This window comes from Ictidomys tridecemlineatus, chromosome 5 (assembly GCF_052094955.1).
Source record: "Ictidomys tridecemlineatus isolate mIctTri1 chromosome 5, mIctTri1.hap1, whole genome shotgun sequence".
Lineage (NCBI taxonomy): Eukaryota > Metazoa > Chordata > Mammalia > Rodentia > Sciuridae > Ictidomys > Ictidomys tridecemlineatus.
The window spans coordinates 46,783,446-46,855,534 of NC_135481.1; the positions used below are offsets into that span (position 1 = coordinate 46,783,446).

Consider the following 72,089-nt stretch of genomic DNA (forward strand, 5'->3'; position numbering starts at 1 on the left):
ACGGGAAAGCTGGGAGGGGGGTGGGAAGGCTGTGTGGAGAGGGAAGGCTAGGGGATTACACACCTGTTGCTGCTGGTTTCAATGAATTTATCTCCTCCACCATGTTTTGGTGACGTCAGTTCTCTGTCATGGTGATATCCCATGCAAATGGTGACAGTTCCTTCTCTTTGCTGGGTGACCAATACAACAGGTGGGTCCTGTCTGTCTCTCCCAAGCCCCGTTTCAATCCTGTGGCCACTGCCTATGCAGGCTCGGTTGGCATTTACTTCCGTAGGATCAGAAGGGCCAACCAGTTGTTTCAGCGGGATCGTTAGTGCTGAGTCATAGCGGTTTTGCTGCGAGAAGCAGGCGAATGAGAGCTTGAATACAGCCGATCCCGGCTGGGTGTGTGTTCTGAGAGGCCAGGACTGTTTGCCCCAGATCCACGTCAGCTCTGCATTGCCTAGTGATCCTGAGCAAACAGTATTTAGACAGTTAAGACTCCCTATGCCCACGCAGCTGATGAGGTCAGAGATTTGATCTCTCCGAGTCCACCACCATGTTGGATCTCCCTCCAACAGTCTTTTAAAACTGGCAACAACTTATTTGCATATAAGTTGCAACAAATTATTTACAACTTGCTTTATTTGCAACAAGTTATTTACAACTTGCCTCTTTCTGCAATCCTAAATATCTAAAGAATAATAACAGTCACCAGGGAAATTTTTATCTTAGTGTGTTCATGTGGTTCAACTCTCATGCCTCAGCTCATTGCTGTGGTTGCATGGCTTTCACCAATGAATTACTTAAGTTTTCATCATCACCCTCCATGACCATCTAGCCAGAAAGCAATACAGTGTCTCCCCAGTGACCTGTGGATGTTAACGTGTCTAAGAATGATAATGGACAATTACTGTACTATCCCATGGGAAGCCTGCTCTCATCAAAGGTGAGCAGAATAGTCAGTCAGTTTTGATAAGACCAAGTCTTTTAAGTCAACAACTAGAAGTATTTGATAACATTTAAGTGAATTTATTGATATGATGAGGTATTGCTTCATCCTCTGTCATAATTCCATGCTGCCTAGACCTTTGAAATAACTCTCAACTACTTGATTGGATCCACTCTAGACAAATTGTAAACCCAGATGGTTTATATAAATGCTTGTTTACCTAGGTCAGGTTTTATGAGGCTTTCCATGCTTCCATCTTTAACTTGAGCAGAATTGAGCAAGATCAGTAGAAGTATCTATCCCCTTCTCCCTTTTAGAGAGTAACAGTACTAATACCATAATCAAATAGATGGATCTCTTGTCTCTCTTTACTTGGTCAAGTTGAAACACAAGATATACTTACTCCCTGGGTTATATGCATACATTGTTCAAGATAGGACAATGACCATGAAGTTTAGGTAAATGCTTGGAAACTGCCCAGTGTGCACAATACTCAGGACTAGTGCAATTGTTTGTTTAGAAAAAGAAAATGTTCTCCAGTAATTAGAAGAGAGAGAAACAAACAATGGGACAATAGGAAGTCATTCTCATATATATGATATTTACCAGCAACTTTCCTTGATGCACTTACATGGAGCTGAGGTCAAGGTATGCAACTGTGCTCTTTCCCTAGTCTTTTCAAATCCAGTGTATCCAGACCTAAATTGTGATAAGAACACTTTAAAAATAGTCCTTACTTTTAAACAAAAAAGATATGTGTTTTAAATAAAATCCCCTCAATTCCTCAATTTCTGTTAAAGCAGCCATAACATTGAATGAAAGATATTTAAGCATAAACTGACTTTAAGTAACTTGGATATTCAGTTTTCTTTCCACTTCTTGTACATTACAAAAGAAAGAGGAGTTCTCCAAATATGTAGGTTGATATGTGTACATATAGTTATACAATTAAATGGAAAGGAAATGTCAAAATGTGGCCAAATATTATTTCTGGTGAAAAACTAAAGGAGAAAAACTAAAAGGATCATTATATTTGTTTCTCCAACTCTAAAGTATTGGAATCTGGAACAATTAAATTGAATAATTTTTAAATGAAAATAAAAAGTAGGCTTTCATTATTGATTTGATATGTAGAGTAGATTAGTGACACTGTTTTTTATTGAATATGCTAAACCTAGAACTTTGATCAAGTTAGGACAAAAAAATCTGGGGACCTTCACATTTCCCTGTTCTCCACTGAACCTCCATAGCAGATCAATGCAGGCTATGCAATTGAAAGTCATCTGGGAAGAGAATGGCAGCCCAACTCTGAAATAAGTAATGTTTTTATTTTATTTTTTAAAATTAAAGAAATAAAAGTTTTAAAATCATGCTCAATCTTCATCATCAGAAGATGTATTTTAATATTCACCAGGTCTTTCTATCTTTGACCGGAACATCAGACACACCATGAGGTGACACTCTCAGTTCAAAAAGAACTAAGAAACTGTGAGGTCTCAAAGGAACAGAACATAGGTAAATTGAAAATTCCCTTCCCCAGAGGCTACTTTCTGCAGTAAATACATGCCTTGATGTCGCCTATGAACACTGTCCACAGCAGAAGACAGATTGTTTGGCTATAATATCTTTGTAGCAAAATAGTTAGAATACAGGCAATGCATTATTCATGAGAAAATCTTGTTAGATTCATTGTTTCTCTGGTAAGATGTAGTCTATACATTTCTCAACTTATTCTTCAATTTCTTTCCTCTAGCACAATTTCCTAGTGTTTTTAGATCATTTTACAACATACTAGTTGAGGTGGTTTGGAAGTGCTACAGAGCTTTCAGAAATATCAAGGGTTTCTTTGTCCAGTGATATCTTGGGAGTTTTGGATTCCCTAAAGCAACAAAGTGAATGCTTTCTTTCAGGTCTCATGGTTTCTTAGATGTCTTGGCTGACTAAAAGTTGTTCTCATAGACTGAGAACCATCAGGGTCCACAATCTTCCTGGGTTGTGGGACATTTCCAGGCATGGATAAGTGAGTATAATTAACAGAAATTTCCCCATGGGGAAAATATTTTTAATAATTTAGATCAGGAAAATACCTTGCAGTATATGGAGGGTAATTTCTCAAAAAACTGTTATAGTGAGTGTTTACTTGGAAATGGAATTATGCTTTTAGTACTAACTGAAGGAGATGAAAGAGTATAATTCCACAGAAATGCTAGAGTCATGAAACATGGGGTCTGTAACTTGTCTGACTCTTCAGCTCTGAGACTTCTCACAGGCTACCCTGAGTCCAACTCAGAATAAGACCCACTTCATGTGGTTATTGTGAAGATTAAGGTAGACAAGAGGATGAAAGTTTCTGGCATATGGAAGGTGTCCAGAGAAGCAGATGGGAGACGTGGAGTTAGTTTTCACATAACTCTGAAATGAGCACCTATAAAAAGAAAAATGGAAATGGCCTCATTTTCTTTTCTTTGTTTTTATTTTCCTAAGTTTAATTCTCTTTTGCTGAGTTTTGCTTTATCCTTTTGGCTTTATAAATATATGTTTTTTGGAATCTGGATATTTACTTCAACCACCTGAGAATGCTCACAAGCTAAGTTGTAATGGTGTTAGTAATATTGCTACTAATATGAATTATTAGTATTAATTATTAGTATTAATTATCAGTATTAATACTTTGTCTTTTGTAATTAAGCTAATACTAAAAAATGTTAAAGGAAAGTGAAAAAGCAGAGATAGGATGGTACTTTTTGGTATAACTTACAGCATTTGGATATAACTTACCGTCTATTTCTTTTTCATGTGAAGTTTCTGAAAAAGTTTAATGCACTAAGAAAATGTTTGATAACTTCTTATTGACTTGACTAGAAAATATGGAAGCCCTTTCCACATCTGGTACTTTATAATTCGGTCTTCTTTGTCATCCCTGGTATCTGACAACGATGCTTAAATCAAATAACATCAACAACTTCAATTATACATAACAGTGAGGGTAAGCACCAACTGTCTGGGGTCTGGGCAGAAACCTAGAGCAATTAGTGCCAAAAGCAATAATCACAGAACCATGACAGATGTGTAGAATATTTTAATATAACTATATGGCCAATTTCAGTTTTTATTAGGTCATTTTTCATATGACAAGTATTCCTAGGTGGAATTTTATTATTTTTTCATGATTCATAGAAATCATATTCCTTCTCAACCAAATTAAATACTCTAAAACATATCCCTTCCAGGAGCTGGCTCTGTGTCTTCTGCCTATAATGGTTCAGGGGAAAGTCTTCTGCCTGTAGCATTTGAGGGTATTTTAATACCAACATAAGGTATTTTTAAAATGTTGGCTTCTTGGTCTATGGCAGATGAGAGTGACTGGAAGAGTGACTATGGAGATGTTAGAAATGGAGAGAATTATCTGACTCTGAAAATATTCAGCCTGAGTCTCTGGTCACAAAGGTCTTCCCATTTTTAACTCTTATATCTTTATCTCAAGTAAGTGGATGCACAGTCACTGTACCAGTCTTCACTTTAGTCCCAGAATTCATTTTAGTCCATGCAGAGATTTCCATATTTCAGTTTCTCAGAAGCTTTCTTATTTGAAGGCAAATTAAATGCCAGATGGTGTGTTCTGTGATCCTAAATCATATCTGGAAAAATGGTTTTTCAAACTTGTTTTACAGTTCTATTCTCAACACTAAATCTCAGGATTCACTGAGGTATATCTCTGTTCTGAGTATCTTCTTACAGGTTCCATGAGCTCTGAGACTCATAATCAGAGAATATGTCTTCCTACTGCTCATGAGCTATCCTGTCTTTATGTCTGAAATGTTGATTTTGTCACAGAGTGGCTAACCGCTTTCTCCTTGACTGGTTTATCTACTCTTGTGCTTAATTACATTCATTGGTGAAAATAATTTTGAGAAGACTAGTATTAATACTTCTGTTTTTTTTACTGATCGATTCATTCACTTACTCGATCATTTTTGAAATAATTATTGACCTTTAATAACATGTTAAATTTTCTTCCAAAAATTTCAAATTTATATACAAGAACTACTTTTTATACATAGACCCTAAACAATGAAAAGTCCTTTAAAAATGATATTTTATCTCAGGCCCATTGTATTGATCATAATTATTGATTCATACCATCCTCTCATCAATTTTCAGTGACAACTCCATATATGTTAATTCAATAATAATTAATGATTCAATAATCAAATTACACCTAAGAAAATATGACAATGTAACAACTTAACAATTTATAATGCTTTTATATGCTTCTGTGATCAGTTTCATGCCTACCCTGGCTTCCTTTCACTTGAAGTTACTTATATTGTACATTTATTTTTTTATTTCACATATAGGTTTATCAAATCCATACACACAGTTTTTTTTCTATTCCTATCTGCCCTGCAAAAACTATGACATATAAATCACATCTGAACACTTTTTAAAAAATTATTATAGTTTACAATGATACTTCTGTATTATCTTTGCTTCATTTGCCATGGCTCAAGACATAGTCTCCAATCTCAGTGGGGCATTATTATAAATTACTCCTTAGATACAAATGTGAGAATAAATTTTGGGTTGTAAATAAGGGTTTTATTCCTAGGCCATAAAATGTGCAAAGGTGTGACTGTTACAAGATAAGGCCAAACTTTCTTCCAAAAATGATTATACTAGAATCCACGTCCAAAGGTAATATATAAGACATCTTCTTGATTCACACACTGTTAATACAGAAAAAGTAATGCTTTGTCTTTTTCTTCAGATGCTTTTAGAACGGAACTAAATGGAAGAAGCAAATCAGTCTGTGGTGTCTGAATTCATTATTCTTGGGCTTTGTGATTCATGGGAACTCCAGGCCTTCTTCCTGGTGACATTTTCATCCCTTTATTTGATCACTGTTTTAGGCAACCTCTTCATTGTGGTCATAATCATTACTGATCTCCACCTTCACTCCCCTATGTACTTCTTGCTAGCCAATCTCTCCTTCATTGATTTCTGCCTTTCTTCAGTCACAACCCCTAAAATGATCACAGACTTTCTAAAGGAAAACAAGACCATCTCTTTTGGAGGGTGTATGTGCCAGATTTTCTTTGGACACTTCTTTGGTGGGGGTGAGATGGTACTGCTTGTGTCAATGGCCTATGATCGTTACGTGGCCATCTGCAAGCCCCTCCATTACTCCAGCATCATGGACCGGCATATGTGCATTGTGTTAGTGATGACTTCATGGATCATAGGCTTTTTACATTCAGTGAGCCAGCTAGCTCTGATTGTAAAGCTGCCCTTCTGTGGACCCAGAGAACTGGATAGTTTTTTCTGTGATATTCCATTGGTGATCAAGCTAGCCTGCATGGACACCTCTATTCTAGAAATGTTGATAAATGCTGACAGTGGGGTGCTGGCAACCATCTGCTTCACTCTGTTGCTGATCTCTTACTCGCATATTCTGTTTACTGTCTGCCTTCACTCTACAGACGGGGCATCCAAGGCTCTATCCACTTGCACTGCCCATGTCACCGTGGTGGTGCTCTTCTTTGGGCCCTGCATCTTCATCTATCTGTGGCCAGTCAGCATCACCTGGGTGGACAAGTTTCTTGCTGTGTTTTATGCAGTCATCACACCTCTGCTGAATCCGGCCATTTACACCTTAAGAAACAAAGAGATTAAAAATGCCATGAAGAGACTGCGATGTTAGCATACGCATTTCAGCATATATTTCAGGGTTTTACATTATGAATGTTCACTGTAAGGTTCCTAAATTAGCCACTTCTGTCCTTTTACTCTGGACTGGGAAACATTTCCCAATTCATGTAGCATGGTGTGATTACCAAAGGTAACACATTAATGACTGGGTTAAAGAAGTTAATTTTCTATACCAGATAAAAGCAGAGGAACATCTTATGAAAGTAAAGTCTAATTTCAGGCGAAATTGCTCAATTTACTGCAGTGTTCAGATGGTCAGCAAGCAATTAAATTATGTACAAAGTTTGTAAATTGTTCATTACTGCATTTCACAAAACATTCTTTTTTCCCCACAAATTTTACTGGTGCATTACAGTTGTACACACTGATGGGATTTGTTGTTTCATATTCACACATGCACATAATGTACCATATAAAAATGTAATTTGGTCAGTGTCACTTCCCAGCACTTCCCCTGTCCTTACAAACCATTCTTTAGAATTCTTCCTTCTTAGGAATTTTTTCTACTCATGCTTCAAAAAGACGTACAAATTTACATTCCCTTATCTGAAATCTATGGCGTGAAATATACTTCAAGTTTTGTAATTGTTTTTCAATAATAACAGACACTTTTAAACATTTCCAATAGTGTCAGAGTTATTAGCTCCTAATATTGTGTGTGTGTGTGTGTGTGTGTGTGTATTCTTGTATGCAATAAACACTACAAATAAAATAGTTTTGCATCAGTGTAGGCCAGAATATTAATGAGTTAGGCCAAGTTAGATTGTGTTATGATATAGGCGTCAAAAAACAAAAGCACTTAAAATTGTCAGAGCTGCTTGAATTTCAGAAATGTGAAAACACATAACAGTGGATAAAACAAGGTTTGGTACCATGGGAAGAAGTATTTCATTTGAGGAGGCAGTTGGCACTTGGCCTGCAACAATGGGGAACAGGAAGGTTCTCAGCCTCGTGTAGGTCTTGAGATATGAAGTGACCTGCACTGCCTTCCAGGAAGCTGTTCTCTGAGCCACATTAAATAAAGTGTGAAATAAAGCTTCACTGCTACATCTGTGTAGTATCTGAATTTCTCTGTTACTTTCATGAGTGAGGATCCATATATTTGCCCTACCAAAAAAGTGAGTTATTATCTTTATGGTATTAGTAAGATATTCTTCCGGAAGTGAATAAATAAGTAGGGAGTCTCCAAAGTTTACTTGAAAATCCTAAGCAAAAATTTCAGGTAATCTGCTCATCATCCTCACACCCATCATAATTAATGTAAATCTCAAGATATGAAGTCAGCAATTCAGAGGAACTGTACATCACTGGTTCCCAAAACGTTTGCTGTCATGACCCATTTTGATATTAAAAATGATTGAGGACACCAAAGACTTTCTCTTTATGTAGATTACATTTATTAGTAGTTATCATTTCTAGAAATTAAACAAAATAATTTAATATAGATTCAGCACATTTAAAATAATCTGATAAACAAAAAATATTAACATAAATAATATATTTTATAAAAATGAAAATATTTTCCAAAGTATAATAAAGAATTCAGTAAGAAAAGTGGATTTCTTTTACATATTTGCAAATTTCTTTAGCATATGGTTTAATAGAAGCCAAATTCTTTTATCTGCTTCTGCATTGAATGTATTGTACTGTATGGCTTTTTTTGCCTTACAGACCTATGTAATGGGATAGGAGAAGTACTATTTTGGTTTTGGTATCAAAGCACTGATGAATACATGTGAGTTTTAGCACAAAGTAAGGCATAAGCATCAAATTATAGTAGATTATCAAAATACTCCTTGCCACCACATACAGCAAAATTTTTTAAAAGTTTAATAAGCTTATTAAGCCATTTCTATAAATATCATAACATCAGAAAACATTTCTTTTTTGTCTCTGCTGTTATTGTGGTTTTAATACTCAATTTTCTATAGCATCTTTCCTTTCTGGTGATTCCCTTTCTACTGCCATCTGAGGAAAACATTTCTAGATAGAAGAACTCTCCCTGGATTTCCTCTTGTAAGATTTATTATTATGGTTTAACTGAAAGTATCTTTATTTTTTTTCATATTTAAAATATTTCACAAACTATAGAATTACGGGCTGAAAGATCATTTTGATATTTTAAAATGTTTTTCTAATGTGGTGATTATGTGTCTGGCGAATAGTCATCAGTATCTTTCTATTCCTTTGAAGGTATTGTTGCTTGTTTTCTAACTGCATTAAATGTGTTCTTCTTATCTTTGATCTTCTTCCAAATGATGCATATAAATAAATAAATAAATAACAATTTCAATGGCATCAATGATTGATCACTTGTACTCCCCCTAATGCTGGGGGAAAAACATATATAGTTGAGACCTAAAGGAAAATCAAGACATTATTATCAGGCCACCCTGTAACCAGAAAATGCCATTGGTCCAGCGGCATAGACATGGATATGTTCAGTGTATCAGTGCATTTAAAATATATACATCTACAATTATCCTGCAAAAAAAAGGACTCAAGAAGTGACACAATTATGCATCAAACCAATTATTCATTCATCCTTCACTCTACATCTTTGAAGTTATCACTACAGTCACAAGGACAAATAAGTAAAAGAACTAGTAATAAAGAAAAAAAATCCAAAGGTCAATTTCCCTGTTCCTATTTTGAGGGCTATTATGGCTTGCTAAAATAACCATAATAAAAGGATTATGAGCTATTTGAAAAAATTGACAAAATAATATTTGATGCATTTCATTTCAAACAAAACAAAATTCAAACTTGCCCCCGCCAAGGAAATATTCGACAACAATAAGATTGGTATTACTATGTACAAACAAATAACACAAATAAATAGTGTTTTAGAACCACTGTTGGCTTAAGCATTAGAAATTAGGTCTGAGGACTTTCTTTCTAAACTCTCCATCTTAGACTCCTAAACTAACCACAAGATAGAATTCCTCATTATTTTTAATATTATCTGAAAAAACTGGCGTGGTTTAACACATGAAACTTAAAAGAGCTAGAAGTTTCTAGTGAGCTTCCCAAAGAATCAGCCACTTTGACACCTGGAAAGCAGGAAAAAGCACTAGGTTTCCCGGTCTAGGAAGAAATTTCACTCCCAGTTTTCTTTGTATAGTTCTATTCCTCTATTTCTATAATTATCCTAGTCCGTCCTTTTTGATTTTCTCTTCAAAATATTTACTTTCTTTTCTGTCCTAATTCAGTTACAGTGATGTCAAAGAAGCAATCTTTACTATTGTTATTTAAGCCAACCTCAAACGTTCTTCAGAATTACTGGATTTTTCTTCTTTGTTTCCAGAGACGGCAGCCAGCTCTTCTGAAATATCATCTTGGTTCTGTCTCCCAGAGTTCAACACCTGGAAAATAGATTTGTGAGGTCAAACTCATTCAGGCAACTGTGACCCAGTTCCTGACTCTTCTGGCATCTCTACTTTCTTCCTGACTGTAGTATTTTCCTATAATATGGGTGCAGTATAAAAACCTTTCTGCACAAGTCCTATGGAAAAAGGGAAAAACAAATGGACACTAGCACCAAAGAAATCAGCTGCCAAGGAAAGAACGAGGATGTTTGCTCTCTGGGGCCAGCACGAAACACTCCTGGAGTGAAGCCAACATCCACATCAAGCTCTGGCAGGTAACCTGGATTATGTCCAGGACAGTGTGCTTTGAACAGTGCTTTTTGAGTCCTTTGTCAAGAACTTAATCTCAGAATTCTCCCTTTCAGTGCATGTCAAAAGGTTCTAGTATAAATGTGAATTAGTCTCTTCATCTTAATGACCCATTCCAAGTATTCATCCACTGGAGGAGAATCATGCTCTATACCAACATCTGGGTAGGTAGACTACGTTTTCTTTTTCATCCTAGACGAAACACCCTTTCTTTCCCCAGATGTTGTCAAGAAGTGTAGGATTGAAAATCTCTAGTTTGCTTCTTTGTTTAGGAATTACTACAAATGTTTTCAGTGTTTCAGCACAGAAATTTTTTTTATAATTTTTAAAATTTGTTTTAATTAGTTACACATGACAGTACAATGATCTTAACATATCATACATTTGAATAAGATGGGATATAATTTCTCATTTTTCTGAGTGCACAGGTTGCAGAATCACATTGGTCATGCAGTCACATAAATACACACAGAATTAATAATGTCTATTGTTTGAAGAGTTTGTTTTCTACTTAGGAAAGACAGTTTCAAGTTCCAGGATCCTCTATATTGTCTGAATAGCAACCCCACCAAGAACTATGGTCCTGATGACCTATCAACAGAGACAAGCAGACCACAACTTGTGAAAGCTAAAAAGAGATTCGGCAATGTAGGTTTAGGTTCTTGAAAATTTTATTATTTTATCCCCAGAATCCAAAATATCTTTTTGGACTTTTCTTGGCTAAAGTCCCAAATTATGAACCTAGCATCTGGGCATACAGAGATTCTTATTATTACCACAGATGAGATGGCTATATCTCAGATAATCTGTTTCCATATCACATTATGGAACTTTCTTGGTCAGAGGCCATCTGAATACAAAGTGTTTATTCAGTTGGTCAGTGAGAGCCCCCACCCGAGGGATGGATGCTATCCAGATTCCATGGGAAGGAGTGAGCTACAGTTTCACTAATTGCAATTCAGATTGAGAAGGATGTTCTTCCCTTCTGAGATGGCTGGCTGACTTCACCAGTCAACCCAAGTGCTTGTGTACTGCTGAGCTGACAAGTGACTCCATGAAATGTCAATATTATCAATAGTCTGAAATAGGTCCTCACTGAAAGGGTGAGACAAAGGCTTGCAGCTTGAACTTGCCAGACATTGGTGCAATTATAATACTGAGTCACTTATTAAAAGCTAAGTGGTTTCTGTCCTGTAGAAAAGGGCAGAATTTGATCGTCAGTTCCCCATTGGAAGAGTAGATCACTTTCCTGGAACAGTTGGAAACATCAGCTAGGAATATGTCCTACATTAGCTTTATCATATGACCTGGAGTTAGGGCACTTGAATTATCTGTGTCATTGCTTCTTTGTCAGCTTAGTTTGGATCCTGTATATGGGAACTATCCTTTTCTTTGGGAGAGAAAAGTCATCCACTTTCATTATGCTTCCAAACTATGGACTCAGGGTGCTGGGACTCAGGCAGGTATTTCCTTTTTTCCTTTGGAATTTTTCCTTCTATCTCTAGTTTTGCCTAAACTTGCTTTCTTTTGAGAATACGGTGGTACTGTTTGGAATTCACACAGAGGGGATCTTCTTCGAGCATCTCTGCTGTAGGTAGGTTTCTCTGGGTAGCAGACACAGAGCCAGCTCCAGGTACCATCATGACCATTCCTCCTGAATTGACCACATTGCCTGGTAGAGGTAGTATAATAGTGGCAGTCCTTTGTCCACTGCTGGTTGTGTTAGTTTTGGCTCCTATCTGAAAATCCGTGTTTCTGCCAAGCTGGCTTCTGGGATGGCTATTATGGCTTTCTGGAAAATATTTCCATCTGCATTAAGTGACTGATAGACAATGGTTTGCCTTTCCACAGTCTGTGCCACTTGCTGCCCCTGGACAGAAATCTGCTGCTGCATCTGAGTCTGGCCCTCAGTGACGTCTGTTTGGAACTGCTGAATGATGATCTGCTGGGTCTGGCCCTGGTGGCCCTGGACCTGCACAGTCTGCCCACCCTGGCTCTGGATCAGTCCAGGTGGAACCAACTGTATCTGTTTCAAACCCTGTGTCCCAGACATAGGTACTTGAATGATGGTTTGACCTTGTCCACTTGGAAGAGCCTGGACCATGATAGGCTGGGTAGTTGATATGATTAACTGGCCTCCACTGATCCTTAATATTTGGCCCTGGACCTGCTGCTAAATCTGTCCAGCCTGCACAACAATCTGCTCTGTTGAACTACTGCTATTTGCAATATACTTCTCCATGGCTCCTCCCAGATGGAATCCTATCCATGGTGAGCTTCACTCTGGAGAGCTCAGAAGACTGTGTATAAGATGGTGCACTTCATGCCTTGCTCCCTTGCTTCACTGCCAGCACTGATTGGTTCCAGTATCAGACCCTGAAATCCAACAAAGCCTCCAGTGCCACTGCTACCACCTCACAAAATCATAATTACCTCTCTTGTTGTTCACTGTTTTACCTGAATCTGAGTTGTGCCTTTTAACAGTTCTTCAAACATTGCTTCCCATTCTCTTTGTTTCATTCTTGCATTTATTTATGCACCTTAGAGTTTTTCATGTTATTTCAATCAACTCTTATTTTGTTCTTATATTTTTATTCTTTAGTATTTCTGTACTATTGTTTGTATAATTTCTTTTGATCAGTCTTTTGGTCCACTGATTTTTTTCCTATTATCACAGGCTTAAATATTCATAATTCACATTTTTTCTGTTCTAAAATATCATTTGGCTGTTATGTACATATCATCTATTGAACTTTGTCATCTTTTTATGTTTTTCAGATTTTTTTTTTGTACTAGGGATTGAACACAGGGGCTCTTAACCATTGAGCCACATCCTCAACTCTGGCCTGTGTCCTGCACTGTCTGTAATCTTTGAGTTTCCCTCTGCGTGAAGTGAGCTGGCTGAGAAATATGGTGAAAAATCATAGGGTACGGAAAGTAATTTTCAAAAAGCAAGGACAGAACGATTCTGCGATCTTAGGGGTCCTGCCTCCACCCTGGAGGGAGAGATAGAGAGAAGAGCCCACGTTTGCTTTATTTATACAAGGGGGCTTCAAAAGATTTCAATGGAATGTTCTTTTGCCAAATAAGGTAGGAGATGGGCTGTCCAAGCCCAATGGGTAAAACCCAAGTCCAGAGTTACAGAGCAGCCTCTCTAACCAAGGGGAGACTTACACTTTGCATAATCCATTAAGTGTGAGAAGCACAAAATGACTTGCAATGCCAGACCAAAATCTACTTGGCTCCAAGGCTGAGTAGAGGTTATTCAAATAGCTCAGGAGTGCCCCCTATACCAACCCTTTTTATATATTTTATTTTGAGCTGGAGTCTCTCTAGTTTGTTTAGGGCCTCACGAAGTTGCTGAGGCTGGCTTTGAACTTGTGATCCTCCTGCCTGAGCCTCTTGAGCCACTGGGATTACAGGCATGCACCACCATGCCTGGGTTTTTTCAGCTTTTTAATGTCCCCTTAAAATGTGTAACATTTACTTCAAATTTTGACTCTGTTAACTTTAACAACTGAGCCATCACTGAGCTTCTGTTCACTAGCTTCCTCTTAATTTTAGAGCCACAAATCTCTGCTTCTTCCCATACTCACAGTTATTTTATGTAATTTAGACACTTTGTAAAAGAGAATTATAGATCTGACTTGCTGTACACAACAGAAACTTCTGATTTAGTAAGAGCCATAGAGGGCTTAGATCTGATTCTTTCGATCTGTGCAACACTAAACAGATTTGAGTCTGTGTTGGGATTTCGTGAGACTCAGGACACTTCTGGTTTATATCTGCTTCTTAGATATGTTCCTTTCAGGCTTTGATTATGACTCTGATGATTATCTATTGTGCCCACATGATGATTTCATAGGAATCAGTTTGGCTCTTTAGAAATATTTCTCTTAGAACGTTAGCTTTCTTTTTCCACAGCTCTGCAAACAGGGCAAATTCATCAGGAAGAAAATAAACTTTGTGTGTCCTCTCTAGTTTAATGTAACTAGGAAGAATCCATTAAATCTATTAAAATACAAATATTAAAACAGCAAAGTAATCATGATCTGATTACTTTAAATATAAACGTGACTGATTATATAATCCAGAAATAATTTTCGATCAGGGATATCCACAACTTAGAATTCTCAAAAAGTTTAGAAGTGAATTTGACTCAGTTTTCTAGTCATAAAACAAAATAAAAATAAATTTAATACATTTCAAGGATAACACATATTCCAAGTATTCACATGGAGCCTTGTCTTGAGCAAGTGAAGAGTTAGTGGTACATGAAGTTAGTTTATAAAAATGCAACTCACTCTTGTTGATTAGAATTTGGAAAAAGTAGTTGTTAGGTAATAATACCAGACATGATACTTTCTGAGTTAATTTTTGTAGGTGAGTGACCGATTTCAATTTTTCCCATCTAGATATTCATTCATTGAAGAGAATGTCCTTTCCCATCTGTTTTCTTTATCAAATATTAGTTGACCATACATGCTTGGGTTTATTTATGATGTCTCAATATTTTCCACTAGTCCATGTGTGATTTCATGCCAGTACCACATGTTTTTTATTACTATTGCTTTATAATTTGAAATTTGGATGCATAATATCTCTTTTTTTGTTTTTTCAGGAGTCTTTTGTGCTTCCATGCATATTTTAGAATTGTTTTTCTTCTGTGTCTTGAAAAATGCCAATGGGATTTTGTTTGAGATGTCATTGGATCTGTAGATTGCTTTAGGTATATGATCATTTTTACAGTATTAATTCTTGCAAACTATGAACATGGCCTTTTTTTCTGTTTACTTGTATTGCCTTCAATTTCTTGCATCCAGGTTAAATAGTTTTCAGCATATATTTTGTTTTTTTTTACTTCCTTGGTTTAATTTATCCCAAAATAATTATTTTTGATGCTATTTCATTTGGGGTTGCTTTCTTGATTTATTTTTCAGATACATCATATTAGTGTATAAAAATGCAACTCACTCTTGTTGATTAATTTTTTGTATACAAAAAAAACTGCTAGAAAAAGACTGGGAAAATTTTTCTTGATATTGTGCCACAGTCCGGCTGCAGCAAAATAACCGGGGGCGGGGGTGGTGGTGACGAATAACTCGTGTACGTTGATACAGCAGGAATGGAAGCCATTTATTGTAGGACAACAGAGCTATTTATACATTCCACACAGCTTATCTTAATTAGCATAAACTAGATACATCAGTCAACCAATATGGAATCTCCACACTTAATGGCTCGCTTTTGTTACTTCTCAAACCACTCCCTCTGGCATTTTGTCAGGCACCAATCAGACTTGTTTACGAACTCTAACATTCCTCTGGCAAAATGCCAGGTGTTATTTTGACTTGTTTACAGACTCTAACAAAATTGGTCAGAATGAAGGAAATTTTTTAATATGACACTCAAAGCACAGGCAACAAAAGCAAAAGTAGGTAGGAATATACCGAATTAAAACCTTTTCCTCAACTAAGAAAAAAAAGAAAGGAAAACCTACAGAATGGAAAAAAATATTTTAAAATTATTGTCTAATAAGAAATTAGTATCCAAGATATACAGTGAACTCACATAAATCAATGGCCAAAAACAGCCCAATCACAATGAATGAAAGCATAGAATGGACATTTTTCCAAAGAAGACATAAAGATTGCTAATAGCTATATTAAAAGGTGATCGGTACATTAATCACCAGAGATATGTAAATAAAAGCCATAGCAAAATATCAGCACACAATTGAGATAAAACTCTTGGCTGTTACCTCAAGGAAAATGTAATGCTTCTAAGCTGTGGGTAGGAATGTAAATTGGTACAGCCCCTACAGAAAGCATTATGAGTATTCTTCAAAAATTAGCAAATATAAAAATGTAGAGATATTACCCTGCATTCTATCAGATCATAATGGAATGAAATTAGAAATCATTGATAAAATAAAGAAAAGCTCTTCCAACACTTGGAGACGAAATAATATGCCACTGAATGAAAAAATGGGTTGAAAAAGACATCAAGGAGGAGATTAAAAAATTCTTAGAGGTAAATGAGAACACTGATGCAATGTATCAAAATCTCTGGGACACTATGAAGGTAGTTCTAAGAGGAAAGTTCCTGGCATAAAGTTCATTCCTTAAAAGAAGAAAAATTCAACAAATAAATGAACTAACATTACATCTCAAAGCCCTAGAAAAAGAACAAATCAACACCAACAGCAATAGAAGACAGAAAATAATTAAAGTCAGAGCTAAAATTAATGTAATTGAAACAACAAAAACAACAACAACAACAACAAAGACAATTGAAATATTGACAAAACAAAGGGTTGGTTCTTTGAAAAAAAAAAACTGATAAACCCTTAGCCATACTAATGAAGAGAAGGAGCAAGAAAACTCAAATTACATATGTGATAAAAAAGGAAATATCACAACAGACACTACAGAAATACAGAAGATAATTAGAAATTATTTTGAAAACTTGTACTACAATAAAATAGAAAATATTGAAGGCATCAACAAATTTCTAGAATCATATAATTTGCCCAAATTGAATCAGGATGATATATACAATTTAAACAGATAAATTTCAAGCAATGAAATAGAAGACACCATCAGAAGCCTACCAACCAAGAAAATCCCAGGACCAGATGGATACACAGTCGAGTTCTACCAGACCTTTAAAGAAGAACTAATACCAATATTCTTAAATTTATTTCAGGAAACAGAAAAAGAGGTAGCACTTCCAAATTCATTTTAAGGGCCAATATCATCCTGATTTCAAAGCCAGGCAAAGTCACATAAAGAAAAGAAAACTTCAGACCAATATCTCTAATGAATATAGATGCAAAAGTTCTCAGTAAAATTCTGGCAAATCAAATACAAAAACATATCAAAAAGATAGTGCCCCACAATCAAGTAGGGTTCATCCCAGGGATGCAAGGTTGGTTCAATTTATAATAAATGTAATTCATCACATCAATAGGCTTAAAGAGAAGAATAATATGATCACCTCAATATATGCAGAAACAGCATTCTACAAAATACAGAACCCTTCATCTTCAAAACACTGGGAAAAGTAGGGATAACCGGAACATATTGCAAATTCATAAAAGGTATCTATGCTAAGCCTCAGGCCAACATCATTCTAAATGGAGAAATATTGAAGGCATTCCCTCTAAAAACTGGAAAAAGACAGGGATGCCCATTTTCACCACTTCTATTTAACATAGTTCTTGAAACACTGGCCAGAGCAATTATATGAAAGAAATTAAAGGGATAGGGATAGGAGAAGAAGAACTCAAATTAGCACTATTTGCCGATAATAGGATTCTATACCTAGATTCCCAAAAATTTTTACCAGAAAACTTCTAGAACTAGTAAATGAATGTAGCAAAGTAGCAGAATATAAAATCAACACCCACAAATCAAAGACATTTCTGTATATACGTGACAAATCCTCTGAAAAGGAAATGAGGAAAACTATTCACAGTAGCATCAAAAAACAAAGATAAAATACTTGGGAATCAATTTAATGAAAGAGGTGAGAGAACTCTACAACGAAAACTACAGAACACTAAAGAAAGACATTAAAGATGTCTTAAAAGATGGAAAGATCTACGTTGCTCTTGGATAGGCAAAACTAATATTATCAAAATGACCATACTACCAAAAGCACTATACAGGTTTAATGCAATTTCAATCAAAATCCCAATAACATTCCTCATAGAAATAGAAAAAGCAGCCATGAAATTCATCTGGAAAAATGACACCCAGACTAGCTAAAGCAATCCTTAGAAAGAGGAGTGAAGCAGGTGGTATCACTATATCAGATCTTAAAATATACTACAGAGAAAGAGTAACAAAAACAGCGTGGTATTGGCAACAAAATAGACGGATAGACCAATGGTACAGAATAGAGGACACAGAGAAAAATCCACACAACTACAGTTATCTTATATTAGACAAAGGTGCCAAAAACATACATTGGAAAAAATATAGCCTCTTCAACAAATGGTGCTGGGAAAACTGGAAATTCACATGCAACAAAATGAAATAAAACCCCTATCTCTCACAATGCACAAAAGTCAACTCAAAGTGGATCAAGGACCTAGGAATTAAACCAGAGATCCTGTGCCTAATTGAAGAAAAAGTAGGCCCAAATCTCTATCATGTCAGATTAGGCCCCGATTTCCTTAATAAGACTCCAATAGCACAAAAAATAAAATTTAAAAAAATCAATAAATGGGATGGGTTCAAATTGAAAAGCTTCTCAGCAGAAGAAACAATCAGTGACGTGAAAAGAGAGCCTACATTTTGGGAGCAAATTTTTACCACATGCACATCAAATACAGCACTAATCTCTAGGATATAAAGAACTCAAAAATCTTAATACTAAAGAAATAAATAACCCAGTCAATAAATGGGCCAAGGAACTGAACAGATACTTCTCAGAATAGGATTTACAATTGACTAACAAATATATGAAAAAAGTTTATCATTTCTAGCAATTAGAGAAATGCAAATCAAAATACTCTAATATTTCATTTCACTCCATTCAGAATGGCAGATATTAAGAATATAATCAACAATAAGTGTTGGTGAAGATGTCGGGAAAAGACACACTCATACATTGCTGATGCAAAATTGGTGTAGCCAATCTGTAAAGCAGTATGGAGAATCCTTGGAAAAGGGGGAATGGAACCACCATTTGACCCTGCTATATCTCAGTCTGTACCCAAAGACTTAAAAAAACAGCATACTACAGGGAGACAGCCATATCAATGTTTATAGCAGCACAATTCACAATAGCTAAATGTGGAAGCAACCTATATGTCCTTCAGTAGATGAATGGATAGATAAAATATATATACATTTCATATATACTTATATATGAAATGAAATATGATTTAGCAAAAATGAGAATAAAATCATGGCATTTGCAGGTAAAAGGATGAAGCTTTAGAATATAATGCTAAGTGAAGTTAGCCAATCTGAAAAAAAACAAATGTAAATGTTTTCTCTGATTTAAGGATGCTGATTCATAATGGAGTTGGGTGTGGGGCATGGGAGGATTAGATGAACTTTAGACAGGGCAAAGGAGATGGAGGGGAAGGAGGGACAGGGAGGTAGGAAAGAATGTGGAATGAGATGGATATCATTACCCTAAGTACATGTATGAAGACATGAATGGTGTGTGTGCCTCTACTTTGTGTAAAAGCAGAGATATGAAAAATTGTGCTCTATATGTGTAATATGAATTGTAATACATTCTGCTATCATATATAAAAAAATTAATATTTAAAAATATAAATTAAAAACGAATATAAAAATTCTTAAAACTGCAAAAGCTATGTTAAAATATTCACATTAAATAAAACTTGAAGGTTGAAAATATAAAATAAAAGTAATATTTCATTTACTGGTATAAAATTCATTGGATCAACATCCATGTGATATTTAAAAACTATTCCTTGATTGATTCATAGATATTAAGTCACAATTTTGAAAATTATAAGTGACTTACATGTAAATTTCACTAGTGTAGGCCAACAGCAGCGGACTTGAGTTAATTCTAAATGAAAGAAGCAAGAGTGAGAGTAGAGGCCATAGGCCTAATCCATGAAACACTGGGTCTGTGAGCTCTTCCTCTCACTTCTCGTTCATCTGTCAGTTCCCCCTAGTACACACCCCATCCCACATTTTCTTATTTACCTGTTCCACACTGGTCTTTATCCCTCTAAGTTTTAAATACTTACATTTCATGTACTTTTTGACTTTCAAAGCTTAAACTTAATAATGCATATCCTGGGTTTAAATCAAAGTAGAGTTATGTATTTCATAATTTCTTCAACCATCAGAGTCCATTACCTCTAAGTTAATAAATTGGAGTGTAGGTAGACTGATTTTTGAGGCCATATTTTCAGCAGATTTCAAGGCTATAGTCTTCAATTTTTCATGGACTTTTTTCATCAGTTTTCTATAAAAGAATCTTAGGAATATAACTTAGTTTCAAATAACATGTTAAATGGAGATTTGATGAGCTACATCAAAGAAACCTCATAACCAATAATCTATTCTGAATATTCCAAAATGGCTAACTTAGAAAAATATTTAATTCTAAAAACATGTCTTTTGCCATGAATAATATGAAGAATTTTTCAGCAAAAACCATAAGGTAATGAACAGAAAATTAAACATGAAGTATATGGCTCTTATGTTTTTTTTTAAATAAATGTAATGTATCTTTTTATAAGAAAGTCTTTCAATCTACAAATAGAAGACTATATCAGTATCTATTGTGATTCTACAACTAGAATACTCTGGTATGAGTTTTGTAAAGTTTCCAAGTTCTTTCATGGACTGCTAGAAACAAAAAGCCACCCAAAAATGTGGACTGTGTATATTAGAAAATCTTAAATTATTAAAAAACTACTTCACAAATGAGAAATTAAATATTTTATCACACAAATCACTATTTACTTTGGAAAAAAAGCAATCCAAGATTTTCTGACTTCTGAATTTAGAATAATTGACATATTTGGCCTAGTAGGACAGTATGTATAACATTCTGAATATCTGTTATATATCCTCAAATTATGTATAACTGCATAAATGTTCATATTATAGTAACTTGTGTTCACATGAGTTTTTTAGGAGATTTTCCTCAGACCCAAGAGCTGACTAATCAGTCTCCTCATTGCCTGCTTCATGTCTTTGTTCCTCATTGTGTAAATGGCAGGATTCAGGATGGGTGTGATTAGAAAGTCCAAAATGGCAAGAAACTTATCCACTGGTACTGTGGGAAATGGCCACATATAAACAAAGATGCATGGTCCAAAAAACAAAACCACCACAGAGATGTGAGCTGAAAGGGTGGAGAGAGCCTTGGACAAACCACCTGAAGGGCGTTTCCATACAGTGAACAGGATGAGGATATAGGAGATAATCAGTAAGAAGAAGGTGCCTGTGGAAATGAACCCACTGTTGGCAATCACCATAAACTCCATGCTGTAGGTGTCTATGCAGGCCAGTTTGATAAACCAGGGAAGATCACAGTAAAAGCTATCTATCTCATTAGGACCACAGAAAGGCAAATGGACAACAAAGGCTAACTGGGCCACTGAGTGAATGATACCAATAAGCCAAGCACCAGACAGAAGCAAACTGCACATCCGTGGGCTCATGATGGTCAGGTAGTGGAGGGGCTTGCAGATGGCCACATATCTGTCCAAGGCCATGGCTACCAGGAGCACCATCTCAGATCCACCCAGGACATGAAGGACAAAAATCTGGATGACACACCCCTGGAATGATATGGTATTGTGTCCAGAGTAGAGGTCAGAAATCATCTTGGGAACAGTTAAGGTAGAAAGACATAAATCAATGAATGAGAGGTTTCCTAAAAGGAAGTACATGGGGGAATGTAAATGAGCATCGAAGGTCACTGTAATCACAACGAGGGTGTTTCCCAGAACAATGGTGAGGTACAACACTGTAGAGAAGGCAAGGAGGAAATGCTGTACTGGTCTGTAGTTAGAAAGTCCCAGGAATATAAATTCAGACACTGGAGAATAATTTGTTTTATTCATTGGTTTCCTTTATGTTATCTGAAAGGAACAAAGAAAATAGCTCTTCTATGAAAAACTATACATTCCAGGGCACATACCAGGCTCTACATCACATTCTGAAATAAACCAGACCCTGACTTTAAATAATGTTTGGCCTAGTTGTGAAGCAAGACATTAAATAAGTAACAAAGTACTTGGGTACATTTAATGCTATAAATTATTTGGAGAAAATAACTCAGGGTTAGAGAACTTTTAAAGCTCATAGCAGTGGCATCTGCTTTGGAAGTGTTTGTACTAAGATCTAAAGGTTTGGTAGGGTTAAATAAGAGAGGGAGAGGAACAAAGATGATCTATCCAGGGGAAATAACATGGGAAATACTGTGAAGCCTAATGAAACAGAACAATTTGGAATAAATAAGAACTACTAAGGGTCTAATAGAAGTAGAATCCTATTAATGAATCATATCAAATAGATCTAGAAAGGATGGTTTGTCAGTAAGTGGTGCTGATGAAACTTATCACACTTGGAAGACAGAAAACATGACTTACCTTAAAAGAATAACTGAAATGGGTTTGAATGATATTTCAATCATTTTTTAAAAATCCTAAGAATATATAGATTTTAATATAATTGTATGAGAAAATTGTATCAGAAAAGTTCTTTCTAAGCATAGACTCACATAATTTATAGAAAAAAGTGACACTTTCATATTTAAAAAAAATGCGTGTTGGGGGGAATCCCATGAAAATGAAAGGACTCAGTGGAACAAATGAAGGGGATTGATGAGGAGGGAGGAGGGACAGGAAGGAGGAGAAGAACAGTAGAACGAAATTGACCAAATTGTGCTATGTATGTATATGAATACACCACAGTGAGTTCCATCTTTATGTATATCTGTAGAGCACAAATATAAATAAAAGAAAGACCAGTAAAGAAGGGGGAACAGGAGGAACAAGGTAGGGAGGGAAAGATGAAGCACTGGGGACTGGTTAGAAAAAAACACTGAACCCTATGATGTAGAATATCATGGGAAAAATAATGTGTTGCAATTTTTAAAAATAATCAACTTACACAAGAGAATAAAAACATTTAAAAATTAACTCTAGGACATTGAAAAAGCATAAGCAACCATATCTGGAGTTATATTTATTAGTTTGAACTGTATGAAATTGTGAAAAAATATATATATTTCCAAATATCAGTTTCCAAGGGTTCCATTTAAATTATTGATTTGGTTTTCTCTTGCAACATTTGCTTATAAGATTTGTTTCTGAATATTCTAAGTTACTTTCCCTTTTAAGAAAAGTCACTTTTCCTTTTTCTCAGCAAAGTGGACACGAGGCTATCTATTGGTTTTAATGACACTGCTGAAGATGAAAAGTTAAGAAAGCACTTGATAACAAATAGAAAATAAAATATCTAAACAGATATACACAAAACAATATTTTCCATGTACTTTTTGTGTGATGATAGATAGAATGCCTAAGTACCATAGCTGATTAAAAGCTGAGTTGTCTAGAAATAATGAGTACACTGGTTATTTAACAAGTTTATATATTCAAAAGGCAATGTCCAGGTCCATTTTTGCACTTGACTTTAGATTTACCATCAATGAGAGTATAGGGTATTGCTGCTGGAAGACCAAATGTTTCAACATGAGTGTGCTCCATGGGGGTGTCTGACAGTGGGTACAGTATTACATAGCTTGTACCACTACAAGGGAATTCAGTTTTTTGTACTCATTCTGCTTAAAGCAAAAGACTCTATTTGGTTCCATTCTAGCTTTAATGAGTTTCTAATTTCTAAGAAGTGGAGAATTGTGAATCCCTATTCCACACCTAAACTGAATATTCTGGGTTCTCCCTTGTCTAACCCCCACCTGCTCTACTCCAGGCCCAAAACTGCTAGTAATATCATGGTGTCATTCCTTCTTGTGACATCTTCTCAGCAAGAAGGGAGCATGAGCTGGTGGGAGACCATGAGCACATTAGAGTCAAGAATGACTTAGAGGCAGCCAGGTCACACAGGATTGTACATCCTGAGTGTTATGAACATGGAGCAAGTACTGGAGCCAAAAGTATAATGCCAGGAAGCCTTGATACAAGGGAACTAGGTGGAAATTTTTATGGAAAATAGCTTGGATTAAAAAAGGAACAGGAATGAATGAGAGAGGATGGAATTATCACCAAGGAGAATGGCAACAGGTGTAATTTTCAAAAAGCTCCAGTTGCTTTTACATTTTGACCATGGTATGTATGTGTTTTAAAAGATGCATATTCTGAAAAGCAACATGTATAATTAGTATCATCGGAACCATGGAAGATGATGAAATAAATATTCTGCAAACATCTCAATTTAAAAAGGGGCCAAAGACCTTAACAGACATAAAGATGTACAGATATAAAGATGGCAATATGCTAATGAAAAGATGTTTTGCATCATATATCATCAGAGAAATGCAAATTAAAACAATGACATACTACTGGTACTCATCTAAAAGAACAGGCAAAATTCAGAGCAGTAACAATGCCAAATGCTGGTAAGGACACACAGAAACAGAAACTCTCATTCATTGCTTATGGGAATAGAAAAAACGCTACAACCACCTTAAAAATGATTTGGCTATTACAAAATTAAATATATTTTTACTATAGGATATAGCAATCATGCACCCAAATGAACTGAATAAGCAATAAATATTTAAAGCAGGCTTTTTGTTACTGTCATAACTTGGAGGTGATCCATGAGTCCTGTAGTATGTGAATAGATAAACTATGGTACATCTAGACAATGAAATATTATTCTGCAACCAGAAAGAATCGAGCTATCAAGCCAGGAAGAAACATGGAAGAATCTTAAGTGAATATTACTAATTGAAAGAAAGAACAATTTTAAAAAGAGCAAATTTTATGTTCCATGTATATGACATTCTGGAAAAGAAAACAACTACAATGATAGTAAAAAGACCAGTAGTTTCCAGGGTTCAGAGAGAGGAAAGGGCACACAGGTGTACAGATAATTTTTAGGACAGTAGAACTATTCTGTATAATTCATATCATCATGCTCTAAAGAGCATTCTTTTTAAAAAAACAAAGAAAACAGTAAAAAGAAATTATCAATATTTTTGTGAATAATGGAAAATGCATGATGTTATTGCATACTTCTACTTTTCATTACTTTCTAAAATTCAAAAATTTTAAATTTAATATCAATTGTTATCAATCAATATAATTCAATTAGAGAAAAATAAGCAATATTTTCATCAAGTAGGAATATGAGTCACTTATGCAGAATATATGTAAATGTATTAACTACAAATTGGGGAGTTCCAATTACATAGAAAAATTAAAAACTAAAGACCAAAAGTAACCCATAATTATAAAAATATAAGAACAACTGAATTTATTTAAATATATTGAACTCTACCAATTGTTAAGAAAATACAACTTAAAGTTTTGATTTGCTTTCCCTAACAGATTTGCAGAGAGAGAGAGAGAGAGATTGATTAAATTCAGTGAGTTTGTAAGAGTCCTTATAATTGAAATTCTTATAATAAGTGGGAGTGGGAATTAAATTTGATAGAATTTAAAATATTTAAATTAAGTCATAACAAAAATATATAACGTTCCTAATATTAAACAAAGGTTAAACTTGTGGAGGATGTATCATAAGCAAAGGAAATACCATAGCTTACTTGCATAGGGCTGATATATATGTTCACATATTCATTGCACTGCCATTTCACTAGTAATAGAAATAATTATAAAGAAACAAAACAAATCAATTAGATTTTAAAATCAAATTAGAATTCATGTTTGCACTGGATATAGCACTTTTATTAAAAACTATGGTTATAGATCAACATAACAGAATTAAAATTAAAAAAATTTGCAGCACAGATTCAATGGCATGATTCAGTATTGTGTACACATAAAAATATCTAAAAAGAACAAATATGTAATTCGTAAGAATGACTAATGTAGCAAAAAGTGATAATACATGACTTCAATTTCCTAAAAGCCTTAATTTTGTATTTTAGATGACCTTTAAAATGAATTAACTTGTTAATAAAACACGGATTTTTCAAAATACAGAAGTGGAGATTCAAATTACATAGCATGTTAAATAAATAAATACAACACAGACATTAAAAAAATTAAATAAAGCATATTGAGGCGAACAATTATTCTCTCTTTAAAAATTAAAATTAGCAGTAAAGCAAAAGTTCTCAGGGAGGAGTCTACCCGGGATCTAATCATTATATTTTAGTAGTATCTTTTCTGGAGATACATACATTGATTTACACATTTCTTGATGGACTAAGGTGGAGCTGATAAGATCAACTCATGAATGGATAAAGAAAATGTGAAAAATAAAAAAAATGCACTACCTACCTACCATTTAGCCATAGAAAAGAATAAAATCCCATCATTAGCAATAATATGTATAAAACTGGAAATCATTTTTTTTCCTAGTGAAATAAAGCAGGCAGAGAATGACAATGGGACTGCATGATCTCACTCATACATGGTATCTAAGGATGTTGCTTTCACAGATAGAATGGAATGGTGGTTATCAAAAGTCAGAGGGGTACTGGGGAGAGAAAGTGCTAGAAGTCCTACCGTGCTATGCATAGGAAGGTGGCTATAGACAATAACATATGTACATTTCAAAACTGGAAATTAAAGATTTTCAATGCATTTACCATAAAAACATGATGAATGAGGAGATAGTTATGTCCAACTTAAACATGTCACAACATATGCATGTACTGAAACATTACATGGTACTCATTAATACGTATAATTTGTGTGTGGGGTATGGGGATGGAACTCAGGGGCTCTTGGCCACTGAGCCACATCCCCAGCCCTATTTTGTATTTTATTTAGAGACAGCATTTCACTTGAGTTGTTTAGTGCCTCACCATTGCTGAGGCTGGCTTTGAACTTGTCACCCTCCTATGTCATCTTCCTGAACCGCAGAGATTACAGGCATACGCCATTGCCTCTGGCTAATATATATAATTTTATGTATCAGTTAAAAAACAAAATGTTTTCAAGAATGATAGAGGTGATTAAAAATGAAGATAAAGGATGGAAATGGCAAAAAATGTTTTTGGAAAAAGAGTCAATAGAAGCAGCATAAGCACTTGAGGAATGAAAAGGGGAGAAGGCAGTCTCTCTGAGTCACAGGATCAATTACCATCCTGCTGAGTCTTCTTCCAGGGCTTACTCTTTCACAGAAGCTCACTTTTTTTTTTTTTTTTTTTTGGTACTGGAATTGAAACTAGGGGAACTTAACCACTGAGCCACATCCCCAACCCATTTTTTTTTTTTTTTAAATTTTGAGACAAAGTCCCGCTAGGTTTCTTAGGGCCTCTCTCTTGCTCAAGCTGCCCTTGAATTTGCAGTCCTCCTGCCTCCCGCCCTAAGTGGCTAGGATTTACAGGTGTGTGCCACCTGCCCAACATGCTTTGGTTTTGCAGACTGTTTCTCATCTATAAATTCATTCATCACCTTTGCAATGACAGTTTCTTCTCTCTTCACAGCTTGAATATACCTATTCCATCATACTCTCAGGCCACTCTGTGTAAGTATCCATCTTAAGGTGTTGACACTTCATGATTAGCATTTGCTTTGTCCTGTTTGTTGGTCTTGCCACATCTCTAAGGACAGAGACAGCATTTTATTCACAAATTACACCCATAATATGTGCTCCATAAATATTCATTTGGTACACAGGAATATGGATGAGTGGATGACTGATCTTATAATAATATCAAATAGATATAATCATTTCTTGGCACATAACATTTTCCTCTATTCTTGGATAGTCTCCATAGAATGAATGGCAAAGTACAATTTCAACCAAAAAGCTGTTTTAAACATCTGGCAGGATGAATTAATTTCCTATAATCTGCTTGTCACTGTGTCCTAAGTCAAGAAATTGAATGCAGTAAATTTAAGGGAGATTCATCCAAAGGATAATCTAAACCCCAAATTGACTTTTGAAATACAGATAGATTTCTTTTTGAAAAAATAATTTCTATTGAAAAAAATCAGTAAGGGATATTTCAGCTGACACCAATCATATTCCCACAGAACAATATGCAGTAGGGATAGACTTGAGAAGAGTGGAAGTCTATGCAGTTCTGTAGAAACCCACTCTGCTGAAAAGGTTGTCCTTGGGGAATAGTGTTCTCTGTGATTGAAAGCTTGGGATGCATAGTAGTGGCTGCACTTCTGAACACGGATGCTGTCATATCCTCCAGGCACCTCTGTGTTCAAGTGAAATCATTCCTTTATTGACTAAATATTTCTTTTACAAAATTGTTATGTACTCAAATTTTCTTTAGAAAATGGACTCCATTATGTTTCAGATTGCTCCTTTATCTCTATTTTTCCATTCATCTTTGAATTTAATCAGTTCATTAGAAGTTCCCAGATCTCACATCCTAAGGCACCTTTCACTGCAGCTCAAAGCTACTTGATTTCCAATGAGCTTTGAATTTCATTAAATGAAAGTGGAAGCTAAATCAGCAGCAACAGTGCTGTGAATGTGGTTCACAATGGATGAGTAGTCACCCAGTCATTATCAGCAAACTATTTTCATTAATTTTTTTAATTATTTATTTTTAGTTCTAGTTGGACACAACCTTTATTTCACTTGTTTATTTTTGTATGTGGTGCTGAGGATTGAACCCAGGGTCTCACATGTGTGAGGTGAATGTTCTACCGCTGAGCCACAACCCCAGTCCCTATTTTCATTAATTTTTAATATATAAATATATTATAAATATATTAAATATATAATATAAATATAAATATAAATATATTTTTATATAAATATAAACCATGGGTTTATATTTCATGTCTTCCTATTGATACATGCAATTATCTCAGTGAGAACTTGTCTTATAATTTATTTATATTATTGAGGGTTTCTCCATGCAAAAATTGCTTTCCCGATTGCAAAATGAAACTGTCAGAAAGTATATATAAAATTGTCAGTAGCCAGCTATTTTATACCATTCATCAACTTTTTCTACTAATCTTGGATAGTTCAAAATTATCAAAATGCTTACGAAAGTATATACAAACTTTTGTCTTGCTCTAGTTCCTTAGATGAGTCCTACCTTTACTATTGTTCACTTATTTTTCAATAAAAGAAATTATTGAAATAAATAACATTTTCCAACTCTGTACTCCCCCTGAATTTATAAAATTACCTTTAGTGTACTATATTAATTAATGTTCATGACAGCTTTCCATTTGAATCAGTCTCTTGGAAAATTGTGGGGGGTTTTAGTGATTTTTCTTTTTTTTAAATCCTCTCCTTATGTTCCTCTCTTTCCCCAAATTAAACATTATAGAATGTGTTCTTAGAAATTTTATCTGACAAATATTTTGTATATTTTTAGAAATCCTTATAAGATTCCTTTCGAATACATTCCCTGTCACTATGAATTTGATGATCTACCAAGTAATATACAAAGATACTGTTCATACCCTTGCAGAAATGCTGGAAGCATGAAATAAGCAAATGTTTGTCAGTATCTTAAATGTATGCCCAAAGAAAATAATCAGTCTGTGAAAAGACTAATAAATTTATATGTTGCCTTATATTTTTCTTTAAAATACTTAATCTTGTCTAGAAAGATTTTGAGATCCACCAGACAAGGTTGTGCACCTTCTACAAACCAACTTCTCTGTAAAAGCATATGTATTTTTGTAATAATTTTTGTACCCTCTGATCCATGAACTTCAAATGACTTTCTCTACATTTAATAATGAAGCTTCTGAAGCACTGAAGTATAATTAACACATCTAAAATTATATATTCATATCAAATGAGATTCATACCCTTTTACTTTTTTATTTCCAAAAGTAGTATTGCTAATTTGATGAGGCTGATAGAATACTATTCCTTTCATACTCCTATACCTGCTCATCCAGCAAGCATGAGACCTGGATTTCTCTGCAGTGGTCATGCTTAGTTTTTCCTGCAGTTTTATGGACAACATATATGAAACCTGGAGTAAAGTATAAAGTGCTTCATGAAATCCCTTAAACAAACATGAGTGACCAACTCACCTGACCAAACAGTATGGACAATGGAAGGGGAAAACAAACAAACAAACAAACAAACAAACAAAAAAACCCAGTCTAAACTTAATGAGCTTTAAAAAACTTAAAAGAACTTTCTAAAGGAAGGCTTAGTAAACAACTATCCAAATCTTTTTAGTCCCTTTTATAATATGTTATGATCCAAAAACAAAAAATATTTCCATGTATCAGGGGGTATTGTAGACTTATAGAATAGCCCAGGAAGCCTAAAAAGTTGTAAGTTCTAACCTACTCTTGTGAAAAGTTAGCTCTCAAGAGCTGATCAACAAATGTTTGCTGAATTGGAAAAGAGATAAATTCTTTTAATTCTGGCATTTTAGCAAAATACCAACTCTAATTTTATCTTACTCACCTGAACAGAAAAATGAAGGTTATTAAGAAGCACTATCTTCAGATATTGTGTAGAGGTTAAAAATTCTTTTCTTGTGATATATAATACTTATTATTGGGACATAACAAGAGTAAATTATACCTCTACAGCACTAGCACTAGCTCTCAGCGACCACTTGACTCTCGGTTACCTAATAGCCCTGGGTCCATTCATCTTGGGAATTCTGCCTTGGAATCCCTATGGCCTGAAGCAAGAAGGAACATTATAAGTTTGATACATGATAATAATAAAGAATAATGAAGAGACAAATATGGAATGAATCATAACTGAGAAATTCCTTCAGGAAGAGTCTATATTCCTAAGCACTAGAATGTCTATAAGTTACATATCTTTAAAACTAATGTCAATGGGCAAGTAGTAGCCACTAGTATATTAAATAAGCACAGTTTATGTCATTGTTTTAGCATATAAATAGGTATTCACAAGTTCATGTAGCTTTTAAATTTCATAATCAATATGAGGAATATGTCATTTATAACAAGGCTCTGAGGTAATAGAACAACAGTCTTTTGACCTAATTCATCAAAATGGGAAATTGGTATTAGGATAGTCACTAGGACTCACATGAACCTGGAATTCTGCCCTGATGCCAGACCTGCTAAAAGCCTATAATGCTGCTCCAAAAACAGGCCTAAATGAATACAAAAATCTAGTCCAACATACCTTATCATGGGCATTCAAAGCTTGATCATAGTTCTTGTTAGGCATGGGATTGGTTAGCTGAAATAAAATTCTACCCTGAATATTGTTAAAGTAATTTCTATTATTAATTTTGTGTTTATAAAATATTAGGCTAAAACTTTCATAAAGACTCATATAATAAGTTGCAAAGTGGCTGAGAAGTTTGGGGGTTAAGTTTAGAAATCTAGCAGACAGAAAATATAAATTTTCAAAAATCTTGCTTATCCAAAGATAATGAACAAATGTAAAATTACAATAAAAATTAGTGCCTTAAAATGATTTATATCTGTCTAAAAATAAGCAAACAAGTAAATAAATTGTGACAAATGATAAAATGTGTACATATATTAACTTTGAAGAAATAATTATCATGGTAAAGGAGTAAGTTTTCTGTCATTGAAAAAAATTGAAACAACAATAGATAATCATTGATAGAACTGGCATAGTACAGAGAATTTCCAAAGGCATTTCATAGGAAAGAATTTTTACTCATTAATATAACTTCTACTTTTGAAGTCTAATCTGGAATATACATTACATGGTAAAATAGTGATCAGAAAAAAATGTACCCATTACCCATTAGTTTTGAGCTACAAAGTACATTTCAACATTGATTCAAGTATTATTTTAATTATAAAATTAGTATTTAATACAAATTGCAAATAATATCTATTATTTTAATTGTAAAATTAAGGTTATTTAGCAGTTTTATAATCCACCAATTTACTGTGAAAAGAAACATGAAAGAAGTGAAAACCTAGTTAATAAATCAATTCTTCCATTTCCATATCATTAAACAAAGTTTTGGGTTGAAACAATTACTTGGAATTATATTGCACAAGCAATCTTAACCATAATAGTCAATGCATGCTGTGCATTTTCATATGGAAAATATCCAAAGGATGATTACAACCAAAGTGATTGATAACCAGTTCTGTGTGAAAGTATACAACACAATTGTATACTTTTAGTCATTAATTGGTTATTGACTACCTTGTGTTTGTAACTTGACAAATAAAAATGTTTTAAATTATTGGTTTTAGAAGTTTACTCTATGTGGAAAACAAAACTGTGATTCATGATTTGAGGTCTTCACAGTTTTGCCAGTTACAAATTCTGTTGCCTATCAAACTGAAAAATGATGCCTGAAATTTGTGTCATAAAAGTGGCTTTTGTAGAATAAGATCATGGCATTTGCAAGGAAATGGATGGCATTAGAGAAGATTATGATAAGTGAATTTAGCCAATCCCAGAAAAACAAATGGCGAATGTTTTCTCTGATATAAGGGGGGTGACTCAAAGTGGGGTAGGGAGGGAGAGCATGGGAGGAAAATTACATCTAGATAGGGTATAGGGGTGGGAGGGAAAAGGAGGGAGAAGGGGAATAGCTAGGATGATGGAAGAAGACGGTCATCATTATACAAAATATATGTATGAATATGTAAATTTGGTGTCAACATACATTATATACAGAGATATGATAAATGGTGATATAAAAGTGTATTAAGAGTTGTATGCAAAAAAGAGAGAGCTCATATATAATGGCATAATTTGGTGGAAACATACTTTATATACAGAGTTATGAAAAATTGTGCTGTGAATGGATAATTATGAATGTAATGCACTCCACTATTATCATGTAAGTAAGAAATAAAAAAGGAAAAAAGTGTCTTTTGTATGCTCTTATGCACAGATTGCTAAACTAAGATGGAAATATGTCACTTTAAAATATTTCTAAATATCTGTTGTGGTTTCAATCTAGAAGCTCCCCCAAAGGAGGATGTGTTGAAGGTCCATGTGTTCAAGGCTTGGTTCCTTCCTCATGCATTAATGTTCAGAGGTAGGATTTTGAAAAAGGATCAGATCATGAAAACTCTAAAATCATGGATGGACAAATCCATCAATGGATTCTTAGAATAGTAGACTATTGGGAAGTAGTGGTAAAATATGGAAAATGGAACCTAATTGAAGGGAGTGGGTCCTTGGGGACATCCCTTGGAGACTATACCTTGTCCCCAGGCAATTCCTCTCTTTCTGCTTCCCAGCTTTCCTGAGGTAAGCAGCGTTGATCTACTGTACCCTCCCTGCCATGATACTCTTACTCATCTCATATCCAATGCAGTGGAGTCACTGACTTTAGGATTTTAGACTGAAACTCCTGGCAGAGCCAAAACAAGTCTTTCCTTCATTAAATTGATTTTCTAGGTGTCAGAATGACAAAAGTTTGACTAACGTATTTATTGATTATTTCATAATAACACACACAGCAAAAGAATTTCAAGATGTTAAAAGAATATTTAACTTCCTTCTTCTTTTCCAGCTTTTTAGAAGCAATAGCTGTTGAATATTTCCTTTTGCATCTAAGGAAAATTTTCTATGTATATATAGGACATCCATTTTTTTTTAACACAAAAGTATTACTCTCTTGGTCTATGGTGGAATTTTTAAAAGAAATTTTTCTAAGATCTAAGTCTTGTTAACTTGTGAATCCAGAGAAATGTGAAATGATCTCTGAGATTCTTTAAAATCATAACAAGAAAAATGAAGAATATTTTAAAAGGGATAGTAAAAGGCAATAATTTGTGATTTTTTTGTATAAATTTGTTTTTCTTTGTGACACATGTTTGAATGGCCTTCAAATCTGAGTGAAATCTGAGTGAAACCTGTGGTATGTGTATGAGCAAGTTTCAAATGTAAAAGTTGTACAGAGGAAATACGAATGGCCAGGAAAACCACATTCTAAGTTGATATGCAGCAATATAAATAAAGGGCACAGAGAAGTTACTAAACATTTTGCAAACAGTTGTAAAGTTTGAAAGTCAGGATATGAATTATGGAGAAGGCAGAAATAAAGTTGCAGGCTGAGGACATATTTTAGTGGTAGAGCACTTACCTGGCATGTGCAACTTCATGGGTTTGATCCCCACCACTGCAAAAGTAAATAGATAAATAAATGCACCATATCTTCCTACAAGTCTTTCAGACATCTATCTATTTTTCTCCAAAAATGTGGACTCTGGCCTCACTGGGTGGGTGATCTTCTCACATTTCAGGAATGTTTTGACATTGCAGAGACACTGGATTTACTTAAAAGTTGGTTTGTTCATTTTGTTTTGTTCTAAGATAATGGGTTTGCCTAATTTTAAGAAAAACAATTTCTGGAGTCAGTTTTGAGTTTCAAGTCAGTTTCTTGAAACTGATCAGATTTATTTTGCATTTTAAATTGGTTTAAAAGTATAAATCATTTTGAAATTTCTTCTGTGCCTATGTGTTTTTCTATCTTAAAATAAAATACTGTGAAATTGCATTTTCTTTATTTTTTATCATCACATTTTCCTCAAAAAAGTTATCTTCAATTTATTTGTTGATTTTTATATAAATCTAGTGGTTAACTGGTTAGTATTAATTAACAATTAACTAATTATTTTTTTTTTAGTGCTAGGGATTGACCTTAGGTGTGCTCTACTATTGAGCTACAACCCCAGCTCTTTTTCATTTTTTATGTTGTGACAGGGTCTCTCTAAGTTTCCAAGGCTGGCCTTGAACGTGCAATCCTGTTGCCACAGCCCCATTCTGCTGGGATTGGAGGCCTGGGCCACCATGCAGAGCTTAATTAGTATTTATTTTTACGTATTATTTTCTGATATTTTGCTTTGTTATATTGTATTGTTCATTACCTAAATGGTAAAGCTAGAAAGAAAGTATAATATTTTATTTATTCTTAATTGTGTTTGAGATGTTTAAGAGTGATTAATTTTTCTCTAACAATTTTTTAGCTACAATGTAAAGGTTCTGATGACTATATTTTATCATCCCCGTACAAGGCAGGCACTCTACCACTGAGTCCCAGCCCCAGCCCAGCTCCTCTACTTGACATTTTAAATTGAATTTTATTTGAACTAAAAGTTGCAAATTAATATTTTCTTTGTATTATACATTCCAATTATCTCCTCTCTTATTAATTACAATTTAAATCATTTTTGTAGTTGCTCTGGTATTAACAATGTACATTTTTAACTAATTTACATTTTCAAACACCATTATACCATTTCATATTTCTTCAGGTAAAATGGATCAATTCCTTGAAAGGTAAAAATTATAAAAAAAATAATTTGAAAGAAATAAATACTATGAATTGATCTACAATAATAAAAAGATTATATAAATAATAATTTTTCAAAGAAATACAGTTGGTTCAATGGGTTTCGTTGGTGAGTTCTACCAAATATTATGGAAAATGATACCATTTTTCTAAAATTTATTCTAAAAAACAGAATTGTGTGGGCTCTCTCTCATTCCGGGAGGAGGTCCACGAAACAGGGTAGAGGAGAGTGTGGCTGTGGAGTCCCTAATGAAGACATCAGGAGACCAAGCAGGAAGCAGTTCTGATTTTATTGTGTACTTACCATATATATATACTCAGGCAGTAGCTAAGCAGATTACAGGCAGCCACCAATGCAGTTTCTGGCCAACTGTCCCTGCAGTGACCAATCGAGAAGCTGGAGCTGTCAGTGGAGCAAGCACAGGGACAGCAATTGGCCTCATGCCCAGGGCTGTGCCTGCTGGGTAAGCCATTTGCCACTCATGTGCCTAGCATGAGGGGAGTGTCCTGCCACTCAGGCGCCTTGCATTTATGCCATGTATGCAATACTCCATGCACTTGTCCCCACATAGAAGCTAGACTAGAAACCTCTTAATTCATTTTATGAAGGCTGTATTATCCTTATGTCAAAGCATTTATGTAAACACTATAAGAAATGGAAAAAAAGACCAACATCTCTTCTGAACACAAATGCAAAAAAGTTTTAACAAAATATTAACCAATCACACATTATAATGTATTAAAAATTATAGCCGTGGTATGTTTATTGTAGCCATGCAAGGCTCAGTAAAATCAGTCAGTAAAATCCATCACAACAGACTAAAAAAGAAAAGTCAGGTAATTACATCAATCTGTGCAAAGTATTGTGTATTTTGTGGCAAAATACACCCCTAGTCATGATAAAACTTCTCAGCAAACTAGAGATAGAGAAGAATTTTCTATATTTGATAAAGAACATGTGAAAAACCAATATTAAAATCACATTTAATAATGAGGAGAAACTGTACGCTTTTACCAGTTTTAAAATGATATTTAGGTTTTGTAATCCATCTTAAATTAATTCTATACTCAATGACTTTGCTTATTAGTTACTTACTAGTTCCAGGAAGAACCCAAGTTATAAAATGAATATTCATAAGTTCACACTGTCACAAATGATTGACTTAATTAATCAGTCAATCAAATTAATTATTAATCACAAATAAATTATTAAAAATTAATTCCTCTTTACCTGTGACCTTTCTCCATTACATTCATATGCTTGCTTAATAGTCTATCAGAAAACTATCAAATAAATCCCAGTAAAGGCGAAACCTACAATATATTGGTCATGTTTCTTCAAAACTGTAAATGTCAGGAAAAACAAGGAAAGTCTAGGAAACTACCAAGTAAGAGAAATCTAAGTAGACATTAGGTAAAATTAAGGAAATCTAAATAAGTCATGGGATCTAATTGGTAATAATGTGTTAATATTGGTTCATTAATTATAACAGATGTACCATACTAATGTAAGATATCAGTGCTGAGGGCCATTGTCAAGTAGAAATGACACATCGAAATTTCCTTGCCAAGCATACCCCATGCTGCTTAGAGGACATTCGATGGGACATTGCATGCATGCTTTAATAAGGTGACCTTGCTCAAGGACCAAGGCGGATCCGGGTTTAGAGCTGATCAGGTTTGAGGAAGTAACCGGCTCCTTGAGTTTAAGGCGTTGCCAGTTTAAGACAATGGGTTTTAGGGAAGTTGGAGGTTGAAGATTATTGCTGGGATTAGGGTGTTCCTGCTGCTTGTTCCCGTTGAGTTCTCGTGAGATTGAAATGGGATTTGGAGATAGCCTCGTGGAGCCGGTGAATTGTGCGGGCAGACGGCAGAACGAGATTGCCCCTGGACCTGTGTGGAGGCCGTGTGAGAGCGGGAATAAAGACTTGCTGTTTGAACCTATAAAGCTGTGTGGTGGCTCCTGATTCTGTGCCAAGCCAAGACATTGGCCTTGGCATATCAGTAGCAGAAGAAATTGTATGTATGTGTGTGTGTGTGTGTGTGTGTGTGTGTGTTATGTGTGTGAACTCTTTATCTATACTAGCTGTTGAGTTTTTCTCCAAATCAAAACTTCTAAAAATAAACTATTAATAAAAAATAAAAATAAAAAGTATAAATACAAAAAATACTTTAAAAAACTTAACAGTTATTACTTGGGGGTTCATAGAAGAGTTTTAATTTTCATTTTATGTTACACTTTTGAAATCATTTATCAGGAATAATTTTTACTTCACATAATGGAAAGCAAAGAACAAAGTTGGAGAAATCACATTTCTTAGTTTCAAAACTTACTACACAGCTACTACTGTATAAACTGTGTGGTAGCATAACACAGGGGGTGTGAGTGCTGAACAGTTCTTGTTTCCCACACCTGAAGAATGAAGTACCAGATGTCAGAGGGTGAGAGTTCAGTAGCAGAAGTAAGCAAGGAAAGCTCCCAAAGAGGGTACCATGGGAGCTTTCTGTCTGAGGGTTTTTATAGGATTTTGATGAGGAACTAAACTTTCATTGGAAAGTTTCTCTTGATCTCCTTTTCTGACTCAATTGACAATGTACAATGCTAATGGGATGGTTTAATGTGTTTTTAAACCTGAGTTTGTCCATACTTGATCCTTAAAACAAAAGAATTGCTTGGGTTCAAAACAACCCTTTGAAGATGATTAAGGATAGGTATTTGAAGAAGCCTGGGGCAACAACAGAATGTAGGGGTATCCAAGTGTGAGTGGAGCCATACAGTCAGGCAGCCAAAACCAAAACACAGCTTTAGCCTAGGGTTTTAATCCTGGGTTGTGGGACCCTCTTTCTCTCTGGTTCCCATTTTTCCATTTCTATCTTCTGCTTCAGTACTAGTATCAGGATAGACAAATAGACCAGCAGAGGAGAATGGGGATCCCATAAATAAATGTATACATTATGTTAATTGATTCTTGAACAGAGTGCCATGACTGTTCAGGGGAGAAAGGATCATGTCTTCAGCTAACACTGCTGGAACAACTGGGAATCCATGTGCCCCAAAATTCCATGAAATGTCTCCAGCAGAATTCTAAAAATGTCTCTTTAGTAAGTTCATTAATACCTATACCCTTTTCACTGATATTGGTCTACACCATAGTTAATTTATTAATAGACAAAATAAGATGTTAATTTTCTTTGAAAATAGTTTTCTATCATATTTTATTGAAGTTTCCTTTGCCTTCTGCTTACATTCTTAATGAAACTTTCAGTTTTGTTTTGTTTTTTCCTCTTTAAGACCATGAGGATTCAAAAGTAGAATTCCCATGGTAAACGGCTTGGGGACTCAGAGCACCAGCCATCAGGTGGTCACCAAATGCTGCTGCTAGGTCCTTGTTAGAGCTGGAGCAGTTGTGAGAGGCTCTAAACACACAGCACGAGAAGAAAACATTTCTTAAAAAATCCTGTTAGGGCAGAAATATTGATTTCTGGCATCTTTCTTTTGCCCTTAGCCAGGTGAGTGGGGATGATGTAATTAAAGTTAACAGCTTGCTAAAATTATCAATTATTTTTCTTATATACATAATGCCCGGTATCTATGCCAAAACATTAAAAAACTTTTTCTCCAATTCTATTCTTCGTTTCAAAAGCACCCATTGAGCATATACTTATGCTGTGTTTCCAAAGGGGAAGTTAGAGTTTTCATTGCTCTATATGCTTAGATTCTGCTTTGATTTGCAGGGCAATTTCTGGGTTTAGAACATATTATTTTTCTACAGAAACTAGCAAAGAGCCTGGAAATTGGTATCATGGTGAATTTTCTCAGAACTGCCATAGGTTTATGATAATTTCTAGAGTTTAATAATTGAATTATTGTTTAACAATTTCAGTGGCATCACTTTTCAATAGGACTGGAATCACTTTTCAATAGGATCAGGATGTAGTCTAAAACTTCATTACCAAAGAGCTACCATCATCAATCATTTGTGCATTTATATACACATGCATGCTTGTACCCATCTAACTACACACTTCTCTCTCAACATGACAGTACTTATGGTGAAGCAGGATTTTTGAAAAAGATACAGTCTCTGCTATCAAGAAGTCATGGATTTAGCATGGCAGACAAGGAGAACACTCAGTGTAAATTATACCATGGGATAGGCAATATAGGAAATTTGCCAGTATGGTGCAAGAGCAAAGAGGAGGAATACCTAATACAGACTGAATAGAGAGGGAGAAGAACTTTTTGTTGTTGTTATTATTATTGTTGTAACTATTTGTTTTTAAATGTTATCCATATTTGTATTGGTGCATTATCATTGGGATTCATTGTTACCTATTTACACATTCACAAGATATAAGAATATAAATTGGCCAAGTGTGGAAGTTGTCCTTGATGAATTGACACATGGGATAGAATTTTTACAATAAAAAGGTAAGGGGTCCCTTTATTTCATATGTATACATATGTTGGACTGAACCTGGGCAGTAGACAGATTCCAAGAGTTTTATCACTATACTCAGATGTTCCCAAGGCAGAGGTCAGTAGGGAATTTAAGCAGGGAGCAGGCAGGGAAGATGCAGGAAATGCTCCTCCACTGGTAAGCTGGTTCAACTGCTTCCCTTTCACCTTTCTGCTGCTCCTTCTTGCCTGTCTTCTCTATTTCTTCCCTTTCCTTGTCCACGTCCCTTTCTCTACTCTCTTCTCCCTTTGCCTTTCATCTCCTCCCTGGAATGACAGACATATTCACAAGAAACCAGCAACAGACTTCAAAGGAATGTGAGGTTTTGTCTTGGTGATGAATCCCTTACCAAGAACAGGCTCTGGGAACAACTCTGAGGATTTTTCTTTTTCATTAAAATCAGAAAACAATTGTTTTCTAAACATTTATAAAACTTTGTTACAATTTGTAAATGCTACTTTGAATCTTTATGATATCCCTACATTGAATTTGCAGGGAAATTTGTCTTTAATCTCTTATTTTGTATTTTAAAAATCAACTTTTATATCTAAAGCAATACATTTTTTTAGGGTTGTATTGATATAACACAGAAATATAGACCTTTGGAAGTGAAAACCACATTTTATCCTACTTCTCAGGATTTGTCACTGGTGGTATTTGCTGTGCATTCCTGGACATTGTTTTATTCAGTTACATACCCTCATTTCCATAGTATTAAATTCATTATGAGTTCTTGTTTTTCACTTTAATATGAAATATTTCCAGATTCATGTGTGTAAATGATGCAACTGATTTTAATAACTTCATATATGTTATTGCAGATGTGTTCTATAACATGCTTAATACCTTCAATATTGATTTACACACTTTTATATTTTACTATATGCACATGTATCCACATGTAAATATATGTCATATAGATGCACCTAGATATATATTTGTTCATTTGCTAGTGTGCTAGAAACAGATGTTACATTTTTGTAAATATCATCAATATGCAATTCAACAGTGTGAAAGAGTGCCTTTTATTTTGAAAATTAAAAATCCTAGGAATTCTATTTTTCTTCTCTGTGTTCTCCCAACCCTTTATTCTTTTTCTTTTCTTGTTGATTAATTAAACAAAAACAATGAAACTAGTAATGACTGATAGTTGAATGTCAATCAGTCTACTTATTATCCATCCTTGTGTGCTCCTGTTCCAGTTACTTCTGCTTCCTTATGTGGTTTTAAATTTAATCCTCTCTTCCTGGGGTGTTAATACATTGATCCCTCTATCGGTCATAATACTCTGATAATGTTATTTTCTGTTCTTATTGAACTAACTATTAAGACAGTTTGTATCAACACAGGGAAATTTAACATTTCAAAAGTAAAAATAAAAGAAACAAATTAATCATTCAAATTTTCTAACCATTCAGAAAAATAATTCCATTAGCACTGCCATATTATACTTACTTCTGTTTTGGTCTTATTTTTTCATTTTTTCAGTTAGGAAATATAGAGAATGGGCATTATTTGTATTCCTGAATATGTGTACATTAAAATCCTCCCATTGCATGATCGAAACTTTTAGATAGACCTGATTATAACTTCTGTCCAATATAACATTCATTGTCATTCATTGCAATTATTGTCCCTTTCTCTCTCAATTCATTTTTAATTTAAATTAAAAATTAACTATTTTGTAAGAACTTAAATTGTACATATTTATGGATATCAAATGATGTTTTGATACATATGCAAGTTGTATAATGTTTAAATAGGGGTAAACATAACTATGTTCTCAAACATGTACCATTTCTTTGGGTGACAGCATTCAAAATCTTTTCCTTGGGTTGGAGCTGTGGCTCAGTGGTAGAGTGCTCACTTCACACGTGCGAGGCACTGGGTTCGATCCTCAGCATCTTATAAAAATAAATAAATAAAATAAAGGTTTTGTGTCCAATTACAACTAAAAAGAATTAAAAAAATATTTTCATCCAGAATTTTGAATATAGAGTACAGTAGCAATAAGGCATTATGTCCCCAATTCTGTTCTATTCTTTCCCATTTACTGTCTATGAAAGTCCTGACTTAGTGCCCTTTTGGTGGAGCCTCATCCCATCACCCCTGCTTGTTTCCCTCTGGCTACAGTGCCTGCTCTATACCTTATGAGTAATGCCTCTCCCTGCCTGGTCACTCTGCTTTTGTCTGTTTTTGACTCTGATGGATCCAGTTTATTTGCTTTCCTGCATATGCAGTGTGCAGTGGTTCCCACGTGGAGCCAGGGCTTGTTGTGGAGTGGCAGCAGGGACAGTGATGACATGAGAAAGAAAGGTTGTTAGTGGGGTGAACCTGAGGAAAGCTTGGTGGTGGAAAAGGTAATTGGAACCCAGGCCATGCCAGGTGGGAGAAGCATGAACTGTTGTTTATTCAAAGATGAATTGATTTTAAAAATTTAGATGGGAAAAAATAAGTCCATGGATTAGACCTTTATACAATTGATATTTAACCTTCATTTTACCGTGACTGAAAGAACAATTTTTTTTTTCAAACTAAAAAGTACATCCATGAAAACCCAGAGATAATCATTTTGGAGAGGTATCTTTGTATATTTTCCTACATATACAATTTTTTAACAATAGGTTTCCTATGTGTTTTGATTAAATTGCAATAGTTTACACTGTCACTGTCAATGTAAGAGAGTGTCTAGTTCACTCATAGCCCCGTTTATGGTAACTTATCAATTACTGAAAAAATTGTGACTTAAGTTCAAAAGAGTAAACCAATGTTGACCTATTTAAGTTTCTCTAATACTAATAATATATTTATTGTTCATATGTTGATTGACTATTAGGATTTCATCTTTTTCCCTCGTCTTTATATAGTTTGTTCATTTTAAAATTAATAAACATTTTATCTATTATATTTGAAAGACTAATTTTTTTTATAAAAAGGTTAATGTTTTGTCTGATATTTTGCAACTATTTTCTAGTTTGTCTTTATTTTTATAGTGTTTTTAAGTTCTTATAAATATATCTACATGTATATCTACTTTCACTGTCTTCATACATCCATGTGTATACACACACACACATATATGTGATATATTATTTATATTTTATTATTTTGGGTACTAATTTAATTATATTCTGCATGACTTGTGAATATGGGGTATTCTGGCAAGAATTTTTAATATTAATATATGCCTAAATATTCCCATACCTTCTTTGGATTTGCTTCTCCTTTCAACATTTAAGTATCCAGTTAATCTTTATTGACTTTATTATTTAAAATATTTTTAATTGTTCATGTACCTTTATTTTATATATTTGTATGTGGTGTTGAGAATCAAGTCTAGCGTCACACACATGCTAGGCAAGCACTCTTCTACTGAGCTACAAACCCAACCCTGACTTTATATTGATAGGCAAAGATATATAGTTTTCCCTGTTTTATCTTTTCTTTGACCATCATTGTTTGACTGATACACCTAGTCAACCAAATAACCAGTATAACTATGTTATGTATCTTCATTGGGTCACCTTATGGTCACTATAGCCCTTTCATTCCACTGAGTCTTCTATGAACATTTGAAAATAGAAACATGAGGAAGCTTTTGTTTAAAATCCTTGATAGTTTTCTGTTGCTTTTAGGATAAAAAGCAAATCTCATAGATATAAGTTTCTGTAGAAATGTAATGTGATCTCAGTTGTTCATCCTCCTGCCCAATGCCTTCCTGCAGGTCTCAGGGTCTTTGAACAAACATTTCACAATCTGGACTATACTTACTCTTAGTATAGTAACTTTCTAGTTAATTCAGTCAAAGCAGCCACCTTGAGTTAAGCCACTTGTTTTCGTGTAGTACTCAGTTCTTCTTGTCAATCAGTTATCAATGTCTTATCTACATTTAAAGATATTTAATACCTAGATGCACCATTAGCCCACAAATCTGCTGAGGCCAGAATCAATGTTTTACTTCTATTTCAGAACTTGACATAGTCCCTGGCATACTGTATACACTCATGGTGAGTAGTAGTTGAATGGATAATAAATACACTGATTTTTCAAAATATGTTATAGATATTTTTGAAGATTTCCTTTTTAATTATTCTACCTTATAAAATAATTGAAATCTGTTTCAATATTTATTGATGATTAATTATTTTCTTATTGATTTGTTTTTGATGTTTTAGGTAGCACACATACACAAAAAGAAAGAGATGTATGAATCCAATTTCTCTGAAGTTTCTGAATTTATATTGCTGGGACTTTCTAACTACAGACCAGTGCAGCATTTCCTCCTTGCCTTCTCTACAGTGTTTTATCTCACGATTATTCTGGGAAACACCCTTGTTGTGTTTACAGTGACCTTCGATGCTCATTTACATTCTCCCATGTACTTTCTTTTAGCTAACCTTTCATTTATTGATTTGTGTTTTTCCACCTTAGCAGTTCCTAAAATGATTCATGACCTGTATTCTGGGGATAAAACCATATCATTCCAGGAGTGTCTCATCCAAATTTTTGTCCTTCATATTCTGGGTGGATCTGAGATGGTGCTCCTGGTAGCCATGGCCTTGGACAGATATGTGGCCATCTGCAAGCCCCTCCACTACCTGACCATCATGAGCCCACGGATGTGCAGTTTGCTTCTGTCTGGTGCTTGGCTTATTGGTATCATTCACTCAGTGATTCAGGTAGCTTTTGTTGTCCATTTACCTTTCTGTGGTCCTAATGAGATAGACAGCTTTTACTGTGATCTTCCCTGGTTTATCAAACTGGCCTGCATAGATACCTATAGAATGGAGTTCTTGGTAACTGCTATCAGTGGATTCATTTCCATAGGCACCTTCTTCTTGCTGATTATCTCTTATATCCTCATCCTGTTCACTGTATGGAAACGCCCTTCAGGTGGTTTGTCCAAGGCCCTCTCTACCCTTTCAGCTCACATCTCTGTGGTGGTTTTGTTTTTTGGACCATGCATTTTTGTTTATATGTGGCCATTTCCCACAGTACCAGTGGATAAGTTTCTTGCCATTGTGGACTTTCTGATCACACCCATCCTGAATCCTGCCATTTACACAATGAGGAACAAAGACATGAAGCTGGCAATGAGGAGACTGATTAGTCAGCTCCTGGGTCTGCCAAAAATCTCCAAATAATTTATAAGAGCTCAATATGGATAATTTCACATATCTTAAGAGCTAGTAACACTTTTTTTGTGTGTTGTTCACATTTTGGTTAGACCTGAAAAAAATCTGAAAGTTTCATGAATTCCAATGTTTGGTGTATATTTGTAGACCTACTGGTATAAGTTATTATTTTCCTGTCTCATTGAGTTAAAACTATTTACATCTAAAGAGGAGAATTGATTTATTACAGTTATTTTTTTTTTGGCAAGTGAAGAAATTTATATTCTACACTGATTTGGGTTTGTTTTCCTTCATTCTGTACTTTATTCTATTACTTAGGTTAATAAATATACCCAGTTAAAATGTAATTTTTGTAAGAATTTTTAATATAGTAAGGATCATTTAATAATTATATATGCATAAAACAATAACATTGATATAGGGACATATATTTATATTTTGAGGACTGTTTTGGTATCTAGTTATAGAAATCTGATGTTATTCTATTTCTGTCCTTCTTTAGTTAACATGCCCTTTAAATGTGTACTCGAAAAGTAAGATATGAATTTGGAAGTACCATTCCACCAATAAAAGAATACTAGTGAATAAATTTTAAAGAAAGGACCTCAGATGTGAGCTTGCCTCCAAAGGGATCCACTGAACAACTGAACACTACATAGTGTGCAATCAGAAATCTGGTTTTGAACATTGTGGCCTGGAACACTGACCATCACACAGAGCAGCACAGTTCCTTTTGCCGATATTATATTCTTAAACTGATTCCTATGATTTTCACACTGTGTGTTCATTTTATAATCTGGCATTGTGCATAATAAACTATCTTCCACATTGTTCCCCCTTTTATTGTTTAAAAATCAAAATAACTCTACTTAGTTTCAATATTCTATCTGAGGCTAAACATATGAATCTTACGTCTTTTTATTTAATTCAATTTTTGCCCAATTTTATTCTTTTTAAATGATACATAAAAACAAAAGTTGTACATGTTAAAGGGGTACCATGTAATGTCTGATATGTATATATGTTTTGTAATGTTTAAATCAGATGCAATGTATTTATCTCCACAAACATTTCACCTCTCTTTGAGGTGAAAACTAAAAAATCCTTTCTTCAAGCTAATTTCTATCTGTAGTCATAATCCTGTGCAATAGTATCTGTTGTGAGCCATCCATGGGCTGTGGGTGTGAGCTATGTGCATTTGAGCATATGAGGGGATGAGTCTGGCATTTCACACTGATTGGGTTGTGCAACACAAGTGTGCCTTTCCTCTTGCTCTGCCTGTGATCCCACATAGCACCTGAGATAGGTGTGATTTGCCAAAATGTCAATCAATCTGCTGACCACAAGACTTTCACCCTTTGAAACCCTACCCTTGGCCTTATTTGGGTGCAGTGCTCTATTGAATGTCTTTCCCCCCCAAAATCGGGGGGTTTCAGGTGCGCTCTCTCTCTCTCTCTCTCTCTCTCTCTCTCTTGTCTCTTTCCTTCCAGCGCTATACAGTGTGGAGGAACTGACCCTTGGGGCCACTGAGCAGTCCCATCCTTGAAAATCATGTCCGTGTTTTGTGTGGTTTCTTCGTCGTTTTCTCAGTTTATTGCTGCAGCCAGCTCCTTTGAACCCAGCTCATCTCACCAGCCCAGCCAGCTGGCGACATGTATCCCGGAGATTCCTTTCCTGACTAGCTGTACATTAATACTGATGAATCAACTTTTCCCCACCCCACATCCACCAATGTCCCTGGTTCCTGGCCACTGTCATTCTACTCTCAATTTCTTTTATAAATTACACATACAAGTGAGAGCACATGCTATTTGTCTTTCTGTGCCTGACTTATTGTACTGAACATACTTATTTATAGTCCCATCTTTGTTGTAAATGACAGGATTTTATTCTTTTTTTGGTGACTCAGTAGTATTCCATTGTGCTTCTGCATCACATTTGCTTTTTCATTAATTAGTTGAAGGACACTGCAATTGTTCCTGGTTATGGTGAATAGAACTGCACTTAACATGGAGATGCAGACATTTATTTGATGAACTGATTTTATTTTCTTTGGATAAATAGCTAGTAGTGGAAATGCTGAATCATAGGGTAGGCCTATTTTTTATTTTTAAAAGGAAACTCCATACTATTTTCAATAATAGTCATACTTATTTACATTTCCACAAAAAGTATAAAAAAATTCACTGTTTTCCAGATCTTTGCTATACTTGTTATCTTAAGTCTTTTTGACAATGGTCAAAAAGTGAGGTCATATCTCATCATAGTTATTATTTCCAATTCCCTGGTGACCAGTCATATTGAGCATCTGTTTTGTACCTGTTTGTTCATCATTTATATGTCTTTGTTTTTGAGAAATGTCTATTTAGATCTATTGTCCATTTTAATCAGTGTTTTTGATTTTATTTTATGATTCTTTTTTTTTCTTGATTTCTTATATATTCTGGATATCAACCCTTTGTCAGAGATATGCATTGCAAATATTTTCTACTATTCTGTAGGTTCTTTCTACACTGTGTTGTTTCCTTTGCTGTGTAGAAGCTTTTTAGTTTGATGTAATCCTCTTTGTCTAATTTTTGTCTATTTGCTGTGCTTGTGGCATCTTGTCCACAAAAATCTTTGTCCATTCCAAGTGTTGAAGAAATTCCCCTTTGTTTTTTCCTGGAAGTTTTAGTTTCAGGTCTTACATCTAAGTCTTTAATTTATTTTCATTTTATCTCTTTAACTAGTCAGAGACAAGGGTCTATTTTCATCTTTATGCATGTTGATGTTCAGTTCTCCCATTACATTTATTGAAAAATCTACCCTTTCTTCAGTGGTTGTTCTTATCATGTTTGTTGTAAATCAGTGACTGTAAATGCGTGGATTTACGGCAGGCTCTTTAATCTGTTCCACTGATATATGTGGCTGTTTTAATTCAGTACCATATTTTGATTTCTATATCTTTGCAGTGTTTTAAAGTCATGTAAGATAATGCCTCCAGCTTTATTCTTTTTCTTCATGGTCAGGTGGGTTCACAGGTTTTGCCCCAGAATTGAGTGAGGTCACTGGCTTAGCCCCCTCCCTGGCACAGCCATGTTCCATGTCCTGAGCCTGTGAACACAGCTCCTCATTTTCCCTGTCAAGTAGTGAAGGAGCCTATGCTCCATATTGGAATGGCTAATGACTTGACTTCTGCCTAGGTGTGGCCGTAGACTTGGCTCCAAGGTTGCAAAGGTCACTTTGGGGGCTTTCTGGTTGGGCAAGCAAAGGCTGTGCTCCATAGTTATTTAGGGGTTTTGGCTTGGTTATGTGCCAACTGAAACATTTTTAAAACAAAACCATATCTGGGTAATAATTCCAGAATGTACCTAGTGTTATAAGGGCATGTAAAACATTTATCAGAGTAGACACTACTGCAGTCTTAAAATGATTAAAATCATACAGTGTAGGTTCCCAGATCAGTATGGAACTAAGTTCAGAATCACTAACATAGTTAACTAAGCTACATCCATGCATTTTGAGAGTATATATTCCCCTTTGAAAAACCCAAAGGTAAGAGGAAGAAATCATAAGGAAATAATAAAGTATATTATCTGCTGGATGAAAGTAAGAAGTATGACAAACTTCTGGAATGTGAGCTATACAACAGGGTCGCAGGATACAAGGTCCACATAAACAAAGTCAAATACTTTCCTATGTATCAGCAATAAAAAGGCAGAACAGGTAGAATTTGAAAGAAAAGTGATATCTTTTATCTTATAAGAACTTTTATACAGTGTTCTCAAACTATTTTGAGATTTTATTTAAATAATAAAATACATCTAATTATAAATAATAAAATCTAACAAAATTGGTACAAAAATCTACATGACAAAAACTCTCAAATGTTGATGAAAGAAGTCAAAGATAATTCAATAAATTGAGAGATTTTTTTCCATGTTTGTGGATGGGAAGACTCAGTGTTATTAGGATGTCCATTTCCACACTATTCTTGGTCTCTTATATTCTTTGTATCAAAGAATCATTGAAGTGTGAGTGTGGTTATTTTGAGGGTGTAGCAAGGTGCACTCTCTCTCAGCTGATCTAGCTCAGCATCAGGTTCTCTACCTGTGATCTTTTAGTGTCCCAGGAGTTTCCCAGCTCCTCACAGAAAGTGGGTAATGACAGTAACAGAAGCAAACAATATATAGCATTAAAGTAAGTACTCTGTGTCTACCATGACATTTACAACAATAATTCCCATAAAAACAGGAATGGTAGCCCCAGCAATTGCAAATAGCAAAACCACTACATAGCTGCAAACTAGCTTTGGTTTTAAAGTAAACAGCAGTATCTACTATGGTATCCACAATACTAATAACTGCAACAGCATGCATGGTTTGGGCAGGAATTATATAAATCAAATAATTCTAAAAGATGTGAAACTACAGTTTATTAATTTTAAAAATCTGATAGGAAGGTAGAAGAATCAAAATGTGAACAGAGAAAGCAGAAGATGTGTAGCAAGTGATGGCTATAAAGGAGGAGAAAAATAAAAAGAGAAACTAAAGCCAGAGATAAGGAGAAAACAAGAGAATTTGTCTATTAGAGGAAGAAGAAAGGAGTGAAATCAAAATAAGAGAAATAAACAATAGCAAAAGAGAACCAAAATAAACAATAAAAATCTGCATGGGCTCTCTCGTCCAGAGAGGAGGTCCATGGAACAGAATAGAGGAGAGTGTGGCTGTGGAGTCACTAATCAAGACCTCTGGAGACCAAGCAGGAAGCAGGTCTGGTTTTATTGAGCAGTTACCATGGATATATACACAGGCAGTAGCTAAGCAGATTACAGGTAGCCACGATACAATTTCTGGCCAACTGTTCATGCAGTGACCAATGGAAGAGTGGGCTGTGGAGCAAATGCTGGGATTGCAACACATGGCCTCACACCCAGGGCTGTGCCTATGGGATAAGCAGTTTGCTACTCATACGCCTTGCATGAGGGGAGTGGCTTACCACTCAGACACCCTTAATGTATGTTATGTATGCAGTACTCCATGCACTTGTCCCCATGAAAATCCTTAACCTTCAAAAGACAAGACAAAGAGAAAAAAATTATAATGCTAAAAATGAGAAAAAGAAACAGATAAATATCTACATCTATGTGAATATGTGTATATATATATATATATATATATATATATACACACACACACACACATACATACACATATCCACAAACCAATCAACACTTAAAGAACCCCAAAAGAAAAAAAGAAAGAAAAGAAAAATGATTCTTAATAAAAATGTAAGAATTATCTCCACTGAAGTGGCAAAACTGTCACTGAGGATAAAGGTTCATTGTCCTTTCCATTTCTTCTTGGGCTGTGTATCCCTCAGAGCAAAGGCTAGGAGTTGTTAAACTCTTTCTCTTTATGTGTTTCTCATTGAACCACCAGCTGTAGTGGCCTAGGACTGAATGGCTTTCAATTTTCCTTCTCAGTAGAATAAGGTATGATGGAATGGGAAATATTATCAATTGGCATTCTGTTGGGACAGACCAGGTGGATGCACTCCCAGGGTGGGGCTGCTGCAGAATTCTAAGTGGTGGGCTTCAGTGGCTGAGCTAATCATGTCTTAGGAACTTTGTTAGGTGATATCCTCTCTGGATAGTTTATATCACTATACCCTAGGACAGGCAGATGCCTATCTCAGGTGGTTGTCTGGATCTGAAGAATCTCTCAAGAATTTTTCACCAGGAGCTGAGGAATCAACCCTCCACAAGTCTTACACACTTTGCCATCCATGAACATGAACTTCCCAGGTTTACTCCCTGAGTGTATTCACACTCATCTTTTCAATTTCCTAACTCTCTTTAGCTCGTCATATAGGTCGCCATGCTCAAGGAAAAAGCCAGTTGTATTCCCCTACATATCTCTGGCTTGAATCCCCCTTTGTACAATCTTCTTTGTGCCTGTTTCACTAACATGCCTTACCACATGGTTGCACTTGCAGGGATAGTCTGGCAATGTCTGCTATGATGTCCTGGGCTCCCACAGCAGCAAGCTACATACAGCATGGCTCCTCAGCAGTGCTCCTACCTCAGCTCTCTGCTTGCCAGTTGAGAAACAGAGCACTTTTAAAATACCAGTTTGCTATACAGCCTCTGGATCAGCTAAGTCCACGTTGCTTTTCTGTTTCTACAGGTTTTTCCATGCCAATTTTGTTGTCTGTTTTGTTTCTTTCTCTGTGTTATCCTTCCACTCTGAGGTGAACAGTGATGTTCCCTCTATTGTTACTTACTTGTCTCCAATGTAAGCTTTCTTGTTCTTTGCTGAATGTACCCAGATTTATGAATCTAAGAGACTCTTACTGTCTATTACTAAATTTCAGTGATTTTTCTTTTTTAGTCACTTTGCTGAAAAGCAGTATGTTTTCTTTTTGCATCAAGAACCACAGAAATCTGGAAATGCAGCCTTCTTCCAATTCTCCATCTTGAATTTCCAGCACCTCTTCTTAATCAAGTAATCACCATAGAATTCTTTCTTTGATTATTAATGTGAATTAAATTTCAGGTATTCAGCCAAATGTAAATCAATAGAAAGCATCTCAAAGAGAGTTGTGAGAATTAGAAAACAGACCTGGGATGTGGGATAATCCACAGTGCTGAGATTAATGAAAAATGAAAGAACTGTCTTCATTGAGGTGGTCAAAACTGTCACTAAGGATGGAGGATCACTGTGAATGCCCAACTGTTTTTCTTTCCATTCCTTCCTGAGCTCTGTCATTTGATGAATCCAGGAGGAAGTAGGCTATGCTCCATGAACATGTTCATTAAATTCCTTTGACTTCACTGGGGAAAACTGGGTGCTTTTACATTGAAATTATCTCATTCCAGTCTTATGTTGTCAACTTTGTCACTTACAAATTCTATTTGTGATAGGATATGTTAAGTTTTCCACAGCATTATGATAAGCCCATACTGATTTCAGAAAACTTCTGAATGAGTTGCATCAATATGTTTGTACATATATGGTTATGGATGTCATATGTATATTGGCCATGCCTTTCATCTTTATGAACATAATTCTTAAAAGGATTTATATCATTAAATAAACCATTTGACTCAGCAAACCCACTCTGTCATTTACCTATTTAAAAGAAAACAATATGTATCACAATTCCATGAGTATTCACACAATTTTAAAATTAGCCACTACATATTAGACATAACCTTATTGTCCTAAAGTGGAAAATGAACAAAAGAATCATGTATGGAATTGAATGTGAATCACCAATGAATAGAAATTACTAACACACACAAGCACATAAATGAATCTCAAGTGAAGAAACCTAGATTCAAAAGGGAACACTCTGGGTGGTTCTGGAAGTCAGAACCACAATGAGAACAAACAAACAACAACAACAACAACAAAAATCCCTCTACTTGTTAGGAAGTCTGTTATTAAAAAAACAGAGTGAAATGTCAAATGAGGCACAGTGGCACATACCTAGAATCCCAGGTACTTGGAAGACTGAGGCAGGAAGATCCTCAGTACCAAGCCAGGCTTTATATATCTTGAAATATAGAGTTCTGGTGATATAGCTCAGTGGTAGAGGACTTGCCTAGCATCTCAGTGTCTTGGGTTCAATCCCCAGTATGGAAAAAAAATGTTAAAGAGAGTAATTAAGTTATGCTGAGTATGTAGAAAGAGAACTCTTGGATACGGTTGATAGGCATCAAAGCATCAAGAACTATCAAAAATTAAAAATAGGACTAGTATATGATATAGCATTCACTATTGTATAAATATGCAAAAAAGGAAATAAACATCTCCAAGAGACAGTGTTTCACATTCATTGCAGCATTATTTGCAATAGCCATTGTATTATTAACCTGTATCCATCAATGGATTAGTTGATAAAGGAAATGTGGCACATATAAACACAATAGAATACTATTCGGCATGTATAAAGGGTATAATTGTGACAACATGGATGAAACTGGAGGTCATTATGCTAAATGAAATAAATCAGAAAGAAAACTAACATATAATCTCGTTTATATGCAGACACTTTAACAAAATCAATAAATAGCAAGAGCGGAGAAATGGGATTACAAAAAGCAGAGTTGGGGAAGAAATAGGTAGAAGTATCAAATTTTAAAATGTACTGTTAGGATGAATGAATCTACAGAAGTCATATATTGCATGAAGACTATAGTTTATAATTTGGTATTGCATGCCAAAAATGTGCTGAAGATTTTTAGGTGCTCTCACCAATACAGTTTCTATGTAAAGTGATGGATAATGTTAATTTGTTTGAGTACAGAAAACATTTACTACTAAAATAAATAGCAAACATCATGCTGTGCAATTTAAGTAGATACAATGAAGGCACATTTAAAAACTAAAAGTAAGGCAAAATTGTAGGAACAAAAATCAGATTCTTGGTTGTCTGAGTCAGAGTGTGGGGCTTGGTTAACTACAAGGAAAGTCTGGGGTTTAACAGGACTGTTGTATATCTGGATGGTGTGATAGTTTTCCAAATGTGCATGTTTAGCTCTAGACCTGTGGACTTAAACCTTTTCATGTTATTACATGTATATTATATCATGACAAAAATAAAAATATTACATCATCATTTACACACTGTAAGGAATTGATTTATTGCATCACTAAGGTCCTACTACTTCTTCAAGTTTCACAGAAATCCTATACTCCCTCCAGTTCTCTAAACCAACATCCTTGCCCAGATGCTGCCTCTCATAGCTCCTTCACTTCATAGCTATGGGACATGCACAGTCACATACCATTGTTTATGCATTTTCACATCTGAAAGATCCCAAGGGCTCTGGTTCAATGAGGCAGTGCCAGGAAGGTTTTTAGAGTCCCAGCCTGGGAGAAATCTTTGAGTTCTTAGGTTCTCTTATTGAGATGACTTTGAACCCTAGTCCTCAGGTTACAATAATGGATGGTAGAATAAATAAGTTCATGTAAATATGTGAGAAAACAAATGAAAGTAGTAAGGAAACAATGATAGAGAGTGAGGGAGAACGAGGGAGGAGGGTAGCTGGATCAAGAAAAAAAGATGCAAAAGGCAGAGGATAATCACACATTTCACATCAAACTAGTTGAAAATAAAAATGGAAAGCCAAGAAACACAAGAGGAAAAAATCTCCTTTGATAGATATATGTTCAGCAGTACCCCTTTCGAAGAAGGATGAGGGTTTGTTGGTTTCAGCAGACGTCTGAAACCAACAAACCTTCATAACTTTGTTTGTTCCTGTACATACTCACCTACAATAGAGTTAATTGACATGATGAGATTAGCAACAATAACTAATGAAGCAGAACAATTGTCACAGTGCACTGCAGTAGTGAGTTGGAGCTCTCTGCTCTTCCCTCAAAGTGTCCACTGTCCTATACTGACCTTTCTTTTTGGCCATGGTTTATAGTGGGGAACTAAGACTGTGGAAAGTGAAATTGTGGATAAGTGAGGATAACTATATATATACCCTTCTCATTTTTTATAGAAACAGTTAACAGATGAATTTGCTCCATGCTCAGAAGTAACAATAGCATTTGGATAAAATTGATATAAAATGGCTGCATATAATTATTGTGTACTGTGTAATGAGTTTAATCTGTGCACACACCTGAGAAACCATGACCCCAGCCAAGATAATATACATATCCAGCACTTGCCAGAGTTCCATTGGGTCCCTTTGGTTTTGTTTGATTTGATGTATGGTATTTTGGGTTGGGGGTGCTAATTTTTGTTATTTTGCTATTTGTTTTTTGGCTTCTGTTGTAGGAACTCAACATTAGATCTATTCTCTTAAAAGATATTTAAGTGTATAATACCATGTTATTTAATCTGGACATAATGTTGTATGGTGGATCTCCAGGACTCATCTATCTATAATAATTAAATCTTTATAATTATTAATGCCTCTCTTTTTTTCCTCCCCAGCCCCTGGACACAACTATCCTGTGGTCCACTTCTATGAGTTTCACCATTTGAGATTCCTCAAAGAAATAGAATCATGCAGCATTTGACCTTCTGCAACTGGTTTTAATTCACTTTTGTATAATGCCCTTAAAATTTATTCACGTTGTCAGAAATGACAGGCAATAATACTCCATTATATGTACACACAATTTCTTTATTGATTCATCTGTCCACGAACACTTAGATTCTGTATCTTGGCTATTGAGAATAATACCTCAAATTACATGAAAAATTATATATTTCTTCAAAATACTTATTCCATTTCTACAAAATATATGCCCAGTGTAGAGATTGGTGGGTCTCAGGATAATTCTATTTTTAATGTTTTGAGGAATTTCTACATTGCTTTTCATAGCAACTCTACCATTTCACATGGCAACCAACAATGTACAATTCCACCATGTCCAGGCCAAAATAATTTACCTTTTATTTAAAATTTCTTTTCTTACATTGTAACTTGGTCTAACTTGTACCTAGCATTGAAAATGGTGCAGTATCACATAATGAGTTTTCAAATCAGGGAGGGCTGAAAGCTAAGGATCCCCAAGGAACATGTAAACAAAAGTCTGTCCACATACTTGGCCCTATTTAAAAGCAGAACTGGAAAGTCTCTAGCCCAGGTCTATTCTTCACAGTGTGTATGTATCACACTGAAGTGCACACACTGTCACCAACACGGATCACCTCGTAAAGAAAACTGGACTTGGCTTGAGATGTAAAGTAGAATGTAAGGTAATCATCCTATGAGAATATGGTGTCAGAGCTGACTTCTGTAGAGTAAGTAAATCACAAACTATCTGATTTTAAACCTACACTGCATCCCATCCAATAATTTAAAATTTTTTTTGTTTTTTTGTTGAGCAGTTTTTCACAGCTAAATCTATTATTTAGTTGCTGTGTTATCAGAAAATAATATAGGTTTTTTTTTTTTTTTTCCCAACTGGTCCCTGAGACTTCTGGACTCTTTACAGCAGTTTCACAAAGTAACAAAAGACAAAGTCCTTCTACACTCTTACAAACTCCCAGACCCTCAGGGTTGGGAAGCTGTTTTACAGGTAATTTAATTTTCCTTAATTTTTTCTGATTCTTTTTGGATTGTGATGACTCGTATCTTTTGCTCAAAGTGTAAAAAGCTGCAGAAATACTCAGGCACTATAATTAGTAGGATATTGTATAGTCAAGTTGAAAAGAAATGGTTAAGTTAAAATTATTTTAATATATAATTAGCTTCTTTCTCTATTTCCATATGCAATGTAAGTTTATTTTTATTTTGATTATCTCCTCATAGAAAATATGTCTTATTTCACAAATATTATTAATTGCTTAGTCCTCTCAAAAACAAGATTTCTATCAAAAGCCATGTCTAACATGAAATTTATATTGCAGACTTTGAAGTCAGACAGACCTAGCTTCTATTTAAGTTCTGCCGCTCTCTAGCCATATGATGGGAAAATCAAGTTTTCACATCTGCAAAATGGCAATAAATAAATGCTGTTTTATTAAAATATGATTCTTTCAGTGTGCCTAATACAAAGCTGGCATATAATATCTGGTAATTGTTGAATTTGGAATCTTCCAGTTTCTAACATAAAAATGGTAAGGGAAAAAACATTGAAATTGAGGTGGAAGGAGACAAAGAAAGAAAGAGAAAAAAAGAAGGAAATGAGGAAGGGAGTGAAGAGAGTAGAGAAGAAAGGAAGGAGAACAGGAGAGGGAGGCAGAGGGAGAAGAAAGAAGGAAGGAATTTAAAAAATGAACTTGGGGTTTTCTGGTATATAAATATAAATAGTTCAAGGAGAGAAAATGAAATAATATAGTTGAATAGCTTAAAAACAAATGAGCTTAGAATTTTATTATATCCTATGAGGGGCTACCTGTCACATAATGATCATTTAAACTATTCCCTAAGATGATACCTGTCTTACCAATAAGAGCAAGGAGCCCATCAAGGTATGACAATAGGGGCATTGCTCAGGCCAAGGAATATACAGTTTTGAAAAAATATATTCTTATGGAGGAATTCAAAATATTTGGAAATACAGTATATAATGATATAAATGCACTTTCAGCATCTGGGGGCACTTTTGGTAGCTAACTCCCTTATTTTAAATGATTCGATGAACAGTTTTTCACATACTTTGCAAGTAGACTTTGATTAAATTAATTCTCCTTTTACATATACATTTAACAATAGATTTATGTACAAGAAATATATTTTTGCATCTGGAATATATCTACATCATTGCTCTGGATTCACTCTGGTAAAATAAAAAGAGTAAACATATTTTATAGCTGTGCATTAAAGACAAATCTTTCTTGCAGAAGAGGCAGATTCATTTATGACTTGGAAAAACTGTTTATGGAGAATATTTTATTATACATATTTTAAATCAGAATATTCATTTTGATAAGTGTGTATATTTCACTTTTGATGAGTTAAGTTTTTTGACTTGCCCTTCTTTTTTCCTTTAACACTTTTCTTCAAATGTTTCCAGTTTATTATATGTCAATTATGCCTTCAAAAGCTCCTTAAAAAGACAGTGGAAAGAACTATATTAAACATTTATTAAAACCTCATTATAAGTATTAGAAAACTATTACAAAATAATTATTGTGCTTATGGAAAACATGAGCAAAATAGAAATTGTGATCTAGGATACTTTGGAATCATACTTGAAAATGACCTGCAGGGATGCACTGAGCAAGAAATACAACTTACTTCTCATTTCCTCAGAATTTAACATCAACACACTTAGGGATGTGCAGCATTGTACTTCCTTTGATGTGTTAAATGGAGTGAGGTTCCCAATGAAGCACATAACAGCATTATTATTTTGAGTCTATAAAAACTTCTCTCCTTTGTATATCAAATACATTCTTGGGCTATAAGAAGATCAGGAGAGCAACAATGAATGAGTAGCTCCACTGTCTCACCAATTGCCCAAGATTTCTTCTGCTCTGTCTTCCTCCCTTATCACATACACCTGATTGATTCTAGCTTCTTAATAATCAGTCAAATGTAGGCACTTCCTTCCACCTCTTTTCTGTTTTTTCCACCAAATGGACTGCTGTGATGTTCGACCTACCTTTCTATACTTTGGTAGCCTCCTGCTTAGCCACAGGCTGTGCACACATCTAAATTCAAGAAAAATTTATTTTAGACCTCAAGTTTAGTACAATGCTAAAATTCCCATTTTGTGCATGAGCTATAGTTACCCCCTGCAAGCTGAACATTAAGTTCTTGTTTTTATTCTAGAAGTTCATTACTTTCTCTTTGGATCCCATTACAACAGAAAATACTAAATGGAAGAAGCAAACCAATCTGTGGTGCATGAGTTCATTTTACAGGGACTTTGTAACTCAAAGGAGCTACAGATCTTCCTCTTCCTCTCATTCTTCATACTCTACATGATGACTATAGTGGGGAACCTCTTTGTTGTGCTATTAATCATCACTGACCCCCATCTTCATTCCCCTATGTACTTCTTGTTGGCTAATCTCTCCTTTGTTGACTTCTGCCTTTCCTCAGTCACCACCCCTAAATTGACCACAGACCACCTAAAGGACAAGAAGACCATTTCTTTTGGGGGATGCAGGAGCCAGATCCTCTGTGTTCATTTATTTGCAGGGGGTGAGATGGTGCTTCTTGTGACAATGGCCTATGACCATTATGTGGCTATCTGCAAACCACTCCATTACTCCAGCGTCATGGACAGACAAAAGTGCATCTGGCTAGTTCTGATATCATGGATCATTGGCTTTGTGCATGCCATGAGTCAACTGATTATGATTTTGGAGCTGCCCTTCTGTGGTCCCAGAGTAGTAGACAGCTTTTTCTGTGATATTCCTTTAGTGCTTAAATTAGCCTGCATGGACACTAATACTTTGGGAATGCTGATAAATGCAGACAGTGGTATTTTGGCAACAACTTGCTTCATTGTTCTGCTGGTCTCCTACACCTATATCCTATTAACTGTCTGCCTTCACTCTGAAAGTGGTGCCTCAAAGGCCCTGTCAACCTGCATTTCCCACATCATAGTGGTGGTGTTGTTCTTTGGACCCTGCATCTTCATCTATCTGTGGCCAGTCAGCATCACTTGGGTGGACAAGTTTCTAGCTGTGTTTTACACAGTAATCACACCTCTGCTGAACCCAGCCATTTATACACTGAGAAATAAAGATATTAAGAAAGCCACAAAGAAACTTCTGAATCAGCATGTGAAATCCATGGGATAATAATTAAGTCTCTCATGTCATCAGAAAATCTACTGTGGCAGCCCAGCTTGTCTGCACTTTGGCCTATAAATTAAATTGTACTGCATATATGACTTATTCTTATCTATGTTCTATGAGTTCTCACAGATGTATGGCTTGTATTCTTTTAATTATGAAAATTATTAAATTTTCAAAAATTTAATATTTATATCCTGATCACTTTTAGGGAATCATAACTCTATATCAATATCCCTTTGCATAATTCAAAGATTATTAAAATTATAGCTATAAAAATTTCAATTTCAGCTATTTATTAAATACTACACATATTCTCAACACAGTGCACATATTTGACCTAGATTATGTAGTGCATACCAAATCTCTTTGAATTAATTATTTCTGTTTTAAAAATGAAACATGATTGCTGGGCATAGTGCACAACTATGATCCCAGGTGCTTGGGAGGCTGGGACAGGAGGATCATAAATTTGACACAAGACTCAGAAAATTAGTGAGGCCCTACGCAACTTAGACCTATCTTTAAATGAAAAGTTATTTAAAAAGAGATAGAAAAAATTACTCAGCATTAAAAAAAGAACAAAATCATAGCATTTGCAGGTAAATCGATGGAGTTGGAGAATATTAAGCTAAGTGAAATAAGCTGATCCCCCAAACCAAAGGACGAATATTTTCTTTGATACAAGGATGCTGACATATAATGGGAATGGTGGGGGGAGCATGGGAGGAATGGAGGAACTTTAGATAGGGCAAAGGAGAGGGAGAGGAATGGAGGGTGTATGGAGGTAGGGAAGATGGTAGAATGAGAAAGACATCATTACCCTGAATACATGTATGAATACATGAATGATATGAAACTATTTTGTGTACAACCAGAGACTTGAAAAATTGTGCTCTGTATGTGTAATATGAACTGAATTGCATTCTGCTCTCATATATAACAAATTAGAATAAATAAATAATTTAATTAAAAAGAGATAAGTATGTATTTCAATGTAATGTGCTTCTAGGTTCAATCTCCAGTAGTCTCCTCCTAATTAATTTAAATAAATTCAGCATGATTGCAGGGGTATATATCAATAGAAAATGTGTCACATTTCTGTAATATAATTAAAACCCTAAATCTCTAAGGGAGGGTCCCATTACACTTATATGCATGTTTTTAAAGGCTATTTTGTGTTCCATGCAATTCAAAGGAATCTAAGAATTTTTTTCCAAGCATAAGGAACATGGTAAATGAACTTATTACAACTTTGCAATATAGTTATGGAATGTCATCTACTCATAGTCTCTTTCTAAGGATACTGTTCAGGTTTATTTAAACATGGTTTCCCCTCTATTATTCAAAGCATAAAATTAAATCTTCATTTGCTATACGGTTGAAAAATTCCAGTACAACATATTCATCTTAATTCAGAGATGGAGATGATACTAAAGACATTTGTACTGTCTTCTCCCACTTGGAAAACAAAATGATAAAGGAGTGGAACCACAATACCACTCCCTTTGCTCTATGAGAAAAACCTTTTAAGTTTTCAAGACTTAATTGTTCGTATGAATGTAGAGTCCCTGGATTTTTCAATTTTCTAATACCAAGGGAGACAGTTATTTCTTGTCTTGGTTAATAAATTATTTTTACAATTACACTTTTCCTTACATGTAAAAATTTAACATAATGCAGGATGGAGAAGGAGAGAGTTTACTGATTCAAAGCAAAAGAAATTTAGATTGTTGGTTCCAAAGGCAAAGAATAAACATCAATAACAACAAACTTAGATTATTCATTTAATTTCTGCAAAGTTTGATCAGCTATATGATTATGTAATATTGCACCTGACAAATTTTCAACGTTGTACTCATACCTGACAACAACCCTTACTCTCAAACAGCCAGATAGACACACATGATACAACACTTGCAACATGAGTGTCTATATAGATGTACACACAGATAAATGTGTATGTATAATGTTTTCTATATTTTGTAAAATTGTTATTTTACTTTATGTAATACTGATGAAATTATTATTTTGCTATATATAGTAACATAAATATATTATTACCAAAATATGGATAGTAAAATACAAATTATATTATATGTATTTGTGTATATATGTGTGTGTATGTGTATATATATATATATATATATATATATATTTACAGACATATTCATGTGCATGCACATACACACACACATACACACACATCATCATCATCATCATCATATTGTCTGGCTTATTTTCCTCAGAGTAAAAATCCTGTGCATCTTGCCATCTCTTGAACACTAAAGCAACATTACTACACTGGCTCAACAGGCTGTTACCTTGAAAGTTAGTTTTGCTCTGAGGAGAGATTCTGATTCAAACATGCTGGGAATCTGTGTGAGGAAAATCAGAATGCACTGGGAGGTCGAGGGGAGTGAAAGGCACTTGCTTTTGTAATCAGTAGTTCAGGAATTCAGCTATCAGAGACTGGGGGGTGAAGAGCTGCATGTGATTTCCCACTTGGTAGCCAAGCCTGGGGACATCAGAATCAGGGCAACAAACAATTACATGAAAAAATTCTCAACATCTCTAGCCACCAGGAAAATGCATATCAAAACTATACCATGAGGTTTCATATTACACCAGTTAGAATGGCAAATATCAAGAATACAAATAACAATAAATACTGGCAAAGAGAGCCAGGAAGAAAATTTATATACAGTTGGAGGTAAAGTGAATTAGTAGGACCCTTATGTAAATGAGTATAGAGGTTCCTCAAAAGACAAAGAATGTTACCACCATTTGTCACACTGCTCAGGCATACCACTTCTCAGCATTTACCCCAAAGAACTAAAGTCAGCAATATGGAGATATATGCATACTCTTGTTTGTAGCAGCACAATTCACAAACAGCCTAGGTGTTTCTCCAAAGATGAATAAAGACAATGTGGTATATATACACAATAGAGTTTTATTCAATCCAAAGAAGAACAAAATTATGTCATTTGCAGAAAGTCAGTGGACTTGGTGAGCATGATGTTAAATAAAATAAGCCAGACTCAGACACTCAAGGATCAATTTTTCTTTTCTTCCACTTATTGTAGGGCCTAGAGAGAAAATGAGGATACAAAGGATTTAATGAAAGTAGAAGAGAGACCAGTAGAGAAGAGGAAGGGAAACTGGGAAAGGGAGGAGGATAGGGCAAGAGGAGGTCCTGGAGAATAAAATTGATCACGTTATGTGCAAGTATGAATATGCCACAGTGAAACCCATTGTTCTTCAAGGTATTTATCTACCAAAAAAAAAAAAAAAGAATCAAGGGCAACAGGTCACATGGCTTCCACCAACCTCATAGAGCAGTTCTTTCCTGACTCCACTGCCTTCCTCTCTCTACTCTCGGGGCTTCTGGGAATACAGACCTTAGCTGACCCCAATCCTGCCCTCAAAGGGTGCTACCAGTAAGCTCCAGAGAGAATCTCTACCTGAGGGGCTCCACTTCCCATTGTAGCTCATTCCAGCATGCAAAGTAGCTAGTAGGAATCCAAAGAGTTTCAGCTGCAAATCACTCTTGCTGATCACCAAGCAAGTACCACAAAGGAAAAAAGAGGTGGTTGCCTCCAGCCTTTGCTCTGTCTACTGAGTGCACAGCCCAGGAAGACTTGGAGAGAAGCTTTTATCAGCATAGGTGGTGAGCATACATTCTCGCCCTTTTATTCAAGCACCTGGGTGAGGAGGATATTTTTATTTTCTATTAATATTTTTTTGTTGTCGTGGCTTTTCTCTCTCTTTCTTCTTTCTTTTATTCTTTCCATATTTATCTCTTCTTTTCTCCTTTTCTTTGTAATCTTTCCTTTTTATTCTTTTTTTTATACTACCATATGATCCAGTTATACCACTACTGGTTGTATACTAAAAGGAAATGAAGTCTGCATAAAAAAGAGATACCTGCATACCCAGCACTATTCACAATAGCCAAGAGATGCAATCAGCCAAGTTCCCATCAACAGAAGAATACATAAAGAAAATCTTAGTTATGTACATATTGGGAGTATATTCAGCCATAAGGAAGAATGAAATCACACACTTTATAGAAAAAAGGATGGAATAGGAGGATGTCACATTAAATGGAAGAAGTCAGACACAAAAAGACAAGTATCCCATATTTTCTCTCATATACAGAAACTTAAAAAAAAACCCAAGATTTGAAAGGGGACCTTTTAGGATGGGGGTGTGGGAGGAGACAGGGAGAGTAAGGAGGTAGAGAAAGGCAGAAGGATATGTATGTATGGAAAAGTCATAGTGAAGCCCATTAGATGTACAATTAATATATGGTATTAATGAAACAAATACCCCATAGAAATGATTCAAAATTGAACTATTATTAAAATACTTTTTGTCTGGAAAAAATAAAACAAAATAAAACTCAATATATCAATAAAATCAGTTCATTATCACAAAAGACAACCAAAATTGATCAAACATTAACAAGACTGATCAAGAAGGAAAGGAACAAGTCAGGAATGAAAAGTAATGCCATTCTACAGATGCTTCAGTCCTTACATATCTTACCAGGTGGTGTATAAACAACTTTGTGCCAAATATTTAAAAATTTACATAAAATGAAAATTTTACTTTAAAAAAAAACATTACAAAAGTCAGAACATCTTAATGTCTTGTATCTGATAAACAAATTAAAATATTGCAGTTAAAACATTTGCTGTCTCCACTGATCCCTCTCTTATACCATCACAGTGAGAGAAGGTAGGGTGCCTCATTCTTCATAGATAGGAATATAAATCTGTTGCACTACTCAGCATTCTGACCCAACCTGGGAGAAATCAAAAGTACCTGATTACATCCAGGCAGCATTGAAGCACAAGTTATTATTCAGCCTTTACTATCATGAGTGTGGATAGGGCCACAACATCTTCTGTTATTTTAGAATATAGTAGAGCATTTACTGTATAATTTTTTCAGTCTTGCTAGGCTGCCCTTTTCCAGTTCTTCTGGATGGAAGCACAGGTTTTTGTTTGGACTATTTTTGTCTTTGCCTATTGGCAGTTACCAGTTACCTGCATCTTCAATTTCCAATCTGAAATCTAGGAGACAACGACTTGCTACCATGTTGATTCTTGAGTTACAAAGTTGAAATTTATATACTTTCTCATCGCCATTCAGAGTCTTCTTAACATTATTCTATATGTATATTGGTCAGGGTTTTTACTTGTACTTGGAGGGATAAAAATACCCCTATTCCACGTTACCAGAAGTAGAAATAGGATTTAGTTTAAGATATTTAACCTCCTTGAATTTCAATTTCCTTATTGATGCTATCACAATAATAACAGTTACCTTGCAGACTTGTTGAAATAATTACAAATAACTTTAAAACTTGGCCTTTCATGTTATGCACTCTATAAATACAATTGTCCAAAAGATGCTGGTTGTGTGAATGACTCAGTGTGCTATGTCTCACCTACAGCAGAGCACATTCTAGTTATAAAAGGAAGAAGGGAGGCAGGTAGAGAAGGAAAAGGGAAAAGCTATTATGATTTTTTTTAATCGTTACACAATAAGAGCATCAGTGTGTTAAATCTTGACACAAATAATAATATTGCAATGAATTAAAGCTATTACTAGATGTATCTCAGTCTATAAAAGGGGCATCGGTAACATGGGATAATGCTGACAAGAATTTTTCTTCTATGAAGACAGCATAAGAAATGTTATAATATGGGTGCTACTACATTTTAGATACAAGAAAGTTGTTATGGTTATATTTATTATTAGCAAAATTGTAATGTTATAAAATATTTGTAAAACATTTGAGTTACACTTCTTTTATAACTTTAGGGTCATTTACATTCTAGGACACCTTAGTGTGGCTTTTAAAAATAATAAAAAATCAGTTAAATATTCCATGCAATTTCAAGAAAATGTTAAAAATAGGATCATATCATAATGACAAAGAAGAAGAAAATGAAAAATTTCCTTTCTCTTCTCCCTCTTTAACATTCTGCAGCTTCCTCTAGGTTCTCATATTCTCTCCCTGTCTTATCTCAGTCTCTTTTGATATTGTTGTAAAAAAACTGAGACTTGGTACTTTATGAAGAAAAAGAGGTTTATTTGGCTCTAGATTCTGGTGGCTAGAAAGACCAAAGAAGAAGCACAAGAGTTTTGATGAGGGGCATCCTTGCTGCATCAGAAGGCAGAGAAGTAGAAAGGGAACTGGCAGAATGCAGAGGGGCCCAAGGCATGGGATAGCCTTGCTTTATATTAACCAACTCATGAAAACCCAGTCATAGGAGACCTGAATGATTCCCACAAGACAATTCTCCCACAAGAATGAACCCATTCATGAGGGTGGAGTCCTCATAACCTAATTACTTTATACTAGGCTCCACTTCTAAAGGTTCTACCTCCTCAAATTGCTATACTAGGGACCCAGCTCCCAGCAAATGAACCTTTGGTGGACAAACTATATCTAAACCATAGAATTCTCTAGGTCATTTCTTCCAAAAAATAAAACTTTCAATTGTTAAAAAAAAAATTGCTGTCCCATTACTACTGACTCATGTCAACAACTGTGTCTTCATAGTCACTGTGCAGAGCCATCAAAACAAAATATTATAATTAAAATTGTATAAATATGATCTCCTTTTTTTTCAAATAGTCTTACTGGATTCTAATCACCCTTTTCTCACATTGAGGTTGCTAATGGAAACCTGATATCACTTAAAGGATGCCGCAGTCTGGCTGGGCACAAAATCACGAGCCAGGCAAGCAGGAACAAACTTTATTTTTGAAACTGCAGCCAATGCCCCGTATGCTCCCAGGAAGATTGCTGACCCACAGTGTTCTCCTGGACCCCAACAGGAAGTCCCTTCTCTGGAATTCCCTCCTACCACACTTCCCCAACCAATGGGAACTCTCCAGGAGTCCCGTAGCAGGCCAAGGTGGACAGCAGGAGTTAATATCCATATGAATGCAGATCTTAACATAATCATATCATCTCAATGGCTTGTTGGCTCACCTTTCAACCCAAAATGCCATTCATCATATTACTTGGCTGTGGCTCTTAGCAAAAGGAAAATCATGGATGGGGAGATTACAGTATGTGCTCTGCTCACTCTATACGTAGAAACAGAAGTAGAAGATGTAGTTCAAACATGGTGGTTGTTACATCCAAGAGTGAGCAAAAACATGACAGGAGAAATTAAGGCCACCTTCAGAACAAATGTCTCCAGTGAATTGTAAGAACCTTATTAAATTATACTGGTTCTATATGCTGCTTTAATATTGCAGTACCCATTTTCTTTTCATCATTGAGAGAAATGCCCAGAGTATGTTTTCACAATAAAACTGTGAACTTCAGACTTCCACTGAAGAAAGCACTGAGAATAATGAGACCCAAATGTTCCTCTGAACTTACAGGAAGCATAAGTCCAAGTGGACCCTAAGGTCACTAGCACAATGACAACATGGAGATGCTGAGTTGGACAGTACTGCCCTCAGCAGAACTCTAACCTTCAGAGTTGCCACCAGAACACACATTAAGTTTCAATCATGTGACACCAGAGACCCACAACAAATAGAAGAATGTCACATCCTCCTACACACACCAGAGAAAAAATACTAAACATCATTTTGCTGTTTGAACTAACTTTTGATTTTCTTTGACTAGAGTGACTCGAATCTAACACAAACATTTTCATATCCCTTGAGCACTAAGTTGAGAGAAAGGAGGTGGCTAAGACTCTCCCTCTCTTTCCCCAAGAGAAAGAGAGGGAGAGTCTTTGTAATCAGGGCTACACTTAAAACAGCTGAAAAGTTTCTCCACCAGAGTCCCTTCCACATGGAGTGCTGCAATGAGGAGGACACATTCTCACTGAAATTCTCACCGCAGAAAACAAACTGGAGTTCATTTCAGACTTAAAGTAGTATTCAAAGGAACTTCACCAACAAGGGCCTGTTTCCAGTAGTGGTGGCTGTGGGTAAGTATATCACAAATTGATTTCGGAGGTTTCACTTTTCATCACACCACTAATTTAGGAATTATATTAGCATATATATATTTATAATTTTAATTGATGCATTTTAATTATGCAGAAAATTAGTTTCATTGTGACATATTCTTATATGTAAACAACATATTAGCCACCAAACCTTTCCTCCCAGACCATGCCACAATAATGCATGCATGTTCACAAGTTTGGTCAGATTCACTCCACAGTTCTTTCCTTTTCCAGTCCTTTCTTCCTCCACCCCAATCCCCTTTACCTGTCCTACCGATTTTCTGTCTCTCTCTCTCTCTCTCTCTCTCTCTCTCTCTTTCTCTCTAAAGATAGACAGAAGGGAAACAGTTTTAGTTTATCCAGTAACTGGTTAATTAATTTTCTTAAAAAATGTTTATGGAAATAGTTTTTAAATTCCAACTCTACTGATGACTTCTCAAGGTTTTATGAGATATGCCTTAGAAATTTAATATATTTGTAATACATCCAACAAAGTTTTCAGTAGAAACAACAAATAATCACATTTGACTATATGAAGCAGATCTGAAAACAGACTATGGAATAGGCAGAATTGGGGGAAGAAAGGAGACAATGTCTTCTTCAATTGTTAAGATGGAAAAATACATACATTGAAAGCAAAAAATGAAAATGACAATATAAATGAGGAGGAAGCAAATGAATTGAAGTGAATCCAAAGGGATATAAAAATTGAGCCCTGAAGAAGGAATGTGGAAGACAGAAAGAGTACTCTTAGGTATTTGAAAGAATAATTAAGACATTTATTAAAGCATTGTATTCTACTAAGAGACTGTGAGTTTGAGTTTGACAGGTTGTTAGGAAGGCTGAGATGGAACTTTCTATGTATTTACTACATACAATTCTTGACACTATACTCTGGATTCCTGAAATAAAGGAACAGATTTAAATTTAATCTGTATATACTATTTAAAATCAGTAAGACTGATATTGAATAAAAAATAGGAATAGCCCATGAATCATCAAATAAATGAAGGATTAGCAGAAGAGAAATGACCATTATGTAATAGCAAGAAGTACAGAATAGTATGAAATAGTCTGAATTTTGTTACGTGCATGTATGAATGAGACACAATGGAACCCACTCTTTTGAATTATTATACACCAATAACTTTTTTTTAAAGAAATGGATGAGAAAAATTGGGAATGAGATGTAATAGAGTCAGTTTGCATTCTGCTGCAATTGATAGAAAAAGAGGTTTATAGTGTATGAAACAAACTAATGTTCAATTTTTTCTCATTACAAAAATAATTTAAAGCCTATTGATATCTTTTGTTAGCTTAACTTGCCCTTTGAATCCTGCTTCCTTTCAAAAATTTCAGTTTGTCACATTTAGAACTTCATGCTTGCTGTACCTTTAGGAATAACAATAGCATTAAATGAATGAAATGATGGATGAATAGAGTACCTGCACCATATGAAACTTTGATTTTGCATCAAATGCTCAATGTTCAGTGAATCAGTGGACAAAGTAATGGGACCATAACATCAGGATTAGAAAAATTATATTTATGTTCCTAATCTGAGATAAGAAATTTCTTTAGAAATTGAGAGATTTTCAGCCAAAAGTATGAGGGAATCTCATTGGTAAGAGGCAGGAAGGAGAACAGCATTGTAAATCCAAGAAGCCAAAAACAAAAGGAGTTACAGAAACAAAGTCATGATAAACATAATTCAATCCTACAGGGACAAAAAGGGAAATGATGACCAAAAATGGACAATGATATGAAATATTCATAATTCAGATTTCTTCACAAGAAATAATGCATCTGTACAAACTGGATTATTTTGATTTATGGAATAAACAAGAAGTAAGGATTACCAGTGAAGGGTTGGGTAGAGAAAAGAGTAATTAGAAAGGGTCCCAGTTACAGCCATTTAATTTTTAAATAGAATAGTTTTAAATAGTTTGCTGCATTGATAAGAGTCAACAGATATTAAAGGAAGTACAATCCAATGATATCTGGGCAAGTTCCAGAGTGCCTTGAAGGGGCTATCCTTGTGCCATGTGGAAGAGTATGGGTTTTGGTATCCTACATCTCTGGGTACAAGCCCTGGCTCTAAGAGCTTATCCATTTAAGACTCAGATTCTTCATTTACATAATGGGTCTCATTTAACAATATCTACATATGAAATTTGTGTTCTTAAAAATGATGATGTGGTTAGACCTAAGCTCTGTATGGAGGATGAAAATAATAAGTATTAATATCATTAATATTTAAGTAAAATTTTCGTTCATTACCAGCTATTCATTTTATTAGTCTTAAGTTATCCAATGTCAATGCCCAGACATCATGTGAATAACAACCTTGACATGTAAATATCTGCATCACTGGTGACATGTATAATAATCAAAGAAAAATTTGTGGATTATTACAGCAGAATAGTGTGTGAGCATTTTGGGTAACATGAGATCTTTAGTCTAGGAAAAAAAACAGAAAAAGGAAATGCAAGAATAACAAAAGTTTCTGGTCATAGCAAAAAGGAAATAAATTATTTTATTCTCATATAGTATACAGTATAATTTTCTTTTAATTGAATCACAATAATTTGCTGCTTTTATTACTTTACTTATTTACATGTTGGTTAGTGAATTCAATGATTTTTACGAAGGCTTTTTGACCCACAGAATGGGGAGCCCATGTTAATACCACGAATTCTGACTCTTCATCATATTATATTCACAGGTGGTTTAAAAACAATTCTTACCAGCAAAGCAATGGATGGACTGAATGGCTCTGTGGTTTCTGAGTTTGTGCTGCTGGGACTCTCAGGTTCTTGGGAAACTAGAGTTATTCTCACGATAACATTCTCCTTGCTCTACTTAGGGATCATCCTGGGAAATTTCTTCGTTGTCTTTTTGATAATTGTTGATTCTCACTTACATTCTCCTATGTACTTCCTGCTGGCCAACCTGTCCTTCAATGATATTGGTGTTTCCTCCACTGCAGTTCCCAGGATGATCACAGACCTGTTAACAGAACACAAAGTAATTTCCTTCCAAAGCTGTATGACACAGACATGCTTCATTCATGCTTTGGGAGGAACAGAAATGGTGCTGCTCATAGCCATGGCATTTGACAGGTATGTAGCCATCTGCAAACCTCTCCACTACTTGACCATTATGAAACCAAGAACATGTGTTCTGTTGATAGTCATCAGCTGGGTAACGGGAGGGATCCATGCTATGACTCAGTTTTCATTTGTTATCAACTTGCCTTTTTGTGGTCCTAATAAAATAGACAGCTTTTGTTGTGACTTTCCCAGGATCATACAGCTTGCATGCTCTGATGCAGCCGAGTTTGAGTTTGTTGTTGCTGCCAACAGTGGCATCCTAACCATAGGTACCTTCTTGCTGCTCCTCCTTTCCTATGTCTTCATTTTGGTCACTGTCTGGAAACGTTCCTCTGGGGACTTGTCCAAGGCTCTTGGCACATTGTCAGCTCACATCACTGTGGTGGTTCTATTTTTCACTCCATGCATTTTTATCTATATGTGGCCTTTCCCCACATCATCAGTTGATAAATACATGTTTATTGTTGATTTTACTATCACTCCTGCCTTGAATCCTCTCATCTATACATTGAGAAACAAAGATATAAAGATAGCAACACAAAGACTGAGCAAATGGGTTCATTATGACAGATTTTGCTGACCTCGGACACTAAAATCATGCATCCACCTGACTTTTGGACATTTACACATAGACATTTTCCAGTTAACATGGCCAACTGAATATGTCAGCTACCTCAACATCTTGTGCCTACCCATAGCAAGACTATGTCTTCTTCTACTCCAGAGCATTTTCTCATTTCTTTTTACTAATTTCAAAATGACAATCCATTATGAATTTTTGGGGGGAGAGTGAGAAATTGAATAAATAAGTTTATACATATTAATTTGAAATTATTTGGCCATAAATATAACTACATCCTTTTTATTTTCCACAGTGTTCAAGTAACCTTAAACTTGCTTTGTTGAATGTCAGAAATCATCTTAAAAAATGGTTATATAGGTAGAGTAAACTCTAGTTAGTGCTCAAATCCATTCCCTCCAAACAGTATGTGAGACTAAATTTAACTGTAGTTAGTTTATTTGGCAGCTAATTTTTTGAAAAATCAGTGAGGAGGTTATATCAAGAAAGGAGACATGCATATGCCCATAAATATAATTGGGATGCAAGCTCCTAGAACCTTCTAGGAGACTATATAGATTCTGTAATTTAGTATTATCTCACTTGAAAGACCAGGTATCTGGAGTATTGCTTCATGTTTAAGAGGTACATTGATTTTGAGGAGAACATCTAGTCTTTCTCAACAAAATGGTTTGTGGGCATTTTAGGCTGCCAGGACATGCTGGCAGGTAGCCTTTCTGGTACCTAAAGAGACATCACTAAAAATTTTTAAAAATAAAAACCCAACCAACCAAACAAACATAAAAACAACACCCTCCAATGTGACTTTGTTCTTACAGAAGTTCAAGTTGAACATTATTGCTCTTAATTTACATGATACTAATTAATCAATGAGTGTGTATAATTCTGTCCTCTGAAAAAATTCTGATTCTCTGCTTTGCACAAGTACCTTAAAACCAGAAGTTCAAGTGTTCCTTCAGCCATGAACATGATTAGCAAGACAGTTGCCACCTATAGTTTCAGCTACCAAATATGTCACCATCTGACATCATCAGAAGTCATTTGACTTCTGATATACCAAAAATCAGCATCTTAGCTCCTGTTCAAAAATTATAGACCAAAATAAAGTAAGAAACTGACTATTTAAAAAATATATCAAAGGACCTTAAAGATATAAATTCTATTGCACTTTCATGTATATAATAGTTTTGAGTGCTTTGTTTTTCATTTGTATTTAAGAAAAGGCACACTATCAAATGATACTCTCACTTTAGGAAGCTCAGAAACAAGAGGTATCAACCTTTCTATATGCCTCACTTATCTAAAACACAGAACTTTATCACCCCAGAAGATACTATCTGTACTAAATACGTCCAACACTAATAATAATCCTCCTACTTATCACCATCCAAATAAAACTGTGTTACTTGTTTCTTTGGGTT

General features: G+C 35.0%; 5 protein-coding genes and 1 pseudogene across 5 annotated transcripts; 4 read left to right on the plus strand and 2 right to left on the minus strand.

Moving 5' to 3' along the window:
* Positions 1 to 5,720: 5,720 nt before the first annotated feature.
* Positions 5,721 to 15,507, plus strand: LOC101961658 (olfactory receptor 4K3). Its single transcript, XM_005337179.4, has 2 exons — positions 5,721 to 6,627; positions 15,494 to 15,507. Exons 1-2 carry the CDS (start codon positions 5,721 to 5,723, stop codon positions 15,505 to 15,507), a joined length of 921 nt encoding a protein of 306 aa, XP_005337236.3.
* LOC101961941 (nuclear transcription factor Y subunit alpha pseudogene) lies at positions 11,631 to 12,559 on the minus strand (annotated as a pseudogene).
* A 5,449-nt stretch (positions 15,508 to 20,956) lies between the features above and the next one.
* Positions 20,957 to 21,895, minus strand: LOC101962227 (olfactory receptor 4F15). Its single transcript, XM_005337180.2, has one exon. The coding sequence runs from the start codon at positions 21,893 to 21,895 to the stop codon at positions 20,957 to 20,959; it is 939 nt and encodes a 312-aa protein (XP_005337237.2).
* Positions 21,896 to 43,837: 21,942 nt separating this feature from the next.
* Positions 43,838 to 44,779, plus strand: LOC101962515 (olfactory receptor 4F15). Its single transcript, XM_005337181.2, has one exon. The coding sequence runs from the start codon at positions 43,838 to 43,840 to the stop codon at positions 44,777 to 44,779; it is 942 nt and encodes a 313-aa protein (XP_005337238.2).
* A 13,269-nt stretch (positions 44,780 to 58,048) lies between these two features.
* Positions 58,049 to 60,201, plus strand: LOC101962794 (olfactory receptor 4K2). Its single transcript, XM_005337182.3, has 2 exons — positions 58,049 to 58,949; positions 60,140 to 60,201. Exons 1-2 carry the CDS (start codon positions 58,049 to 58,051, stop codon positions 60,199 to 60,201), a joined length of 963 nt encoding a protein of 320 aa, XP_005337239.3.
* Positions 60,202 to 69,732: 9,531 nt separating this feature from the next.
* On the plus strand, positions 69,733 to 70,668 carry LOC101956798 (olfactory receptor 4F15). Its single transcript, XM_005337164.2, has one exon. The coding sequence runs from the start codon at positions 69,733 to 69,735 to the stop codon at positions 70,666 to 70,668; it is 936 nt and encodes a 311-aa protein (XP_005337221.2).
* The last annotated feature ends 1,421 nt before the right edge of the window (positions 70,669 to 72,089 follow it).

Coding starts and splice junctions, on each gene's coding strand:
- LOC101961658 (XM_005337179.4), top strand. CDS start 5,721: ATGGAAGAAGCAAATCAGTCTGTGGTGTCTGAATTCATTATTCTTGGG.
- LOC101962227 (XM_005337180.2), bottom strand. CDS start 21,895: ATGAATAAAACAAATTATTCTCCAGTGTCTGAATTTATATTCCTGGGA.
- LOC101962515 (XM_005337181.2), top strand. CDS start 43,838: ATGTATGAATCCAATTTCTCTGAAGTTTCTGAATTTATATTGCTGGGA.
- LOC101962794 (XM_005337182.3), top strand. CDS start 58,049: ATGGAAGAAGCAAACCAATCTGTGGTGCATGAGTTCATTTTACAGGGA. Junction 58,950..60,139: donor TAAGAAAGCCACAAAGAAAC/TTCTGAATCAGC, acceptor ATATGCATGTTT/TTAAAGGCTATTTTGTGTTC.
- LOC101956798 (XM_005337164.2), top strand. CDS start 69,733: ATGGATGGACTGAATGGCTCTGTGGTTTCTGAGTTTGTGCTGCTGGGA.